The following is a 72,089-nucleotide window of genomic DNA, read 5'->3' on the forward strand; positions in this document are numbered from 1 at the left end:
CTAATTCCATTCATGAGGCATTAAGTCACCTCACCAAAGACCTCACCTCCTTATACTATCACATTGGTGATTAGGATTTCAACATATGAATTGGGGGGAAGGGACATAAATGTTTATTGTAGTTTTCTTTCAAAATAGCTAAAATTTTTAAAGTTTTGAAAACATTTTTGTTATTTTGGAAAAAAAATTGTGGAGGAACCCCTCATTTTCTACAGATTATGGATACATGAATCATTACTAAACAACACATAAGATTTAGAAGAATAATGAAAAAAAAAGAAAAATATTATTTGCCAATGTAGTATTCAGACACCTTTATAGTGCTACATCAATTAAAACGCAAGTATACTTCAATGTCATTAAAAACGCCATTCCAAAAGCAATCACTTAATGCCTGTCTCTTCCACTAGGTCATAAATTTCTCAAGAATGATTATTTTGCTTTCTACTGTATAATTAATACCTGGCATAATATCTCACATACAATGAGCATTTAATAAAAATGTGTTCAATGATCAAATGAAAAAAAATTAATGTTTAATTAGTTTTAACTTTTATGAAAAAATACTGTGTTTTGGTTTTGGTGGGGTTTTTTTGAGAGAGAGAGAGAGCACGAGCCTGGGAAGGGTAGAAAAAGAAGGAGATAGAGAATCTTAGGCAGGCTGCATGCCCAGCAGCCTGACACAGGCTCTCTATCTCATGAACTGTGAGATCATGACCTGAGCCAAAACCAAGAGTCCAATGCTTAACCAACTAAGCTACCCAGGTGCCCCCAAAGTACCATGTTTAATAGACACCTGAAACACAAAAAGTTGTATTCTTTCTCACCCACCCTGAATGCTACCATTTCCCATCAACAAATATTTTGGAATAAAGAAAATTATGAAAATTTAAAATTCTTAAATTTTAAATTTTATATCTAACTCAATAGGCACATCAATAGTTAACTCAGAAATATGTCTGCATTTCCATTTCTAGCTTGAGTATTCCACAGCTAGACATTTGATATTTATACAATGAAATATAAAAATAAACCTCTAATAAAATTTTATGAAATGGATTCTTCTCTAACCTGAGACATCAATCCCAAACTTTCCTTTTATCACCTTGAATTTAGCAGTGGGAACTGTGCACATTACTAAAGACTGGATTTGGCCCACAGTAAAAAAAAAAAAAAAAAAAAAAAAAAAATCAATAGCTTGGTAGTTACCTCCCAATCTCCTCCCAGCAATGCCAACAGTGAATTTATCCACAGACTGGAAATAGTTTTGGTTTGTTCTGCCTGCACAGCAGGACAATGGATCAGCAGACAGTTTACCCATAATGTCAGCATTACTGAAACTATAGGTGGTAAATCCCTTTAATGCAAATATTTGTATCCCAAACTCTCAAAGGGATGCTTGTCTAAGCTTAAGAGGAGACATAATTTTAAGAGAGACATTTTCTTTAGGGTTAAGGATTCCAATACAGCAGCACTAGACTTCATCTCAAATACTGTTAAGGATTAGACTTTTAGAAAACGGATTGACAAAGCGGAAATAAGCTGCCCGCACTGTTCAATTTGAGGAAAATGCAAAAAGAATTCTAAAACAAATCATCAACTTTTGCGTTCTTGCTTACTAAAAATGAAGAATAGTTTAAAAAGGCATTTTAACCTCAAATATATTAAGCATGCATAGAATCTAAGTATGAAAATTTAGTCTTCAGTGTTTATTAACCAATTTTAATTTTTAATATGTGATTCATTCACTCACACTCCTCTACAACAAATATTTATTGAGCACTGCAGCAGAGATTGCTTGTTGCCTGCTCCAATATCCTCACTCCTTTAGAAGCCCTGAGTTTTAATTGAGCACGCGGACGCTGAAATAAAGACCTGACACCCTAGTTTCCCTTTCAGCTAGGCTCTTAACACCACAAGGGAGAGGGGTAGTCAGAAATGTTATGTGGCAGCTTCTGAGACATAGCCCTAAAAAGCAGCTGGCATGTATTCTGTGCTCTGCCTTTTCACCTTCCTCCACCCTGCTGTTTGGAACATGGTTCTAATGAAAGAGCCTATGTCCTGTACACAAACAAGAGACCCACCTCGTAGAGATGACTGAGCAGAAAGCTAGAAGGATCATGAATGCCTAAGGACTTTGTGAATCAGTTACCACACCCGCCCTAGACTGCCCACCTCTAGACTTTAATGGAAAAGAAAAAAGTCCTATCTTTTAAAATCACTGTTCTTTGGGGTTTTTATATTGCTTGCGGTGAAATCTAATCCTAATTGATACAAGATATTTGTAAGATATTTTAAGTGTTGAAATAAATACAAGATGAGTAAGGCAGAATTCCTGTACACAACCGGCTTAAAATTTAGCAATGAATACTGAAGTATAAACAGCACCAGAGTGGATTATAATAGTTTTTGCCTGTTTATTATGATTTCAAAAGAACTCTCTTCTTCTGATAACAGCATCCATTTTCCTTTGGAATAACTCTTCTCATATACCATAAGATCAAGTTTCAATACCTGTAGCCCCATTCCTGAGCCAACCCGTAATTTGAGAAGGTGGGGAGGAGGGGAGAGATGGAATGTAATCTAAGCCTGGCCAATTAAAGTACTAGCCATTGTAACTGATTCAGGAATGAGCATATGAATTAAACTTGGCCATTTAGAATCCCACTGTATTAACAGCTATCACTGCAATATGTTGCATATCAAAACAAACCATAAGTTAGTGCTTACAGCAACAAACATCTATCATGGGGCTGCAGGTCAGCTGAATTTACCTAGCTTTAGGCTGAAGATTAAGCCCAGGCCTGCTCCACATCTCACATGCTCCTTGGACCAGCAATCATTTGGGTAAAGTTCTCATGACAGGTGGCAAAGGTAAAGAAGCCAAGCTAAACCACACAAGTACATTTACGGTCTCTGCTCATCTTGCATTTGTTAACACTTCATTGGAGAGGGAAAGTATATTCTGCCCAAGGTAGTGAATTGTAAGGTCACTCAGCAGAGGGAGAGTATGAAGAAGTAGAAATAACAATGTAATAAATTATGCACATATCTTGAGTTTCTGGTGCCTTCAGAGTCATGGTATTAAAAAGTTCTAAGCCAGTGGCATCATATGCCCATCATGCAGGCTAAATGGATGAGGCACATCTCCAACAGCAGCGAAAGATAACACACGAAGAAAAGCAAAGATGGCAGGGGTGAGATATGGATGGATAGATATTGCAAGTATACTGAATCCTTTTTTTTTGTTAAGTTTTTATTCATTTATTTTTGAGAGAGACAGAAAGAGAGAGAAGGGGAGGGGGAGAGAGAGAGGGACAGAGGGAGAATCCCAAGCAGGCTCCACACTGTCAGTGCAGAGCCCGATGCGGGGCTCAAACTCACAAACTGAGCCTGACCCAAGAGCTGGTCGCTTAACCAACTGAGCCACCCAGGTGCCCCTGAATCCTTTCCTTTAAAATGTACACAATGCCAGTGGTGCCTGGGTGGCTCAGTCAGTTGGGCGTCTGACTCTTGATTTCAGCTCAGGTCATTATCTCACAGTTTGTGGGATCAAGCCCCACATTGGGCTCTGTGCTAACAATGTGGAGCCTGCTTGGGATTCTCTCTCTCCCTCTCTCTCTCTATCCCTCCACCACTTGTGCACATGCATGCACACACTCTCTCTCAAAATAAATAAACTTTAAAAAAAAGAAGAAAGAGGCAGCTTCTCCTCCAACTTCGCCTACCCCTTCCATCACTATCTTCTTGCCTGTTAGAAAATATGTTTGTAAGGTAGCCATTCTGTACTCTTCAGAGGAAATCCAGAATAGTTGCAGAGTGGGTAGTCTTGACAACGACTAGCCAACAAACAGAGTTTGTTCCTCTGATTTTGTTCTGTGAAACAGAACTTCACTCAATTCAGATAATGTTAATCAGGTTTTCTGTTACTTGTACCTGAAAGAATTCCTAACTGCTTTAAGCCTGAAGTCAAGGTAATATCTGTTTTAGGTCAAGAACCAATTATATAACTTGTCTTTGTATATTACTTTACACATTTTTGTTTATAACAAAATGTGTTTATAACACATTTTTGCCCATGCTATTGAGTTACTAGAGTTGAAAGGATTGCAGCTAAAGATAAAATCCTTGACTATCCAAGTAAATAAGTTAGGTTTTACCAAATAAGTTGGTAAACTGGCAGGCCCACTGTAACTGTCTAAATGCTAAATAGATTTATATATTACTGTTATGAGAAAGTCAAGAAATCAGCACATGTTTGGGGGAAGAAAACTTCATCTGTGTTTATTTCAGAATGGACTGTGAAGGATGGACTGCTAAAACTAGACTGGAAGCAAAGAAATCCTGTGAAGAGGGTCTTGTTTGATGAATGAAGAATTCACTCACAAAGTAAATGATTCCAGCCAGGAGAGAGTGAAGAGTACCAGAGTCACTGTTAAAAGTTAGAAAACAGGGGAAAATATATGAAATTTCTGTTTTCAAACACTGAAACACAGGAAAGCAAATAGGAAAAAAAAAGAAAAAATGAGGTGAGCCCTACAATTGTCCCAGTTTTATAGCTGGAGGTACTTTTAGGCCATGATCAACCAGGGAGACCCAAAGCAAAGCTGGGCTGAGGAGACAAAGATTGAGCTTGGGGAGTATGAAATGTCTGGAATTTGCAATAAGGAGTTAGAAAGGAAGAACTGTACACAGAAAGAATTTCATAATACCCTTTCTTTAAGTCTTTGCCTGAATACTAAGCTGTGCATGTATAGGGTGAGGCTCCAAGAGAATGGGCAAAAATTAACTACCAGAGGAAAAAAAAATTACTGGAGAACTACAATCTGAGTGACTACTGGCACTCACATGGGAAAGGGGTCATTTGAGTTTTATCCAATTAGAGTATAGAAACTTTATTAAAGACCTAGGACAGACAACAGAAAGCCTAATCCAAATTCTCTAGAAAAGGACTAGAAAATCCTTAAAACAAAAGGATAATCCAGACCCTCACAAACAAAGTTTAAAAACAAGCCTCAAAAGGATCAAGCTGATCCACTACTAGAGTAACAGCCTCCCAAAACAAAGCCCAATACTCTAAAATTCTAAACATCTAATGTATTAGTTTCACAATGCTGCTGTAACGAATTGATATAAATTTAATGGCTTAAAACTATACCCATCTATTATCTCATTATTCTGTAGGTAAAAAGCCTAAGTACAGCATGATTCTGTTGAATCCTCTGTTTAGAACCTCACAAGGGTGAAATCAAGGTGTCAGCAGGGTATTAGAATGAACTTCCAAAACTCTTTCAATTTGTTGGCTGAATTCAATTCCTCTCAGTTTTAGGACTGAAGTCCCCATTTTCCTGCTAGCTATCAGCTGGGGCCCAGTCTCTGCACCTAGAGCAATGGTGGCTAAAATCTCATGCTTCCAGTCACTTTCATTCCTCCTTCTGCAGCATCTCTCTGACTTTAGTTGGAGAAAGTTCTTTGCTTTTAAGGGCTCATGTGATTAGACCGGGTTTACCCAATAATCTGGGATAATCTCCGCATCCTAAAGTCCATAACCTTAATTATATCTGCACAATCCCTTTTGCTATGTTACATACTGTATTTGCAGGAAGCAAGGAGTAGGGTATGAGTGCCTTTGGGGAGCTATTCTACCCACCATGCCCAACAAAGTCCCATTTACAATGTTTAGCATCCAATCAACGCATATCAGATAAAGTGCAGGAAAATATGACTTACATCCAGGAAGAGGAAAAAAATCTGCTAATATATTTTTATATTTTTATTTTATTTTTTAGTAATTTCTACACTCAGTGTGCAGCTCAAATTCAATTCCAATATCAAGAGTCACATGCTCTTCCGATTGAGCCAGCCAGATGCCCCAAAATATCTATTAATGTTAACAGGCAGAAATCACAGAGATAATGGAACTAGCAGATAAAGTTTTTAAAATAGTCATTAAAGGGGGTGCCTGGGTGGCTCAGTCAGTTAAGTGTTCAACTTCGGCTTAGGTCACGATCTCATGGTTCATGAGTTAGAGACCCACATCAGGCTCTGTGTTGACAACTCAGAGCCTGAAGCCTGTGTCAGATTCTGTCTCCCTCTCTCTCTGTCCCTCCTCCACTTGCATTCTGACTCTCTCTCTCTCTCTCTCTCAAAAATGAATAAATAAAGGTTTTTTTAATTAAAAAAAAAAGTTATTAAAAATATATCCAATGTTTTGGGGGATCTGGGTGGCTCAGTTGATTGAGCAGCAGACCCTTGGTCTCAGCTCAGGTCATGATCTCATGGTTTGTGGGTTCCAGCTCCTTGTCCAGCTCTGCACTGACAGCACCAAGCCTGTTTAGGATTCTGTCTCTCCCTTTCTCTGCCCCTCCCCCATGTGCCCCTCCCTCTCCCTCCCAATAAACTTTAATATATATATATATATATATTTATATATATACATACATATGGGATATATATATTTATATATATACATATATATGGGATATATATATATTTATATATATACATACATATGGGATATATATATTTATATATATACATATATATGGGATATATATATATATATATATATATATATATACATCTCCAATGTTTTAAAGAAAAACATAAATACACTGAGGAAATAAATGTAAGTTAAACAGAAGTAAGCAGAATTTTTAAAATATTTAAAATATTTAAAATATTAATATTAATATATTTAAAGTATATTTAAAATATTTTTAAAATATAAAAACAGAATTTTAAATATATTATCTGAAATGAAATTTTCACTGGATAAGCATAAGTTAAACACTACAGAAAAAATAGGAAACGTGAAGACTTGTCGATAGAAACTGTAAAAACTGAAGTACAGAGAGAAAATGTTGAAAAATAAATGACCAGGGACTTAGTAATCTCTAGTATAATATTAATCAATCTAACATGTATAATTGCAATCTCATACTATAAGAGAAGATTACATTCTTTTTTACATTTGATGAAAATATCAACCCCATATTCAAGAGGCTCAACAAGCCCCATGCAGGATAAACATAAGAAAACCAACCAAGACACATCATAATCAAACTGGCTAAGACAATTAAGAGAAGCCTGGAAAGCAGATGGGGGCGGGGGGTGGGGGGTGGGGGGAAGACACATTATACGCAAGAACAAAAGTTAAGAAATTCAAAAGGCTAAAAGACAAAAATCTACCTTCCTAGAATTCTGTTATATACAGAATGATTGCTTCAAAAATGAAGGTGACATAAAGACACTGTCAGACAGGGGTGCCTGGATGGCCCAGTCAGGTAAGCATCTCACTCTTGATTGCAGCTCAGTTCTCACTCTTTTGTGAGACCAAGCACCATGCTGGACTCTGCACTGACAGCAAGGAGCCTGCTTGGGATTCTCTCTCCCCCGCTTTCTTTGGCCTTCCTCCCACCTCACACTCACACATGCACGCTCTCTCTCTCTCTCAAAAACAAATAAACAATTAGACCTACCCTATGACCCAGCAATAGCACTGCTAGGAATTTACCCAAGGGATACAGGAGTACTGATGCATAGGGGCACTTGTACCCCAATGTTTATAGCAGCACTCTCAACAATAGCCAAATTGTGGAAAGAACCTAAATGTCCATCAACTGATGAATGGATAAAGAAATTGTGGTTTATATACACAATGGAGTACTACATGCCAATGAGAAAGAACGAAATATGGCCCTTTGTAGCAACATGGATGGAACTGGAGAGTGTGATGCTAAGTGAAATAAGCCATACAGAGACAGACAGACACTATATGTTTTCACTCTTATGTGGATCCTGAGAAACTTAACAGAAACCCATGGGGGAGGGGAAGGAAAAAAAAAAAAAGAGGTTAGAGTGGGAGAGAGCCAAAGCATAAGAGACTCTTAAAAACTGAGAACACGGGGCGCCTGGGTGGCGCAGTCGGTTGAGCCTCTGACTTCAGCCAGGTCACGATCTCGCGGTCCGTGAGTTCGAGCCCCGCGTCGGGCTCTGGGCTGATGGCTCAGAGCCTGGAGCCTGTTTCCGATTCTGTGTCTCCCTCTCTCTCTGCCCCTCCCCCGTTCATGCTCTGTCTCTCTCTGTCCCAAAAATAAATAAACGTTGAAAAAAAAAATTTAAAAAAAAAAAATTGAGAACAAACTGAGGGTTGATGGGGGGTGGGAGGGAGGGGAGGGTGGGTGATGGGTATTGAGGAGGGCACCTTTTGGGATGAGCACTGGGTGTTGTATGGAAACCAATTTTACAATAAATTTCATATATTGAAAAAAAAGAAAAAAGAAAATAAACTTTAATGAAAAAGACATTGTCAGACAAACGATAGCTGAAATAAAATTTGTCAGACAAATTTCTCCAGGGGAAAGAAAATGATACCAGTGGCAATATGGATATACAGAAAGGAATGAAGAATGCTGAAATTGGTAAATATGTGGGTAAATATAAAACTTATTTCATGCTCTTATTAAATTTATTTAAAATATAGCTTGTTGAGGAAAAAAATGTATTTGGAGTGTATAACACATGTGAAGTAAGATACATGACAATAATAAATGATCAGAGTAGAGAAATATATTATTATAAGCTTCTTATGTTTTACATAAAATGGTATAATATTATTTCAGGTAGATTGTGATAAGTTAAAGATGAATCTACTAAACTCCAGATATTTTTCAGCCCCAAAATACATAAATATATGCATCAATCCCTACACACATAAAATATAGCTAATAGAGGAGATAAAATGAAGAGACAAAATACTAAACAACAAAACAAAACAAAAGACTCAACTAATCCGAAGAAGCCCTGCAAAAAGGTAAAAGGAACAAAGAACATACAGAACAAATAGAAAACAAATAATAAGATAGTAGACTTAACCCAACTATATCAATAATTGCATTAAACATAAATGGACTGAACACACCAATTAAAAGACAGAGATTGTCAGACTGAATTTAAAAAACAAGACACAACTATGTTTGTCTACAAAAAAAAACCATGTAGTAATATAAAGACAGAAGAGGTAAAAATAAAAAAAGAGAAAAAGATACGCATGCAAACACTCATTATAAGAAAGCAGGAGTGGCATCAGAGAAAGCAGATTTCAGAAGAACTATTACCAGAGATAAAAAAATTGTATAGTGATAAAAGGATTAATTCATCAAGAAGACATAACAGCACTAACTGCATAAAATGGTATAACTTCTGGGGCACCTGGGTGGCTCAGTCAGCTAAGCGTCCAACTCTTGACTTCAGCTTAGGTCATAACCTCATGGTTCATGGGATCAAGCCCTGCATCTGGTTCCATGGTGAGCATGCAGCCTGCTTGGGATTCTCTCTCTTCCTCTCTCTCTCTCTCTCTCTCTCTCTCTCTCTCTCTCTCTCTCCCCCTCCTCTACTCACTCTCCCTCTCTCAAAACAAATAAACATTTTTTAAAAAATGGTATAACTGCTTGGGAAAGCACTTGGGCAATTTCTTTTAAAAGTAAATATGCACTGGGTGCCTGGGTGGCCTAGTCTGTTAAGCGTCTGACTTCAGCTCAAGTCATGATCTCACAGTCCATGAGTTCGAGCCCCGCGTCAGGCTCTGTGCTGACAGCTCAGAGCCTGCAGCCTGCTTTGGATTCTGTGTCTCCTGCTCTCTCTGCCCCTCCCCTGTTCATGCTCTGTCTCTCTCTGTCTCAAAAATAAATAAAAACATTAAACAACATTAAAAAAAAAAAGTAAATACGCACTTACCATATTACTCATCAATTCCACTCCTAGGTATTTACCTGAAAGAAAGAATACATGAAAACACAAAAAGACTTTTAATTGAATATTCATAATAGCTTTATAATAATAGTTCCAAAACTAGAAACAACTCACAGGGATAACAAATTGTGCAATATTACTCAGTAGTAAAAAGAAACTACTACAAAGCTCATCATAAATTGCAAAAACATGCTGCATGAAAGTAGCCAATCACAAAAGAATACATACCATTTAACTCCATGTATGTGAAGTTCTAGAAAAGGCAAAACTTGCCTTTAAGGATATAAATTAAATCAGAGGTGGGGGGAGCTTGACTTGGGAGAGACATAAGGGAATTTGGGGGTTGTGGAAAGGTTCAGTAAATTAATTGGCGTGGTGGTTACACAGTGTGTACATTTGTAGGAATTCACTGACTATTTTTAAAATAGGAAAATTTTATTTCTGTAAATTAGGCCTGGATTTCTTGACTTAAACAACAACAAGAAGGGTCAGGAGTTTTAAGGAGAATTAACAGGGTAAAATGCCACAGGAAGTAAGATAATTCTGAGAAATGGAAAGAAGTTTCACTTTCACTGCAAGAAGTGTGATTTTAGAAAACACCTTTATTGAAAAGATGTGTAGAATCCATGATGCAAGGCATTTTGGTTATACTTACCTAGACTGAAAAATTCAAATAGAAAAGGCACAGACTATTCTATTTCAGTTAATGTTTCTCAAACTTCTATTTGAAATGTTTCTTTAATGTCCATAGGAATCACCTAAAGGTCTTGTTAAAATGCCGGTTCTGATTCAGGAAATCTTGGGTAAGATCTGAGATTCTACATTTCTAACAAAACACCAGGTGATTCTGATGCTGCTGGTTCATCCACTACACTTTAAGCAGCAAGAACACAGATAACATTACTGAGGCATCGATGGTTTGTATCCAGTGCCAATTTGGTCTAGAAGTTTCCCAGATCTATGGAATCCATTCCTATCATCCGTTACATGCAGACTGACAACCCAGCCCGCTTCCTGTCTGTGAGTGTAACCAGTGCAGGTGCTTATGTTGCTGTGGAAAATAACAGTGATTTTACATCGGCAGCCCTGGGTCCAACTCCCAGTTCTGTTTCTAACCAACTATAATTTGAGTTAGTCATTCATAGCTATGAAATGAGAGAATAGTTCCGGTTTCTCCTAAACTGTTGTGAAGATTACAACAGAAAATGTAAGCGAAAGTATAGCACGAAGTACAACCTTAAAAAAATAATGGCTTAAAATGTCAAGCAAAGTAGGCAGAAGATTTCAAGTACCACACAGTTTGAGAACAGGGAGGGACCTAAAAATATGAGGCGGGGCTCTGGGATTATCCCGTGGGCGTGCAAGGAATAGACCATATTATACGGAAGGGAAGTCCCATTTAAAAAGTAAGCTGCTGTATTTAACATTATCCCTAAAGGATGAAACCTGAAATCTGAACTTCTCCCTTATTAAATGTTTCAACTGGAACCTAACTCGACGTTCAGTGATACTACTTTTTCAGCCTAGTGATTTCAAACAAAATCCTACCCACGCATTTCTGTCCCCTTCTCCGATCCATTTGTCACTTTTCTGCCCCCGCCCCCTGCGGCCCCCGCCCGAGGGCAGTAGTTTCCACTACGCTGAAGGGGGAGGTGGTAACGGACTCCGGTATCTACTTGCCTCGAGGAGGGGGGTGTATCAGCAGCCACGTTCCAGAGAACCGTAAGAGATGTGGGCCACGAGACTCGGAATCACGAGAAAATCCTAACCAAGAACGCGGCGTCGGAGCAAGCGGAGAAAGGCAGGGCCCGCAGCCGCCTGGCCAGCGCGCAGCTTTGCCCTCGGCCGCGTCCCCCCACCGCGCGTCCCCCTACCAGCCTCCGCGGGATGGCACCGGCGGGAGGGGGCGGGGCCGGGCGCGCTGCTGCCTCCTTTGCTGCGGCCGCCTCCGCTGCGGCCGGAAACAATAGTGGAGGAGCCCGAGCCGTGCGGAACGGCTGCTGCGGCGCGTGGAGCCGACGGTAAAGACCTCGCGTCCCGGTCCCAGACCCGCAAGCGCCTCGGCCCCGCGATCCCGCTGTTCCGCCGCCTTCGCGCTCCGAGCCCCGCGGCCCTTCGCACTGCTCATCGCGGGGCGCCTGGACGGACGGAGAGTCGGACTCGGGTCCGCGGCTTCGTGAGGGACGGGCGCGCCCCCCCAACGCCGGATGTGGAGTGGGGGCCTGGCTCCCCGAGGCGTTGAGTCCCGGGCTGTCCGGCTGCCTTGGCACTTGGACGCCTTCTTGGGTGGGAAGAAGTCCAAGGCGAGGGGTCCCCAAGACTCCTACCAGCTCGGCTTGGACACCCCGGCTCCGGCCGTGTCCGACCCGTGCGGTGGAGACGCTGCCCGGCCTTCGGTGCGGGTCCTTTGGACGCTGCCGGGACGCCCTTTTCGGGTGTTCGCGCTGGCACGTGTGTTTTTCTGCCGCGTATCTGTGATAGGAAGCCTCGCTACATCGAGTTAGCGAAACCCATCAATGAAGTTAGCAAAGCAGTGTCCCGAAGAGATCGTTTTTCCTGAATTTTAACAGTGTGAAGTAGGTTGAAAGACCCCTGGCAGCGCTGTTAAGCATTCAGTGCCAGGGCCGGGGATGGGGCAGAGCAGAACACCCGCAAACCGCTTTCCTTCAGCTCACCTCCTCAACCAAATGAAGTACGAGATCAAAAAAGGCGCTCAGGCTTAGTGACGCCTATGGCAAGGCTTTAAGTTTTACTAGCTTTGTGACTTTACACGATAAAAGTGTGATACTCAAGTACAAGCATGGCGATGCTTGTTTGATGGGGCTGTGACATTAGATAAACAGCATCCTTCCCCTAGAAGTTCCTGTTATTGCCATACCGTCAAGTTCTTGAAATTGCATAACCTACCCTTTCTGTTTCTTAACAGGGGCACTATGAACGAAGAGGAGCAGTTTGTAAACATTGATTTGAATGATGACAACATTTGCAGTGTTTGTAAACTGGGAACAGACAAAGAAACACTCTCCTTCTGCCACGTTTGTTTTGAGCTAAATATTGAGGGTAAGGATACAGTATAGATTCATTTTAATGGCATGAACTTTACACAACTACTTTTGCTGAACTAACTATACGGTAAAACTAAAATTTCTTGAATGATTGGCACTTGTGCCAAGTATGATGTGTGAAGATCTGTGGAAGATAAAAATTTATGGAAGGGAGGCCGAAGTTCTCACAGCTTTGAATTTAAGATAAATCTTTTCCTTTTTTTAATTCCCAGGGTACTAACCCCATTTTTGCTAATATAAAAACAAGGTATGAGCATTGGGTTTGAGACCCTATTAAATTGTCAGGTGGATGCTTTTGTTCGTTGTATATTAAGAACGAACATAACCAAACATTTACATGGATGAGAAAATGTAATTTAATTCCTTTGGCCTTTCATGCTGGTACCTGACTGACGTGAACAAGAACTCTTTTCCCCAGTCATGTCTTATCTGGAAAAACATTTTTAAATTTTTAGATAATTTCTAAAAGGTGATCACACACACCTTTAATAATTTTTAAAAACTAAAAAGGTTTTTTACATTTCTTAATAGTAATTTTGAAAGTATATGAAAGAGTTCTCCAACTATTAAAAAAAGTCTCTTATTAAATGTACTATTTGTTTGAATTCGTGTACAGTTAATATGTGTATGGACATTAGTAGTTTGCCCCCAAGAAACATGTGGGATATGTTTCTTTAATCTTGATATTATGATAAACTCAGATTTTTAAAAAAAATATTTATGACTCAAACTAAAACGAATCTTAATATTCTTGTGATTAAAAAGTTTATGTGTCATTTGAATTTTGAATTGTAACATATCAATACAGAGATTTTGTTAGACTTTTAGATTTGGGACAGTTTCAAAACAGTATTTAATTTTTTTTTTCCTGGATTATATATTTGAAAAATTTCATTACCTTTACTTTTTCTGTTAAGTAACTAGAGATGTGAAATGTTCTTATAGTTTATCCTAATGTATTTGTCGTTACTGTTTTCAGTTTCCTTTTGAGATTCCTGTTAGGACTTTTCAGATATTGTTGTAGGCACCAAATTAATATATTTAGCTATTCTGTAGTAACAAGCCAAAATTATAATCATAAGTAGACACTAAAATCATAATAAATTGCATGACATTCATCTTCCCCTTACGATCGTATTGGTTATGTTAGTTTTGCCATTTTACCTTCTGGAAGAATTATAGTCCTGAGCATGATAGTTGATGGAAGATCATGGATTTCTTGGGAATAAATAGAATACATATAACTTGGGCCTTAATAAGTGTAGAAATTATAACTAATTTGAAAGGACTGACTTAAAAATATGATTCCTCTATAGCATTTAAATTACCATGTCCTGAATTATGCCAAGGTGACAGATCTAAATTTATGTTCTTTGGAAATAGAGTTGGCCCTATGTATTCTTCTACATTGTAGATTTTAATTTTGAATGGGCAAAGGCATTAGAAATGATCCAGCCCAAACCTGTATTTTAATTGAAGGAAACTGAGGGTCAAATAATAGAACTGTTCAAGGTTGCAGTGGTGATGGCAAACTGTCATTAGGTGTCAGGCACTGTAGTAAGCACCTTACGTGGATTATCGTATTGAATGAACTCAAAATAGCTCTGGGATGGCTTCTGTTATCCATTTTAAAGGTAATGGAACCTAACCATTGAGACCTTCAAGAAAGGCACTTTGAAGTCACACAGCAGTAATTGACATGCTGGGGTTTGAAGCCTGGTGATCTCTTTCCAGTATATATTTAAGTCCATTGATCTTTTGTCAATAGTTATTTTAATATTGGAAACCCATTTTCCTGAATCTTAATTAGCTATCCTTGCTATTCAGTCAGCCAACATTTCCTAACCAGTGCTTCCTAATAAGTCATCATTAGTGGTGTTCATGCTGTGATAGAATTTTTCCACAGAAAACTAAACTTCCATAATTGCTTTTCTAGCCTTTCAAAAATATGCCTTTCAACTTGTTTTCTGTCATTATATAGAGAACATACAAATATTCTTCAGGTACCACCTTTGTAAATATTTCATCTCTGATAACATCTATTTACATAAGTCATGTTGTTGAAATAATAGTGATGTGTAACTTAAAAAAAAAAGAGTTCTCAATTTGAATCAGAACTGTTTCATTTTATGCTCTACATACACTGAAGATTTTATATTTTAAGATGTGAATTAAACTTCATGGAGAAAAATTATTTTAGAATTAAATTTTCTTCTCCATTTATCTGATGTTGCTCTTCCAAATATACACATTTTTATACTTAACTACAGTGACAAGCTAGTCTATTATAACCATTTTAACTTAATGTCATAAGATTATTATAGGAGGAAAGGGAATGAGAACTCTGAATTCCACAAAATTTCAGTTTTCATATCATTATACAGGTCTTTAAAACTCAATGAAAAAAAGTGATAATAAAGTAATCGCATACCTGAAAAATAACAAGGTATATTCTGGTCTTTGTCAATAAATCTTTTAAAGTGTTTTAAATTTTCTCTTCCTTACGAAGTTGTTAGCACAATACCAGCCAATAAATATTAGAATATAAGAGGAACTTTTAAAAACAATGGCATTTAACTACAGTAGTTTGGTGTAAGTCTTTGTAGTATGGTAATGTTGCTCTTACTTGGTTTCTTAGTTTACTAATTGCTAAATTTGTTCTAAAGCATTCTATATTCTCCAAGAGGCCAGTTTGAAGAATAATAACAGTTTACCTAATTTTGAGTCCACACATTTTAGAAATTTTATCTTTTGGGTTGTTGATTACATCAAGTCAAAACTGGTCCAATCAAATGGCTTGTTGTTTAAAGCTGTGTACCTGCATATATTTATAAATGAAGACGAAAGAAGAAAGAAATAACAAAAGACAGTCAAATCTTCTTGGAGAGATTTCGTATTCTGAGCATGGCTCCAAATGGCCTTTTTTCTGTGACTTTACAGTAATTAAAAGGAAATGGTACCTATATTTTGTATACTTCCTTGTATACTTCAAGGACCTAAGAAATGTACTTTGAGGACTTAACTGTTTTGAAATGCTTGCAAGATTGATTTTTCTTTGTACCTGTAATTCACATTAAAATAACTTGTCTACTTCTAGGATTAGAAAACAGATGCATAAACTTCTAATACTCATGGCCTATCCTAGGCTCTAAGACACTATAAACTTTTTTATGCATGTACAATCACATACTCTAATATGCATCATAGTTCATGATACTAACATCTTTACAATTAGTGACCATATTACTACCTTTCCCTAAGCTATTGAGGCTGGGAAGAAGATAGCCCAGGATAGTCGGGAGCCAATAATAAAACTCAGCTGTAATGTAACAAAGTTGGAAATGAAGCTAGAGGGGACAAAAGTCCAGGACTCCAATCTGTTACTTCATACAGTTTTCATTTTCTGCCAAAAGACTGTGCAAATAATTTTTAGAGCATTCTTACCTTCCTCTAATAACTGACTTCCTCTCTTTTCTTTTCTGTGGAGATAAACTTTTTTATAAAACTGGATTGGGGGCGCCTGGGTGGCTCAGTCGGTTAGGCGTCCAACTTCGGCCCAGGCCATGATCTCACGGTTTGTGAGTTGGAGCCCCGCATTGGGCTCTGTGCTGACAGCTCGGAGCCTGGATCCTGCTTCAGATCCTTCACTCACGCTCTGCCTCATTCTCTCTCTCTCTCTCTTTCTCTCTCTCTCTCTCTCTCAAAAATAAATAAACATTTAAAAAATTAAAAAAAAAAAAAAGACCGGATTGGTTCCTCTTATGCCAAGCAGAGTTTTCAGTCTAACTTGATGGTTGATTAGTAAGCACCACCAATGCTTACTAGTTCGTCTCCGACTTCATTCTCCCCCTAATTTTTTGAAGCTTCTAGAAACTTTTCTAGAAGCTGACCGAAATTCATATCCTTGGTAATCTTTCCAGCAAGAAAAACCTATAGGTGTTTTCTCACTGGTGAACCCAGTGCTTACTTTTAATCTTGTTCTTCCTTGATTTTATGTCTTTGACCAAAACATTGTTCACATGGTTAGTAGTCAGTAGTCAGTGAGCAGTTTGAATCTCAACATTAAATCCTGATTCAGTTTGGTTGTCAAGACTGGTCATTTACTACTCAAAGTCTGCCAATAGCTCTTCCTTTGTCCTGCTTCTGACACACTAGCATCTTTCCACTTAAGTAAAAAGATCCACCTCTTGTGATAGGGAAACTGTATTTATAGCTAACTGTATCTGGCATTAGCCTCTTGTTTCATATAATTGCAAATGTGATATATGGGTACTTTTATTTTTTTTTAATTTTTTTATGCTTATTTATTTTGGATAGAAAGAAAGAGTGTGAGCAGGGGAGGGGCAGAGAGAGAGGGAGACACAGAATCCGAAGCAGGCTCCAGGCTCTGAGCTGTCAGCACAGAGCCCGATGTGGGTCTCAAACTCGCGGACTGCGAGATCATGACCTGAGCCGAAGTCGGCCACTTAACCAACAGAGCCACCCAGGCGCCCCGAGAATACTTGTAAATATAAAGCTCAGTGTGACTTTTAAACTTTAACTTGGCTATCTTTGATATACTTAGAAATACAGGCACAAAGTTAATTCTTTAACTGCCTTTTAATGTCACTTTAAATAAATTTGAATACTTTTTAAATGGCTGCAACAGTAAAACCTCATTATTTGGACAGGAGTAGGGAGGGATGAAAGTGGAAAGTAGTTTTAACTGGTGATAAGTTTAAATTATAGAATACTTTAAAAGAAAAATAATTGAATCTAGGCTAACAGAATCTAATGAAGACTTGTGACTTAACTACCAACCCATTTATAAGGAGCCAGGTTCTAGAATCATCCCTGTGCTAATTATGTTTGCCTCTTTTTAGTTACTCCCAGCTTTTCCTCCCTTTTAACTTTGTGAAGCTTTCTAATTCTAAAGTCTAGGATGAATTTAAAACCTAGATCGTACACAAATTTTGATGGGGAAGATACATTCATCAGGAATGAGATCTGGCCGCAAATAACAGGAAATCCAAATAATAATGGTGAAATAAAATGGAATGGATATTATATCTCCCATATAAAAATAAGTTGGACCTGGACTTGGTATGATAGCTCCCTGATCAGAAGGACTCAAGCTACTTCTGTTTTTCTATTCCACTTTCCTTACCACATACCTAACTATCTTCAAGGTCATCTCATGAGCCAAAGTGGCTGCTGAAACTCCAGCCATTGCTTCCTTATTCTCAGACAAGAAAGAAAGGACAGCAGGACATCTGACAAAAGATGAATGTTAGCAGTCTTGCATCTAGAAAGGGGTGTTTCGTGAAGTCCCAGCTAATAGTTTCTTACACATTTCATTGCCCCTAAGAGTAGCTGCTCCAAATAACGTCAGTGTTTCACAAAGATGGGACAAAGGATATTGAGTAGGCAAGAAGTAAAATCAGGCAGAGAGGGGCCTTCCTAGTAATTAAAGGTTATTCCATATTGGAGACAAACTATTTGAGCTACAGCTAATACTAAAAAGTAATGCTCTGATGATTCTTCCAATCCTGGAGTTAGAACTGGAAGGGATTTAAAAAAAAATTTTTTTTTTCAACGTTTATTTATTTTTGGGACAGAGAGAGACAGAGCATGAACAGGGGAGGGGCAGAGAGAGAGGGAGACACAGAATCGGAAACAGGCTCCAGGCTCTGAGCCATCAGCCCAGAGCCTGACGTGGGGCTCAAACTCACGGACCGCGAGATCGTGACCTGGCTGAAGTCGGACGCTTAACCGACTGCGCCACCCAGGCGCCCCAGAACTGGAAGGGATTTTAGCGGAATGAGGGATTGTATTCTGAGGATGGGCATGCAGGCAGATCACATGTGGACTTGTTGCCAGAAAGCTGTAAGAGTTTTGAAGTATCTAACCTATCTCATTATGTAACATGTAAGGATTGATGCTACTGTTCTGAAAGAGGTCCCCCAATTTTTGTCTGGAAGAAATTTGTGTGGTTAAGCAATTTAGAGATTATACACTTGGGAAAACTTTTCCCTCCTCTCTCCCAGACTCTGTTCATGGTGGACTCACATGGTTTCTACCTCCCTCATACTTTTATAGGGAAGATTGCTTTTCCGCAGCCGGGTGCATCTGCCACTGCTCACTTCTGTTCTGCTGATTAAGCACGTGGGTCCTAGACTCAGACCTGGCCTTGCATTTGACCCTGCCACATAACTAGTTGGGTTTTCTTGGCAAGATCTCTAAGTTTTTGTGTCATACTGGTTCTCAAATGTCACCAGTAAGAGCAATTTCCTATTTGTATTTCTTAACCTTGAAATTATTGTGCCAGAATCTCATTCAGAACGCTGAACTCCCATAGTTGCCATTTGTTCCAAGAAGAGCACTTGGCAAAATAAGCAGTGGATCTCAGGTTTGTTTGTTCTTGATGCTGAGGATGAAGCTGCAGAGTAGCAAGCAGTGATTGGGAGCACAGGTTCCTAAAACTGCTCCAGAGGCCCAACACCTCCAGCTGGGGCACACACTGCAGAGCCAGACTGGATTCAAATTCCCATTCACCAACCAGGAGAACTTTGGCAAGTTGCATAAGTGTATTATGATCCTGTCAATTCAGCTGGAGGCATATGCCTATCCGAGTTTTAAGTAGGAAATGATTAAGATTTATTTTCTCTTCTTTAGTGATACAGTGTATAGTTAAAATACCTGTAGAAATGACTAGAAAGGTTGGAAAGCCTGACTTTGCCTACTGATTTTTAAGCATAACCAAGCATTTATTAGAGCTAACAGAGCTCTCCCGTCAGGACTAAGAAGTAAGTGGTAATATTCCCAATATATATGTGGCGAAATAAAGGCTCTGGGGTCAAGTAAACTTGCCTAAAGTCACATAGACAGTAAACGACACAGAAGGGATTCCAATCAGGTGTCTCATGTCAGAGCTGTTGTACCACTGTGGGAAATGGACATTTCTGTTTCCTTTGTCATATTTTAACAGCTTAAATTATAGACCAGCGTCTCTATAATGATGCCATTCACTCATTCACTCACTGGTTTTCTTAATGTTTTTGAGTGGTCCTGATAATCTGTATAAGTTTCTTTAAAAAAAAAAAAAAGAAAGAAAAATTTAATGTTGGCCTCCTCTGTCCTAGGCTTTTCATCCTCACTCTGGGCTTTCATAACCTTTTATATGATGAAAACTAACAAAACAACCCCTAGCCTCCTCCTCCTTCCCTTCACCCCCACCCCCAGCTATACATCAATATATGTAACTAATTTTTAGACATCTTCACCTATGTAACCAATAAGTACTTCCAAGTTACATGTCTAAAACTTTAAGCTGTTATTCCTACCCTAGCCGTATCTCTTTTCAGAGTGAGTGAATGAATAAATAAGTAAATTCCCCTTCTATCCCTGAAACCAAAAATATCAGAGTTGGAAGTCAAGGGTGGAGAAGGTAAAGACTTACATCCCTAACTAAAATCTGTGCAGGTTAGCTCCACAGAGAGAGCCTGCCTCTTTCTTAATTCTTAGAAAGTTACTTCTCAAAGGAGCCTTCCCTGCCTTTTAATTCTCCTCCCCCCAGCCCCTCCCCACCACCACTACTCTCCCCAATATTCTTTTCCTCATAGCACCCTTTTTTTTCATGGCACTTGTTATAATTGTTTACTGTAGTTCTTTGCTTGTGTGTTTGTTTAATGTGCTTCCCTCCCCCCCCCCCCAATTTGTAATTCTGTAAGGACATGGATTTATTTTAGAGTGTGTTTTGTTTGCTAGTACATAATCAGCAGTAGCACAGGACTGGCAAAGAGAAATGAATAAATATTTGACTGAAGACTGCATCAATCTAAAGGAGACTTTAGAGTACTGTTTCCCTTTACATTATTTTTCCTTTAAACTTGCTCACACTGAAACTTTTCTACTATTTTTCTGCCCTTTTAGAGAATTTCATGAGATCTTTTTGGAGTCTACTAGAAGTTTTATGAATCTTAACTAATAGAACTTTGTACCATATTCAAAAAAATAAGATGTAGCCAATAATACTAATAGTGATAATTGGTTCTTTTTCAGCCAGGGTAAAACACAGACATAAGTATTTTTCCCCAAATACAGAGCAAGAAGTTTTAACAGGGCTGTGTCAAGAATGGGAGTTTCTAGATTCATTTTACGCATTGCATTTCTCTTCTTCTGGACACCCCAACATAGTGTTGTGTGCTCATAATGATGACCCCTAGGCATTTGATGACCCTGAGTCCTCTTTAAATCAGTGATAAAAATATATGCGTTAAATCAGTGATTTAAAGTTGAAAACAAGGAAGCAGAATATACAACCCAGAATATCTTAGTAATAAGAACATCATAATTATAAATAAAAAGGATTTGTTAGAATGTTAAAAATGTGGCATTCTGGTTCAGCTTCATAATTCTTTCATCCCATTGTGTTGACAAAGATGAAAAATATTTTATGAGATATGGAAATAAATCTAGATTGCAAATCTTTAATATGTAGGTCAAAATTATCTATTCTCAGTAAATGGATATGATTTATGTGACTTAAAATAATTTAAAACTGTTACTGAAAAGTTGATAAAGAGAAATCAGCTACCCAGAAATAAAAGGGTAATTTTTCTATCACATGCAAAATAATGTCCTGTGAAGAAAGAAGACAAAGATAGGTTTCTCTGTTCTCTGGAAGAAGTGAACTATCACTCTCAAGTTAGGAAGAAGATAGTTCAACTGTTGGTAAATACTTAAGGGACTTACACTTTAAGATAAGAGACTTATTTAAATAATAGGTATTGTTTGTCGAGTATTGTACACTTTACATGCGTTGTTTTTATTGTTATCCCAATTTGATGAATAAGGAAAGTGAGCAGACAGGCTAGGTAACTGGTCCAAAATTGCACAGCTTACAAGTTCTAACCCAAGGTCTCTGATTCCAAAAAACCAAGTGCCTAAATCATTTCTGCTTCCAAAGAAAATTACATGAACTATTAAAATTTAGGAGATATTAAGTTAGGCAAAGTCAGAGATGAATTATACAAATGTGAATATTGAGGCAAGGAACAAAATCTGGGTCTCAGGAGACATAAAATTTTTTTAAATTATTTCTCCCCATGATATTAATACATGTTCAGTGGAATATCTGAAAATATACATTTCTGATGACTTAAGAGAGTAGGATGATGCAGTCTCCACATGGATTGTAATCTCAATATGTTGTAATCTCAACAATCTGTCAAGAAGATACAATTTTTAGAACCCTTGGATTGGGCTGGTTAATGATCAGAGAGAAGGGAACACACCTGTGACTATCTTGCCGCTCCTGCCCAGAAAGGATAAGCTTATTGAGCTGTAGACTGACATTTGCTAGAGAATCATGCAGGTGTCGACTGGTAATGAGGCAGTGGTTCTAACACTGTTCTCTGTCCTCCCAACCATCTGGGTAATGGAGGCTTACCCTGATTATCAGTCTTTCAAGAGGGAATAGGGATCTGAGTAAATGGATGCAGTCAGTGCAAACACAAGTGAAAATGTTAGCACCATTCCTGGAAATTGCACACCATGGTCCTTTTGCTCTGGCCTCAATAAGTGCCTGGGGCACTTTCAGAAAGAGAAAAATAGGTAGTTTATGAGATGAGTTTTCTAGTTTCTGAGTTTAGAAGGTAATGAGCATTGAACTTAACTACATCAATAGAAGATTTTAGAAATACTTAGAACATATTCAGAAATACAGCACCTCTGCTGATATTCTGCTTAAAAAAAAACTTAAATTTTCCAGTGTTTATTACTGAAAATAAAGACCGCATACCTTTATATTTGCATAGTACTTTAGAAAGTGAAAGGTGCTTTTACAGCACCTTAATCTCCACATTATATAGGAAGTTAACATTGTGAATTTCAAATACAGTAATACATCAAAAATGTATAAGTGATTAAAATCAAAGAGGCTAACACTGAAAACTTATCAAAATGTGGTAACTATAGTTCTAGTTAGAGTGGATTTAAATTATGCTAATCCAATTTTGCACACCATATGGTCCATTACGATTTTGATAAGGGGAATAAACCCATTAAACACAGCCTTGGATTTATAGTTTGTAATAAGGGAAACTTGCCTGTTTGTTTACAAATAATTTTAAACTAGTGTATCTATTTCTGGTAATTTTTTGCCATTCCTGTCTCAATTGTATACCAGTAAAGCAGAATAATTTGTGTGTACCCATTAAAATCTAAATCTCATAATTAAAGCTGTGTGGTTGGGTCCATAGCAATTTTTAAGCACAATTATTCAGTGAATATTAACTAAGCAACCACTCTGTGCTGGAAGTTATTCTAGTAGCTGAGGATAAGACATGGAATAAAACAAACATAAATCTCATAAAGCTTATATGAGAGGAGGGAAAAGACAATAGAATAAATTAATTATATAGTATGTTGGAAGAGGATATGGGATTATTTGCCTTTATGAAGTATAGATTAAATCACTAGTATATTTTTCCATGTATTACCTTACTTGAAATTTACACTTAATGTTCATTTCTTATGAAATAACGTGGAGATTAAGTAGACAGTGAAAGCACCTTCCAATCTCTAAAGTGCTATTCAAATATACTTAAATGACATTTTTAATATCTAAAACTTAGGATAACTGTTGGAATAATATCTACAATGAATGTAGTGAACAAAAATTGCTAGTCTGATTTGAAAACAGAACCCATATGTTAAAGTTTAGGGGTATTGGGGAGTGTTTCAAAATTAACATAAAGTACTCTTCATATTTTTGTATTTCTATCTTTAAATACTTACAGATCTTTAAGTATTGGGTACAATGTAAAATATTTTCAAGTTTTTGTATTCTTTCTACTTCCTTACTAACACTGTTTGTTAATATATTTGTCCTGATAACATTTCTGTTTATTATTAAAATATTCTTTATAATCTTGATTATGTTACTTTGGCTTATTCAGAGTATTTTCAGGATATCAACAATCAGTTTTCAACTCCGTGTCAAGCAACATTTTGATTGTATTTCTGCTACGAAGTAGAATAAATATATATAGATTAAATATAACAGTATAGATAAAATATAATTCCTACATACTGTAACAGAAAGTTCTCCCAAAACCTCAGTTTTAGGTTACCAGTGTATTAACTAAATGTGTCTGGTAAATACCAGCCGCAAGTATCTTGAGAAAGAAACTAAAATCTCACAATTCTATATCCAGTTAGGACTAGATGTAGAAAAATATCATGCTTTTTACAGACTGTCTTTTCTACCACCCACTCTTCTTAATTCATTTATTTACTCTCTCCTCCATTTGTTGTAACTTCTGCTTACTCATCATCTTGCCTACCTACAGTTACTATCTCTGTATCCTGGCAGATTGACCAAAAAGATGGTTAGAGTGGCAGAAATGCTCATGTCTCCCATACTTAAAAGAAAACATCATAAACCATATGATTTCTTTCCCTGAAACCATAGTTCTTGGAAGAGTCGTGTTCATTCAGGGTCTACTCAGTCCTCCCATCCTATCCTTCAGTGCCCTTACAATTTGCCATCCTCCTTTACTCTCACTAGTGACCTCCTTGTAGTCAATGCAGTAAATAGTCTCATGTTCATGCCATTATCAAAATCTGACATTTAACATTTTCTTTTGAAACACTTGACTCCATGGGTTCTGTGAGAAAAGAGCTGTGTCCTCTTATTTCTGCCCACTTTTCTGTCTTCTCGGGTTCATTGCCAGGTACAAGTCCCTAAAATACTAGTGTTTCATTGAATTCTGTCCTTCTCTTATTGCACTCATCTACTTCTTTCATCGACATGTCTTTAGCTATACCTCTGTACTATACCACAGACACATTGTCAGGCCAAACCAAATCTTTCTTCTGAGTGCCAGACCTGTATATTCAACTGTCTTGAATATTTTGTGCCTTCCATTTGAATATTTTGTACCTGTCTTGAATTTAAGTTTCTCAGAACTAAATGGATCTCTATTTCCATATACACATGCATTTTATATTTCATTCATCTTTGGTTCAAATGGAACTCTGGGATCCACATGCAGAGATTTTGATTTCATAGGTCTAGAGTTGATCTTGAAATTTGCATTTTAACAAGAGTCCCAGCTAACTATTCTGCAAATGACCTCAGGACCAAACTTTGAAAAACTGCCATTAGTGAATGAATAGTTCCTGGTTCTTCAGGACTTTCCATGTAGAGTTGTGTAGGTACAATGATAATGTCGCCCAGAATCTGATCTAGGCTCTGCTGTTCAAGCTGTGTACCCTGGTAGGGATGACTTTCCAATATATAAAGGCAAGTTGGCCTATGGCCTAGCAGCAGGTCCTGTCTGTTACCCGACGGCTTCCACCCGCCCTCTCTTTGCACTCTGTCCCTGAGTCCTATTGATTCTCTCCCATTTGTTTCCTACTTTTCATTCCCACTGCTATACTTTTTGTCCAGGCCCTTTTTCCTCCTTACCAATATTACCCCAAGACTACTTAATTAGCTTCATAGATTTAATCTTTTTATCCCCACCGCTACCCTACCTCCCCAGTTCTTTCTCAGTATCACCAGAAAGGTCTTTTACTTTAAAGATCTGATCATGCCATTCACTGTCATAGAACTAACTATCCGTTGACTCCTTGCTATTTTACTCAGATTATTAGCTTCCTAACACAACACATAAAACATGTCATGACTGGGTTATGTCTGTTCAACTGGCCACCTTCATCTTTCATTACTCTTCCAAAGGCACTCTACAAGCCAGTCTGTGTGCCAACTCTATCTCTGTCTTTCTCACTCTGGTTCATTCCCTCCATTTCTTTCTCACTTCCATGTCTTTCTAAGTTTCCTCTGTCTTAAATGCCATTTCCTTCTCCTTCCTCCTAGTATGCAACTGCTCAACTTTTAGAGTACATGTATTAAATAAAGGCGATGATAAACAACATCATTGCCTGTGTTCAAGGAGCAGTGTGAGGGTCACATCAAATGATGAGTATAGAGGAGCCTTGTGGTAAATATAGTATATGAAACAAATGTTAGTATTTAAATTCAAATATTAGAAGGATCTGAAAAGATGAAATACTGCTTGTATATTGAACATCTTCTCCATTGACAAAAATAATTTAATGTTTTATTGTACATTGAGGAAGTTTGAATTTACCTGATTTTACCTTTCTATGATTTGGTTTCATTAGGTTTTTCTGCTCTAGCTTTCATTTCTGTTTTGTAGCAGCTGCTCAGCAAATCCTTTCACCATACATTCTTTGTTTTTTTAATCAACAGTATGAACTGTCTTCACTTATCAGTGTCTTTTTCCCTTACTCTCTTTGGGTCCTTGGGTCATCACCAAGGATTGCCAGATAAAACGATAACATGGTTATGATTTTTCTTTGGAGAAGAGGAACTGCTTTCATTTGAAGGAAAATACTTTTCCTTGCTAGATACATTGTTCGCCTAAGAAAATTCTCACAGTCTTGAAAAAATTAAGAATCTTAGGTATGTGTGTCTTTTACCATTATCAGTATCTCCATCTTTTTTCTTTCACTTAGTTCAATGGAACATACAGTCCAATACTAAAAGCATAATTTGTCTTAGACTAAGGAATGCGGTGTTCTTTCCCAAACCAAAATGTATTTATTCCTAGACATTTTTAAAAATGTTTTTCACTGAAAAAGCAAATAATGCCTATTACAGAAAAATCAAAATATAGGAAATAATAAGAATATTAAGATTCATAATGCCACTCATCTACCAACAATCTCTTGATATTTTTGGTGTGTTCTTCTAAATTGTTTTCTGTAGTAGACTATGTATGTGTATGTGCATGCACACATATGTAGTAAATTGTGTTTAAAAATGAAATCAAGCTATATATAGCATTTAATAATCAGCCTTTTCATTTAATATATTAGGAATATCTTTTTCATGCTAGGTAAAATTTTCTACTTTTTTTAAGGTTGCAATCCATTGTACCCTAATTCATTTAACCACTATCCCATTGCTAAATGTTTAGCTCGTTTGCAGTTTACCAGTACTAAAACATTGTTATATGTACATTTTTTATGCATGTCTGATTAAATTCCCATTTCACTGTAGTTTAAATTCCCAGAGGTAGACTTTTAGATCAGAGTCCTGTCCCAATTTGTAGTCCTATCATTTGTTTCAATGGCTTCCATTACTGCTGAATTAGGACCATGTAATCTTCCAGTTTAAAAAAAAAAAAAAAAAAACTATTTGTTTCATCATGGGAAAATTTTATTTTATGTCAGTTCACCAACCCCTTTGTTTAGTTCTTTCTACTCTAGAATTACTATGATGCAATTATAACACAGTCATAATATTTCTATGTTTAGCATCATGCAATATGATTTATCAATTATTTTTTTTAATGTTAGTTTTTCTTATCAAATGGTTAATGAATTGTAATGATTGTTTTCCATCAGCCTGAATTTTTACCATTTACTGCCTATAGTAGTAAGTGACTTATACATGTTTTCAAATTCACTAGCTAATATATCCCTATTAGATGCTACCATTTAGCATCTATTTAAGGAATAGGCAACTAGAGTTTCAGGAACCATGATTCAAATTTATGCAAAAAGTTGAAATGCAAAACTGAGGTTTTAAAATAGCTGTAGGACAGCTTTTCATTTTTTTTTCCCTCATTTGTAAGAAAATAAATCATTCATAACCTTTACTGGGCAGACAAGGTTTCAGGAGATAAAGGGCAAAGAATTCATATGTCTATCACATTTCTTGCTTTGGAACCTATAATTTTACTTTGTCATTATGATTTTCCCTGTTTATCTGGTGTTACTATAAAAGTGGATTTCTTTTTTTTACAGTCTCTTTTGTTTAAGTAACATGTATCATTTTAACTTTATGTATCTTTAGGAATGTTGGGATTTTTTGTTTTTTTCTGCAAATTAGTGTCTCTTTGTGCCACATATAAAACAGCTCAATCATACTATAGTTAATTAGAGTAACTTTTTTCTTAAGTTTATTTATTTTGAGAGAGAGAGAGCACAAGCTGGGGATAGTGTGTGTGTGTTTGGGGGGGGGGGGAGAGAGAGAGAGAGAGAAAGAAAGAGAGAGAATCCTAAGCAGACTCCATGCTGTCAGCACAGAGCCCAGTGTGAGGCTTGATCCCATGAACCGTGAGATCATGACCTGAGCTGAAATCAAGAGTTGGATGCTTAACTGACTGAGCCACCCAGGCACCCCTGATTTGAGTAACTTTTTGGGAGTCTTTTATACAGCTTCATGCACAAAAACAATTTTTTAATGTCAGTATACTCAGAGCTCTTTTGGGGAAAATGAAACAAGTAGAGGTTTACTTGAGTCAGTTGGATTATTGACTTAAAACTTTTTATAGTATAATGTTTTTTGTACCACCAAAAAATTACAGTCTAAATTTGACATATTTTAATGTACTAGACAAACAAATTTAGCCTTTTATATTGTATGCTGCTGTAAGCTTAGTAGCCCATATTAAACCATTAGTAAGAACATGGACAGCTTCTATCCATGTTCTCGTTCCAAGTACACTTTTGCTTAATTACTTCCAGACAGACTGCCCTGTCCAATTTGGTAGCCTTACCACAGTATGGTTATTAACCTTAATTAAAATTAGATAAGGTTAAAATTTTAGTTCTTGGTCATGCCAGCTACATTCAAATGCTTAATAACTGCATGTGGCAGTGGCTACTATTGGATAACAGTTATAGACCATGTCCATCATCACAGAATGTTCTGTTGGACATTGCTAGTTAAAAAACAGGTAGCTAGGAGTGCTTGAGTGGTTCAGTCAGTTGAGCATCCGACTTTTGGTTTTGACTCAGGTCATGATCCCAGGGTCATCAGATAGAAGCCCATGTTGGGATTCAGATTCTCTCTCTCTCTCTCTCTCTCTCTCTCTCTCTCCTGCCCCTCTCCTCTGCTCGTGTGTATGCTCTCTCTCAAACAACAACAGAAAAAAATAGGTAGCTAAATTAGGGAATAGAATTGAATGTGGACTTATTTTTTGTACCGTTAGTAATAAACAGTTGTTATGTAGGTGCGTTTCCCCAGTTTTCCAACTGTTAAAATGAAAAAGTAAAATTCACTGAGAGGTTTTCTTTTTGACAAGTCATTTGTAGTTTATAGATCTCCTTTCATTACCAGACCTCAGTTCCTTCATTATTAGAGATTGAGGCTTATCTTTTAACATTGTCTCTCAGAACTCATTGCTTACTGGAATTTGCCCTTATAATTCATTTACTGGATTAAGCTGTTTAAGGGCTTAATCCTTCTCCTAGCACATACAGTAACTTGAGAATGGAATAAACATCTCTAAACTGCAGTCTGCTGTCTAAAGACCACCTGTTGATATATCTTCCGTTAGGGCATTGGTTCTCAAAATGTAGAAAAGCAGGTTGCTGAACCCATCTGTATATTGGCTTACTGTGGTTGCCAGCAATTCCATCTGCTAAATGCAGAGATAAGCAATTACCTATTACTTTTTAACAGTATGTTCAGTACTTGAATATGACATACTCTTCAGCGGCTCCTGAGTTAGCTAAAGGCATGGGGTGGGAGGGAATAGGACACTGTTAGCACAGTAGTCACTAAAGCACTTGGGCATCCAATAAAAATAGAAGCCTGGCCTATTATGGGTGTGGAAAGGAAGTGGGTGCTCCAACTATGTATCCTTGCCTTCCTGCCTTTGGTCTAATTTCCCACCTTTAACCCCATGGCAGGATAGACCATCTGAGCATCCTCCCACTGAGTGGCTGTGATGGGCAATAGATACAGTGGTAATAACTCTTGTTGAATCCTAGCTTGCCTGTTCCTGCTTGCTCATCAGATGCAAAATAGCCTGGTCAAGTTAGGTGTCAAAGCATCATTGGGACAAGCAGTTTTTGCACCAAAGCAACTCAGATCTGTATCACTGCACAGTCTTGGTATATAGCACACATGTCACTAGTTGGCAGCCTGGCCGCAGAGCGTGCTGGGTTATAGGTACCCTGCACACTCAGGAAGGAAATGATAAGGACTGTTTTGGATTAAAGAGAACTTGCCCTATTTTCAGATGGCAGCTGCTTCTCACTACTAGCCAGTTGCTGCCAGATCTTCAGATTTGGCTTTTAAGAGAAACCAAGAAACGGAAAACTATAAGTAGATACAATTTTTTTCTTCTTTTAATACACTTGTAGGCTAAACAAAACTTGTCTGCAGTATGGATGTGGGTGTGCTACGTCTATTTACAGAGCTTTTCCTCTATTCCTTTTATCAGAAATGGGATCGGATCCTCCCAAAGAAGTAACATCTTAATCCTTTTAGTCTTTCTTAGCACAACAAAGTTTAGCTCTCCTCCCATTTTTACAATTAACACTTTAAAGAAGCTCAAGATTACTTCTTAATATGAACCGCACATAAACATGCAGGTACTTGTACTCCCTTTCTTAGCAACTAAGATAAGATCATCATAAAAAGAAAAACATCTTAACTCTTGGAAAACTCTTTAAACTGGGCAAAATGTGAGCTTGCATAGAAAAGATTCTGAAGCAATACCACACGAATTGTTGCACAAATGTTGGTCATGTTTGAAGGCAAAATGTTTCAAATTTCTTCACAGCATGTTAACAGCCTGGAGCTTAAATTTATAACTAAAATTTCCTTGCCTTATTTAAATATTAAGAACACACAAACCCACAGTTTGGAATACCCACACTGCCAGTTGTCTAATTCTGTTTTATGTTTGAAGTAAAACTTGAAGAGCTTGCTCTCTTAGAGCTGTCCAGTCTCCTACTGATGTGCTAACGTGTGTATTCACAGCTTTACATCCAACGACTGGTTGTGTTCTGTTTGCTCTGCCTAAGGAGCACCAAATTATATGAAGCCATTCCTTTGACTGGGAAATGAAGTTAAGTAATCAAATTCAAAATGAACTCTAATGGACGGAGTCCAGTAAGGCAGGATTGGAGTAAGTCAGATGACGGGATTCAGGGATGTGTAAAGTAGAAAGCCATGTGGCATCAGTGTAGTCCACTGAGAAACAGTGCTGTTTGACAGGACCAACTGGTGAGCCATCAAGAAAAGATTGCTTTGTTTACCTCATTACCACCAAATCCCAAATAAGGTCTTCAAGAGGCTGGAGGTGAAATCCAAGGATGGGGTGCCTGCGTGGCTCAGTCGGTTAAGCATCCAACTACGGCTCAGGTCATGATCTCACAGTTGATGAGTTTGAGCCCCACATTGAGCTCATTGTTGGCAACTCAGAGCCAGGAGGCTGCTTTGGATTCTGTGTCTCCCTCTCTCTCTGCCCCTCCCCTGCATGATCATGCTCTGTCTCTCTCTCTCTCCCCCAAAAATAAACATTAAAAAAAAATTTTTTTTTTAATCCAAGGATAATGGGACATGTAATACAACTTGCTAAGCGTTTGGGTTTTGTTCCTATTTTTTAGTGCCACTTAAGAGTCTCATCTTATTAGGGAAAAAGAGACATGTTGCTATGATAGGCAGATTAAATATAAGCATGAAAATATCCTTATTTTAAAAGGGCAACCGTGGCAGGTAGACAGAAAAGTCTATATTTGAGTGACTTTGCTCTTCTGTGGGTTTAACCAAGTTTTCTTAAAAGTAAATTGATCTTAAAGAGGGACTTAAAGAATAGAAATGGGGATAGCATGCCAGATGGGTTAGTGGGAGGGTTTTCAAAGTATGTGAGAATGGTGTAACAAAATCAGAGATGAAAGTGGGAAAAGATAAAAAAGAAAAAACTATTGAATAGGAACAGCTTAACTTTTTAAAATACCCCCGTTCATACAGAAATATACTGCCTATGTAATTCTAAATGGCCTCTCTCCAGAGCAGCTAGTACTTAAAAAAAAGCAGTCATGGTTGCCAATTAAGGTCTTGGTTCACTAATAAAAATGACTTCATGACAAAAAAAAAAAAAAAAAAAAAATTACATGGACCTTTTTGAAGTATGATTTAAAGAAGTTTTCATAATAGTTAGGATGTCAATTACGTTGGCCTTCAACATTTTTATTAGTGAGGAAGTTGTAGTGCAGTTTTTGTTGAACTGGTTTGGAAACTCCTTATAACTCAGCTCTTCAAAAATATCAACTCATTTAATTGCATTTAGATTCATTCCTTTTCAAAAGCTGCTAAGGAAACAAATTGGTGCTCAGAGCTGTTTACACTTGTAAATGCAATTAAAATTGAAAAGTCAGTAGGGAAACTCACTGGGATCTCTGATAATAGCAATAGTTGTTTCTTTTATAATAATTCGAACTGATGAAGTGAAGAAAACAAAATCACTTCAAGAGTTTATCAAATGGCACGTATATTGCTGATACAAATTAAGTGGGCTACTCACATTCTTTTCTAGATTAAAAGGTAATTTGTTCAAGTATATGAAGTAATCAGTATATTATACTTTTTGAATGTTTTGTTTCCTGTGCTACTGCATGGGATATTTTAAACCATGTTTATAAAACAAACATTTTCAAATTGAACTTTAAAACTTAGTGAGCTTAAAGAAATTAAAGGTATTAATGAGGTACATACAGTTCACGTAAAACAGCCTTTTATATTCTCTACATGTAAATTTCTGTTAAAATTAATACAGTTGAGTAGAAGTTCATGGTTTTGCCTGGCAGATTGAACGATGCCACAAGATTGCCATCTGTGTATCAGTGCCACTCATCAGTTCTTCAGACTAGTGGCCCATTAAATTAAACATAGGAGTAATTCCACTGAAGATGGCTTTCTTCAGTTAACTTCTGAGTAGCCTGGCAAAACCGCATATCCTGCTTCCCTTGCCCAGGATGGGCAAAAGTTCATTGTAGTAGACCTTGAATGACAATCGCTAATAAGTTTGTTTTGTTTGGTTTTAATATAATTTAAATTTTCCTTTATTCATTTAACTGCTTTTTCTTGAGTACTCCCCATGTGCCAGGCATGTGCCCTTTCCCACAGAACTTACTCATAGTCGGAGATAAAGGCCAGTGAAGAGGCATTTGTGAAATCTGGTGTTCTCAGCTAACCCAGACGTGTTGGAGTAAGAACCAGACAGGAAATGGTAATGACCCAGACAGTTCAGTGAGAGGGGTGATCGGGTGAAGCAGGATTTTGCGATGTTATACCGCTAGATTTTATGGGGAAAAGAACCCTTTAAAATGGACAGCAAAACATTTGGGATAGGTGAGGGGAGGAGCTGTCAAGGAGGACACCTAGGTTTCTTCCTTGAGCAGTTGGTGGTGCCAGACTCAGGAAGAGAATCAGGTTTAAGGTTTGGGCACTTAGAAGAGGAAGAAACATTTCGTCCAGGAGGTAGGTGTTTGAGAAGCCCATGGGCCATCTAAGTATAAGTGTTCCCTATACTCAGAACTCTTTCTTGCCCATGACACTTTTTTTCATGTGTTTTATTTTTCTTTTGTAAAATGTTTATTCATTTTTGAGAGAGAGCGTGAGCAGGGGAGGGGCAGAGAGAGAGGGGACAGAGGATCCAAAGCAGGTTCTGTGCTAGCAGCAGAGAGCCCAATGCAGGGCTCCACTCTACGAATCATGAGATCATGTCCTGAGCTGAAGTCAGACGCTCAACCAACTGAGCCACCCAGGAGCCCCTCATGTCATTTACAGGTGACTTTTACTCCTGAATATCTGAAAGAAATTTATGTTACATTTGTGTATTTGTACAGTAAATTGAATATTGTTCTCTGATTTGCTTTTCATCTCAAAAGATTATTTATATGCATGTAATCATGTTCTTATCCAGGTTCCTAGCATTAATTTGGGTATTTAAGTAAAAACTAAAAGAAAAATTATTTTGGGGCACATGGGTGGCTCAGTCAGTTAAGCAACTCTCGATTTTGGTTCAGGCCATGATCCCATGGTTCATGGGTTCAAGCCCCACATAGGGCTCTGTGCTGACAGTGCAGAGCCTGCTTGGGATTCTCTCCCACCTTCTCTCTCTGCCCCTCCACCTCTCTCTCTCTCTCTCTCTCTCTCTGCCCCCCCCCCCGTCAAAATAAAAATAAACTTAAAAATTAAAAAAAATTTTTTTTGAAGAAAAGTTATGTTGCACAAATTACTAAGAAGGAACATTGGAAAAGAAAAATCTTTAAAAGTCCACATTATCCTTCAAATAGACATCTATTAACCTGCTGTTGAAGCTCTGGACACATCAGGAAATTCATTGTTTCATACAATTTTGTATCTTTTTTTTTTTTTTTTTTTAATTTTTTTTTTTCAACGTTTATTTATTTTTGGCACAGAGAGAGAGCATGAACGGGGGAGGGGCAGAGAGAGAGGGAGACACAGAATCGGAAACAGGCTCCAGGCTCTGAGCCATCAGCCCAGAGCCTGACGCGGGGCTCAAACTCACGGACCGCAAGATCGTGACCTGGCTGAAGTCGGACGCTTAACCGACTGCGCCACCCAGGCGCCCCTACAATTTTGTATCTTTTATCAGTACAGTTTTTGACGTTTCTAAATAAATACCAGAAGCCCACAAGATTTAACAGAAAAAATTAACTTCTGCAGCATAATTTAAACCCTTTTTTTTTTTTGCTAAAGAATTTCTTTTCATACAGACCAGTGAAACTTAAAATTTGCTATGTTTAATAGATTCAACTAAATCATGGCTTAGAGCTGTGGCAGTGGTCTGCGAAGACAGTTGACCGTTGGAGATTGGTTAGCCATCTGTTGGCAGTGAGACTGAAGGGAGGTTGCAGAGTAAGGCAGCTCTTGAAAAATCTTCCCATGTTAGTAAAGTAAGCAAGTTCAAGTTCTCTGCCTACCTGCTGTTTATCCAGTGCAGTAAGTATTAGAATCAAACAGAAGAGTGGAGCTATTTATTTGGGCTGTACTTTTGTATTAGCTACTTTTTTGTCTTGTTTATGGCCTTAAACATATATAATAACAAAACTTTTAATATTTTCATTCTAATAAGATTTGTGAACTTCCTTTTCGTGTTAATTTACCCAGTCTTGAAGGTGTACGCTCGTGTTAGCAAATAGAGCTTTGAAGGTTTGCACTTAAGTATCTTAATTTTGCTGGAAATTTGACCTAATCAGACAGTAACTGGTTTAAAAAAAAAAACAAAAAACAAAAAAAAAAACACACACAACTGCAGTATAAGTAGCAAAGGGATAAATAAAATGTGTATGAAATTCCATTTCAGGTCTGTTTTTGTACTCGGTGGAAGACACAACGCTGAGATATTTGAGTTTGCTTTGTGAGAGCAGCTGTTCCCACATGCTTACATGATCATTGTTCAGGAGGTGTACTCCCCATAGCTCACTTGTGAGCCAACTGATAGCCCATTTAGCGGTGGTTTTGGCAAACTCAGCAGGTCCCACTATTGGCTGATGTTACATCATTTTAGAACAAATTAATACTTACACGCCGTTTTATACCTGATTTAATACCATTAAAGTGCAAGTACTTCATTATCTTACTACTAGCCAGAGTTTGCAGTTCAGTTAATAAAATTGTTACAACTTCAATTTTTAAAACAAAGGATGAGTGCAGGGTTTAATTTTTTCTGATAAGTCAGCTAAGACTTTTTTTTTTTTTTTTTAACCTGCCACCTGAGTGGCACTCCACTTACCCTGTTTTCAAAGCTAAGCAGATTTAGACTGGTTAATTCTGGCAGGCATTAATTTTCAGCTCCACATCCCTTATTCACTTTCAGTATAAACATACTGCTGTTTGACTTTAGTAATATGGCTTGAGTTTATAAAAATGTAATAAGGTATTCTGTATTATGAAATGTATTATGTCTTTGAAAATGTGTTCTATGATCTGTATTTTAAAAAACAATTGAAATAGCATACTTAAGCTTACTAAAAAGTTAGGACATAGAAAAATGTGATAACATTTCTACTATTTATAGGATATCATAAAGATTTGTTGAAGAATTATACTGGTTATTGGAGCAGATAGAATCTATCGCTATGTGAAAATTGTGTGTAATGCATTTCTTCTAGAGGATAAAATTATCTTGATAAAGTTTTAGAAAGCTAAACAAATGTGAAAACATTTTAGATGCTTTCATTTTCTTAAAAAAATAAATCTAGGGGCACCTGGGTGGCTCAGTCAGTTAAATGTCCAGCTCTTTCTTTTTTTTTAAGCTTATTTATTTGAGAGAGAGAGAGTGCGCGAGCGAGCGGGGAGGGGTAGAGACGGGAGACAGAGGATCTGAAGCAGGCTCTGTGCTGAGAGCAGAGAGCCTAATGCAGGGCTCGAACTCACAAACCATGAGATCATGACCTGAGCTGAAATCAAGTCAGATGCTTAACCGAATGAGCCACCCAGGCGACCCTAAGTGTCCAACTCTTGATCTCAGCTCAGGTCTTGATCTCAGGGTCATGAGTTCATGGGCTCCATGCTGGGCATGAGGCCTACTAGATAGAATCAAGATAGATAGATAGACAGACAGAAAACCCACTTCATTGACTTTGTGAGGCTTTTATTAATGTGTATTTTTTTGGTTCTGGTATACCTTTCCCCAGTAAAACATAACTATAATTTAAGAACATGATCAACTTATGTTTTTGTTAGAAAAAAAATTGTCAAGCATTTCTCTTATTGAGCCTTAAAATAGAAATTTTTGCAAGTGTGTACTTCAGGAGAATTAGCAAAGAAAGCACTACACTATAAAGGCCAACATTTTGTAAATGTAAATTGCTAGTTTGGTACTACTTTTTTATATTATATGCAATAACCTGCCTCTGGAGCAAGGTTTAAAATGAATCAAGTCCTTGGAAAGGCTTTATTATTCATAAGAATTTAATATTACTGAACTATATAGTTAAACTGAAGCAGAAATTATTAGACCATATTTTATGTTATTAACACCCATATTCTTTAGCATCTTTCCTCTAATTTACAAACCTGATGACTGAGATCCATGTTTTACTAAGATCTGTATATACTCTTATTGCAGCTTTTAAAAAAACAAAATGTTGTCTTGTTTGTTTTTTTTTTCTCTATAGGAGTACCAAAATCTAATCTCCTGCACACCAGATCATTAAGGGGCCATAAAGACTGCTTTGAAAAATACCATTTGATTGCAAACCAGGATTGTCCCCGATCTAAACTTTCAAAAAGTACTTACGAAGAAGTTAAAACTCTTTTGAGTAAGAAGATAAACTGGATTGTACAGTATGCACAAAATAAGGATCTGGATTCAGATTCTGAATGTTCTAAAAATACCCAGCATCACCTGTTAAATTGCAGGCATAAGCCAGATAAAAAGTTACTCCCACAGTTTGACTCTCAAGTACCAAAGTATTCTGCAAAGTGGATAGATGCAAGCGCAGGCGGCCTCTCAAACTGTTCACAAAGAATATTGGAGCAGCGGGAAAATACAGACTTTGAGCTTGCGGTGTTGCAAGATTCAGGTGCCACTTTATGCCACAGTAGTGTATTGTGGCCTCATAGTCACAACCAGGCACAGAAAAAAGAAGAAATAATCTCTGATCCAGATGCTAACGTCCAGGCCCAGCATCCACATTACAGCAGAGAGGAATGTAAGTAAAATGGGGAGAAAAGTAAAGGTTGCAGTTTTGTTGGCCTTTTTTTTTTTTTTTTTTTTTACATTTTTACATATGTGATATGTCAAGAATTCTGTTCTAGAATTATGGATTTTATAGAGTATTTAAATGACAGGTTCACCCTAGCAAAAATGAGGTGTCTTAAATTCTCCATCAGTTCTCTCAAATACTCCTTAGTATGTCCTAAAGCATTTGAATTCAGTCCCATCATCTTTTTTAATAAATTTAAAATAAATAAATTTAATAAATTAAATGTATTAAACTAAATGGAATTGACAAACAATTGGAAGTTTGAAGTTCATGTAGTTTAGAAGTACATCTTCAACCATTGGCTAACATACATTGTCGCGTTGCTCATCGCTACAAGATTAATTTACTGGGGGTGGCATTTCAAAAGCAAAAAGCTGACATTTCACTAAAGGACAAAGGTAATGTGTGCACTTATTTTAAAGTTGGGAAAAGTGACCCGTTCGGTTTTCATTTATTTCCACAAAAACTCACAGAAACTGAGATAATTCTAATGGACTTTAAGTCAAGTGATTTTAGAACTAGAAGGGACATTGGGTCTATCTTTAATGCAACTTCTAAATTCTACACATGAGTTATCTAAGGTTATATAACGAGATAGATCAGTTTTTCAGACTATTTCCACAGTACTTTAGTGTTTTCCCAACTGTGGATCATAAACTATGTAGTGCTTAAGCATAATCAGCTTGATGAGTAGTGGCTTCTAGCAGTTTACCAAGTATTCTTTGGCAAAACTTTTGATTCAGGTGGAGGTGTACTGGAAGTGATGTAAAATATGTTTCTTGCTGTGAGCTGTGGTTAGAATTTGAAAATATCCTCCACACTGTAGGAGTTAATGAGTAAATCCTGGAGGACGGGTGAATACTATAATGGCAGTTAAGTGAATATTTTTTTAAATAGAATATTGTATTAGTGATGTAGACAATTTATTTTTCCAGCTTACTGTAGTAATAATTCACATATTTTCATGTTTCAGTGAATTCGATGACTCTTGGTGAGGTAAAGCAACTGAATGCAAAGCTCCGACAGGAAATACAGGGTAAAGACTCAGTGTCAATGTTTTATGCATGTGAAAATTTTGATACAGAAAATCCCTCATGACAGGACATTCTTAACTTTATCTGCATTTAAATTCGGAAAGGGGATTAAAACCCATTGGAACTTCCAGAGCAAAAGATTAAGAAAACGACTTCTTTATGAAATAAAGGGGAAATAAGTTTTTCTTTTTTAAGTAAAAATGGAGACAACTAAACCCATATCTCTTCCTAGCATATTATTATGCCAGACACTGTATGAGTGTGCTTCCTAACAGTTCCTTAAAGTTGTATTAGCCCTGTTTTGTGGAGTTTTTTAAATTACAAACAATGTCAAACACAAAAGTGGTGAGAATAGTTTAGTGAACCCCTTGACCCATCTTCACCCGCTTCAACTATTATCAAAAGCATAGCTAATTTCCCCTCATCTCTGCTCATACCCATTCCTTTCACCCCATGCCCAGCATGGATTATTTGACACAGATCCCAGACAAATTGTTTTGTCCACAAATACTCCAGGATTTTCTCTAAAAGATAATTTCTTTTAAAGGTAATCACAACCTCATTATCACACCTAAAAAAAAAAAAAAAAAAAAAAAAACCAAAAACCAACAACAACAGCTAGTAATTCTTTAAACATCATCAAATACAACGCTAACACTAACAACAGTTAATGTTGATATTCCCCTGTTGTTCCCTTTTTTTTTTTTTTTTTAAACAACTGATTTTCATTTTGGTGAGGAAATTACACTTCAGAGACATTAAGTTGCTTACAAAGATCATGCGTTCAGTTAGTAACAGATTAAGGATTATATAACCCCTGCCTTAACTCCATGGCCAGTGGTCTTAATCACACATCAGCTGAGAATAATAAAATAGTAACAACAATAATAGTAATAGCAACTTCTGTTTATCAAGTGCTTATTCTGTGGAATGTACTTTATAGTATGATCTCATTTAATCCTCACAGTAGCCCTGTGAATTGCTTACTATTGATACCAAGATTATACATAAGAGGAAACTAAAGTGTGTAGTTTTAGTCACTTGCCTGAGACTTATAAAAGTGTAGGAACAAGAATTCAAAAATGTAGGTAGTCTGAATCCAAAACCTCTTAAGAGGTATTTCCAGACCTGAGTATTAATGGTCACTTCCTGTCCCATAAGTCATAAATGAACCTATTTATATATTCATCCACCTTTTAAATCTTTACAGAAGTTTTTGAAGAGTTAACACACCAAGTGCAAGAAAAAGATTCTTTGGCCTCAGAGCTCCACGTCCGCCACGTTGCCATCGAACAGCTCCTCAAGAACTATTCCAAGTTACCGTGTCTGCAAGTGGGGCGAACAGGAACAAAGTCACACCTACCCATAAACAACTAAACCAGACTTAACATTTCCTTCCTTGGCCCTCATGCCCCTACCATGTAATGGTCTGCCAGGCATGATAACTTTAAAGAAGTTGAAGAAAGTTATTGGTCCCATTTTTTTATGGTCCTTAAATTTGCAAAGCTGAAGGCAGTATTTAACATCTTTGTCAAATAAAGCAGATCGTTACACTCTAGTCTTCTAGGATTAATCATTTTGGTTCATTTTGGGAATCTTTCTTCCCATTATTACTAAATGGCCCTCCCTAACTTACCACATGTGACTACTGTTACAGTGTGACTTGATTAAACATTTTAATGCAATTCACCTGTCAAAACAATAGAAAATTAAACTCCTTAGATTAGTCTGAACTACTAAAGATAACTTTTAAGAGGGAAATGGAATTCATAATACACCTCTTATTTATTATGAGCAATATTTTAATATGAAAGTTTTATATATATAAATGCTATTTTAGGTACCTTTCCATTCTCTTTATAAATCTGTATTTGAATGCCTCTGTATATTATATTTACACTTTTCCTGTGTGAATACGTTCACTCATATTTCAGATCACTGCATTTTATTCTCTTAATATACTCTTTTTACTATTGTTTTCCAAAGATAAATGTATTTTGAAGTAGAAATCTATCTAGTTGAATTGTTTTGACTTCTAATAACTCTTAGGAAAGAGGAATTAATAACTTTTTAAAGCAAATGTCCAAGAAAAAAAGTACATTATTTTTTTCTAACAAAAGCAGTTCTGAGTTTGTTCAGAAAGAAAATGCTAATCTAGTTTTCATATGTCAGCTTGTCTCCATAAAAGTAAAAGCCTGTTATATTTCATTATTACTTCCATTCTAATGACTTTGATGTGTTAGAATTTGGACAGAGTAAGTCACGCCTCACTTCCAAGTCCAGTGTAACATCTGTCAAATTGAATATGCTGCGAAATTGTTGTCCTATCTTTAAAAAAAAAACTTAAAAATTCTTCTGTGTGCTACTTCAGATATAGGTTCAAGAATCCTTAAACTGTCCAAATTCTCTTGTCAATATTACTGACCTGAAAAAAGCATTATGAGGTGTTTTTCTAAACTTTAGAACTTAAAGAGAAAGAGAAGACTGCTTGACAGAGGAAAACAAAACTCTAATTCAAAAAAATAAGCCCATTTTAAAAGGATATTCTTGTAAGTTGCCTGTGATGTTTCCAAAGAATTCTGAACTAGTATGTCGTCTCAGACAGGTAGGTAAGTTTTATAACAATGTGTTATATAGTAAAAGCTATAACCAATACAGAATTAAAATGGGCTCTAAATTCTGTTTTGTGTTGGTGCTTAGAATATATTTATGAGGTAAAATCTTTGCTTGAAAGAATCTACAGAAAAGCCCATTAACTTGGCGGCTTCATGCATAAAGATATGAATGACTTCTATTTTAAATTTGGCAGCCTACTCTGGCTTGGGTCAGAGTTTAGTCTGAACACAAACAGTATTTGACTAAGCAAAGAAACGCCTCAGTCTAGTAGAAAACAATTTTTTGTAATACTAACGTGTTAAATTTGCCTGAGAGTATTAATTGATATCTCAATTGATTTCATTTTGTTTTCTTTTAAGTCTGACATAACTGCTTTTCAGAGGGAGCTTTTGAAAAATACTTTGAATTTCTCTCAGTTTTTCGAGGCATCCAAAATGAATTTGAAATCCAGGGAGTGTGGGGATACATTGCCTTAGTTTTGATAAGCTTTAAACTGAACGTGTGCAATATCAAAATCTTTATAAATTTACAAGTTAAATAAAGACATTTCCTGATGATGCCAGTAAATACCTTAGTAAGTGCTTAGTTGTTACGTTACATTTTTTTAATTTGACTTTACTCTTTTTTGGCATAATTCATCAAGAATGTTTCCAGCCAGTGTGCTTGCACACATTTGTGCTTCTATTTAGATAACTTAGGGACAGTCATAAAAGTTTGGGATGTGTTGCATTTGATATCAGTAGTAGCCTATTTCCAGAGTATGAGCCATATGGTGCGGTCCTAAATGCAACAGTGTTAATCCAAAGAAAAGTGTTTGCTTTGTTTGGGGCAAATATGTAGCTTTACTAATGAGTTTGGAACAATTGGGTGGGATTGTGCATGTACTAAGTAAGGTCTTAACTGAGGATTCTGATTTATTTCATTTAGATATTTCTACCTAAGCTCTTCAAAGGAAAGGTGCTGTAAACAATCTGCGGTGCTGGTACTCATATTAGTACTTTATTTGAATGAATACTGTAGTGAAAGAATTTTTCTTGAAGGACTTTGCACAGTAGTTTATCCAACCATTTGGTAAACTTTGATTCCTTTGTTAGTTTTCTTGATTGAATGAAGATGTAGTTACTGTATATGCTAAAAGGAGGAGAAGGGACAGAGTTGAGTTCTGAGAGAATATGAAATACTACAAATATTGTTACCCATCCTTGGCTATTCTTCTGTACAGTTGTTAGTACTTTTTGAGGAAGTTTAGAAGAAAATCTCATATATAACATCAGTTTCAAAAATGGCAAAAGGGAGAAGACCGCCAATCTAACATTTCCAGAGCTTATATTATTAAGGGGAGTGAAATAAAACTAATGTTTTTTTCATGTTAGATTTCATAATTTTAGACAAATTGGATGGAGTTTTAAAAATCAACTTGAAGTCCAAAGTGATTTTGACCACACGAGATTGTTCACATTAGAGATTAAAGTTTTCAAATTTGTTCAGACTTTTAATTAAGGGAAAAATATATTTTAATTTGAGGTTATCACCCTTTGACCCTAACATTTAATATCCAAATTAGTCTTTCTTTTTTTTTTTTTTAAGAAAAAAAAGGTATGCACTTAGGACATCACTTAGGTGATACAGCAAAATAGTGTTTCGTTCCATTATGTGGTTCTTAAATGTTGGAGCAAAGAAATGTTCTTAGTTTTTCAAATTTATGCGCATTTCACCACAAAGTGCCCATTTTTACATACACTTGAGAATTATTTTTAAAATAGTAAGTTCATGTTGGGAAGTGATTTCAAAAACATAGTCAAAATATATTTTATTGGCATCTTGACAGGCGTCTTGAGATTTCCTGGGGTTTTCATCTGACCACATTGTTTAACACTGAAAATGGTTTAAAGTGCTTTCTTTTCTCGTTTAGATATTTTTTACCTTGGCATTTACACTGTTGAGACTTGTCAGTTTTTGCTAGGATTTTTTTAATTAATTTTTGAGGATCTATTTGTGTTAATGTTTACCAGTTTTGCTTTTACTTTGTTTTGTATTAATGTTATAAAATTCAGTTTAAAATGTATATGCTTTAAATTTAAATAAGAACTATTAAAGAATAAATTATTTGTATCGCTTAGAAGGAGGTTCACTTGGTGACCATAAAATTGTGACATAAAAGTTTTCAAATGGGACAGTGTAAAGGTCTAATAGTGTTTCTTTTTTTCTGATTTACTGACAGATATTGCTTATACTGAAGTAAGATATCTGAGTATTTTTAAGTACTTAATAAAAAGTTTAGTACTCTACAATTTTTTTAATTTAATTTTAATTTTAATTGTGTTATTAACTTCAGGTTGGTGGGAATAATTATGGAGGAAACTTGTGGTGAGAATCAGTGAGACATAAAATCTTCAAAAGGTTATTCTTGCCATGTTAAGTTTTGTGGTGGTAGCATGGGAAAGAGTTTATTTACCAGAATAATAAGGTAATAGAGCTCCAGCACAAGGAAAGGTACCTTGGAGGAGGGCTCTAGTACTGTGGAATAACGAGGGTCTGTCCTACATCTCAGTATTTCCATTCACTTCATTCCTTCCTAATTGCCCTTATTATAGAATTTAGTCTAACGTATTACGCAACTTGGTCATCTTGCTATGAACCAATCATAGCAAGTCTCTAGCATTAGATTTTTTTTAGCACCTAGCTTGTAACCTACTTTTCCCTATTCTTTTTGGTTTAAAAAGAGTCCAGCCTACGAATGCATTTTAGTAATACTGAATTAGTACACAATTTTAAGCTTACCAAAGTAAAACCAAAAAATCATGAAGATGAGTATTCCCCACCCCCCCTAAATTGTTAGTTGAACTTTCCTCAGCTGCACACACAGCAAAGGGAATTTTAGCAAATGTGTGTTTCTTTTTTCAAACTTGTGTAGAATGTTTATTTCTGTCTGCTGCCTCCAAAAGAGGCAGTTTACAAAGTATTCAGTAGTGACTTCTGTTTAAATGCTGCCATCCCTACTTTTATAGTCCGTATGTGTGTGTTAACCTTGTTTTAAAGTAGCATATACTACGATCATTGAACTTATCTCTCTTTGCTGTTAGAAATTTATTTTACAAAATTGTGCTAGGGTCTTTGGGAAAAGAAAATGAAACTACTGGTAAAAAACAAGTTGGTTTTAAGAGGGTTTCAGACATTACTGGCTATTTTTTCTTTTAAAACTGCAATAATTTATATATTTGTATTGTTCTGCTTTGGAACTGTAACTGCATATGCTTGTCTATTTTTAATTTTACAACAATAAAATAAATATTTTGTTATCTGTTAGCTTCAGTGGATTTTTTTTTTAATACTTATTTTGAGCGAGACAGAGAGTGCAAACAGGGGAGGGGCAGAGAGAGAGAGAGAAAGAGAGCAAATCCCAAGCAGGCTCCGTGCTGTCAGTGCAGAGCCCAATGCGGGGCTCTATCCCCCATCAATCGAACCATGAGATCATGACCTAGGCCAAAATCAAGAGTCAGGTGCTTAACTGACTGAGCCACCCAGTGGATATTTTTAAGCGTACTTTCTTTTTCTTTCCTTAAATGGATGACCTATATGAAGCGTTTTGTTTTGCAGGCTTAGGGAGTCTATACTTAACAATCATCTTCTAGCAATTTATCTTAATTTTTTGTAAGAATCTCTTCGAGAGTTAATATTCCCTCTGTATCAAGAGCCCAGAAACAGCAAATAAGATTCTTGTGGCTTACTGGGTGTCTGTGCAACTTTTTAAATTGGAGTGTACTTTGCATACAATAAATACACAGGTTTTAAGAGTGGTATTTGAGTTTTAGCAAAGGTACACAACTGTGTAACCATCAACCTTTGTGACCCTTTCCAGTCGTCTTAACTCCCCATTTCCCCTCCACTGTTCTGACTTCCATCACTGTAATTTGCATTTGGCTATATTAGGACTTTACATAAATGTTACACAGGATGTACTGTACTCATTTGCCTTTGGCTTTTTTCATGCAACCGGATGCTTTGAAATTTCTTCCATGTTAACAAAAAGATCACTAATTTGTGCCCTCTTTTTTTTTCTTCTGACCAGTATTCTATTATTGTATGAATGTATTGTAAATTGTTTATCCATTCACCTGTAATGGACATTTTAATTGTTTCCAGTATGGGATTAATATGAATAAAGCTGTTGTGAATATTTTTATTATTTTTTTTTTTTTTAATTTTTTTTTCAACGTTTATTTATTTTTGGGACAGAGAGAGACAGAGCATGAACGGGGGAGGGGCAGAGAGAGAGGGAGACACAGAATCGGAAACAGGCTCCAGGCTCTGAGCCATCAGCCCAGAGCCTGACACGGGGCTCAAACTCACGGGCCACGAGATCGTGACCTGGCTGAAGTCGGACGCTTAACCGACTGCGCCACCCAGGCGCCCCTGTTGTGAATATTTTTAAATTGGCTTTTAAAATAATATTAAAATAGAAATTAAAGTATTCAAGGTCATTAATTGTGGTTAGCATTATTAATCCAAATATTCACAAATTACAATTTTTCCCCACAAATGATTTTTAAAGTAATGTATATGCTTTTGCGATAATTTATTTATTTTTAAATTTTTTTATTTTAATGTTTATTCTTGAAGGAGAGAGAGAGAGACAGAGCGTGAGTAGGGGAGAGGCAGAGAGAGAGGGAGACACAGAATCTGAAACAGGCTCCAGGCTCTGAGCCGTCAGGACAGAGCCCGATGCATGGCTTGAATTCACAGAGTGCGAGATCATGACCCGAGCCAAAGTCAGACACCCAACTGACTGAGTCACCCAGGCGCCCCTGCTTTTGTGGTAATTTAAAACTAGGAAACAAGGACAGTTGTACAAAAAAGATCAGAGGCAGAATACAAAACAAGGGATGTTTGAGAACTGAAACATTTAACAGGTTGCTAAGAGAATAGTAATCATCCTTGAAGGTTTTTTCAATGTCTAACAGTCTAAGTCAGACCACTTTGTTTTCCAGAAGAGGCAAGTGAAGATCAATGGAGTCTGGTTTGGAGAAAGTACTGGAAAGAGCACGAGACCACAAGTGAAATTGCTGTCTTGTTTTAGCTTTAACTACTTTGTGATGTTAAGGGAAATTCATCACTTAACTTTTCTAAGCCTGAATTCACCAAGCTGGAGCAAATAGTTGGTAGAATGCAAGCTTAGTGCCCCTTTCCAACCTTTGTTCCTGACCAGTTTCCAAGCCTTCTTGGGAATTTTAAAACTAGTAAAATTTGTTCTCCCTCATCTTTAAATGTCATGATAGGGCCTGGAATTCTTTGCAGGTAATTTAGAGCCTAGCAAGTAGGTGTGCATGTGTTGGACAGAACAGAGGGAGAGCAGCAATCAGAATAATATCTTTTCTATATCATTTATATATTGGGTTGTGAGTATTAGTAAAAGGTTTCACTTTTGGTATCTGATCTAGATCATGTCTTAGATCATTACTATCTTAAATGACACATGACTCATAAGTTTATATCAATGGATCTCTCTCTCTCTCTCTCATTCGTGCTCCGTTTGAATTCCATTCCAGTGTTCAAATGGCACAAACCACCTTGACTTCTAGAAGCAAAAACTTAATCCCAACCTCTCTTACATCTGGGACACCCCACTCTGACTGGCAAAGCAAAGAAACTGGGTAGGGAAGGTCCATGTTGAGAGCAGCAATGTCCCTCAAGAGGACAAACATCCTACATCCAGTATCCAGTGGGGGCAACAGGTAAGCTCCTGGCATCTGGTGTTGAGTAGCCATTGCTCTGTGTAAATCTGGTCATGAATCTTGTACATTTTGTTCCTTCTGGTTTCCAAGACTTTTGCGTGATCTCTGCCCATTGAATAAGTTCCTTTTCAGCCTAAGTGAAGTGGTTGCTTTCTCTGGTTTGCAACTGAGAACTCAGTTACTCACTTCATTCACTGGGTCCATGTCCAATGTTCTTCTGCTCTGAAATCTTAACAAAATAAGTTTCTAAAAGTGAACTGAAAGCCTTCAGGACCACAAGGTCTGCCTGCTGGGTTAGCTGAATCTGATGGGAAAATTTTGAAGAGAAAGTAAACCTTTTGGTAACGTGGATGTCTTTTCCAATTAAACATTTTCATTGTTCGCACTTGGGGTGACTTTGGAGAACTTCTCACTGCCCTCCACTGATTACTGAAAGTGCTTACGGTTTGTATCTATCAGGATCTTGGAAGAGGTGATCTAATAGAAAGAGTGTTGGTCATAATTTTAGCTCAGGGCTTTGCCTGTGTTCTCCCTGGAAATACTAAATGACCTTTAGCCCAGTAAGCATCTATTGAATGAATGAGTGAATGAGACTTCATAGGCAACACTAGGATTGCATGCCCTCTAGAGGTAAATCAGTTACCAAAACAATGCCTAAGGCATTCATCCAGTGATTGAATACACCTCTCCACGTATCCCACTTTTCACAACACCTTCATGACTATTTCAGGACTTTGATAACTCACATTCGTTCTGTCTCTGTTTCTTCTCCAAAATGCTGGTTCTGAGTTTCATGGAACATTACATCACGCGGCTGCACCTCCAGTGCTTCTGAATCAATAGGTCAGGGGTGGGACCTATGAATTTTTGTCGAACAAACTCCCAGGTAATGCTGATGCTGCTGGTCTACAGAGCACTTTGCAAACCACTGCTCTAAACCATCAACTGCCCCAGAGTTTACTTCCCACAAGATGTAATACTACTACTTCCCTGCGCAGTCTTTTCTAGATTACCATTGCTCGTGTAATCAAAACGAATCCTCAGAGCTCAGCATTAAAAGTCTTCACCACTTGGCTCCTGCCTATTTTCCATTTAAATTTTGTCATCAAACTGAGACTTTCATGTGCCAGGAATTCTAACACGCCCCGTAGGCTTTGGGTCCAAAGGATACAAAAGCCAATAAGGTTTTATAGGTCAACTGAAAAGGATTACACACCAAGTTTAAGTCAATAAGGACTGCAAAGTGCCCATCGGATTTAGCAACCAAAAATTCAATAAGAAGTGTTTTAATGGACCTATGGGAGAAAAAAGTAGAGCACGATGAATTGAAGTGTGGGTAAAGCGGTAGCATCATGGAACTGGGGTGTGATCTCTAAGAATTTTAACAATAAATGAAGGTGAAGTCAGAATGTGGTTGTGCTTTTTAAGTTGAGAAGTACTTTATCATGAGTAAATACTAAGAGGACAGATTAGTGGAAAGGCTACAGATGGAGAAGTAGCCATAATCAAAGGAGTAGAGTACTGAAGAGGCAGAACAGGCTAGCATATCTAGAACAGGTTGTCTTTGAAGAAGTTTAGGATCGTCTCAGGCTTTCACATCGGAGAGAAGACAAAACTGCAGATGCACGTGTTTGAGGGAGATTCATTGAAGAGTAAGTTGAAAAAGCCCCTATGTGGCCAATTTTATTTTGTCTGAGAGAAAAGGAAAAGATGATGGGGTCAGAGGCTCAGGAGAAATGGTGAAGTGCTAAATAGCAGCTTTCTCAGGCGTGAGAGAGATCCTGGCTACTGGAGGCAGGGTTGCCAGACTGTTTAGAAAAGGTGGAAACTGGGGTCTATGACTCGCCATTGACTGAATTTCTCAATTTGCATTCAGATTTTGTTGCTGTAAATACATACAGAGTAGGAATATTTTTGCAATTATAAACTCAGCTGAAAGCACTGCTGAAAATAGAATCTGAAACTCAGATAACATTGTGACTCAAAAACAAAATTCACAAAAACCCTACCCACTAGATAAAATTCCAAACGTGGGGGGAAATGAGAAATTTGAAAAGTTACTGCAAATAGTGTGTAGCAGAAAAAATGAACTCTGTAGCTTTGACTTAAGCAATCATTTTCAAGCAATTATTTTTGTTTGAAGAGTGGATTAAGACTCTGTTGTCTAGGTCGGTTGGTGTCAAGCTTCAGCATAGAAGTGGGAAGTATCTACCCTAGATAAAAAGCAGTTTAGAAGAAGCTAGTAGGGATACAGAGTGTGGAGGAAAGCCAAGGCCTAGCTAAACACGGTTTCATATCTGCAACTTCAAAGCCAAGAAAAGACAACGTGAAGGAGAAGGGCTCTTCTAGGGAAAAAGAGGCAATTGAATGGAAAGCCGTAAAGGCAGAAGAGGAAGTTGTAATGAGGAAGGCATTGCTAAACTGACATTCGAGAACTTAGGTTCTGACCCTCTTCTGTCACTGCTGGGCACCACTCTAACTCTCTTAGGCTCTGTGTTCTCATCTGTAAAGGGTGGCATTGAACTCAGTGATCTTCAGGGGAACTGCCAGCTCATATCCTAAAAGGATCATGAATTTTAAGAAGCCTGCAATGGAAAATCTCCCTAGCCCCGGCATGAACAGCAGAACTGAGCTGAAAAGAATATAAAGGAAGTGTGGTTTCATTTAAGAAGAAACTGTGAGGTGCTTTTACAGCAAGATAGTTGTATGATCATCTGTGACAGAAGAGAAAAGATAGCAGAATCAACCTGGCTCATAAACAGCTATACAGTTCTCTATGTATTGTCTGTAGAAAGAAAAAAAAGACTAAGTCTTGACACCTTATTACTGTCCCACATTTTTTTTTTTTATCAAGGAAAAGTATTTCTCTTAGGAGTAACAATGGGATGATTCTGCCACACAGTCAGAAGTTGGGTCATCTACAGCTCAGCCCCTAATAACTGGCTTGGACATTTCCACCTGGGCATGGAAAATGAAAAGTAAAGCAGTATGGTATTCTATGTAGTAGAACATAATTCCATCAATACATCTCACCTTTATTCTGAGATTATATCTTTCCTATTATGGGAGTGGAAAATTGTTCTTTCTTTCATAAAGTGACAGTAATAGTAGACGGTAGGTTTTGTGTTTATTTCTTAAATTTTGAGTCCTTATTTGGTAAAAATTAAAACCACAATCTTATGTAAATGATTAACCCTAGTAAAATCACTACCCAATAATTTTAGATAAATTATTGAAGGTTTTAGAATATTGATTGTTTGTACATCTCTTATTATCTTTGCTCTCTCCTACCTCTACCACACAAATAATTCTCCAGAGAGATACCACTAAATCTTACCACCATCACCCCAAAGCCAACATCCTTGAAACACATTTGCTTAGTCCTGGGTGCTCCCCACAATTAACTGGCTATCTCATTGCGGGGAACTTGTTCCTTTCTGTCCTCATCAGATAGCTCTAAAACTAGAAAATCCAGCATCTGGGCCCCCTGCTAAGTTGCTGCCACACTGCCTCTCAGAAAAGCACCAGAAAAAATGTGGGGCCCTTGTGCACTGCTGAAGCCCTTCCGAAAGAAAGATCAGGGAGTTTCCCTTAACAGAAAAGAAAATGCAGGCGGAGTTGAGCTAGTGACATGTAAAACCACATTTCCTTTGCTTCTTCCATTGCTTTTCATCTTCATACCTGTGTGAACAAAGCACTAGCAAATAGAAAGTTCACATCCTGCAGGGCTACCCTGCTTTTCATCAAAGTGTGGAGGGAATTTCTGTCCCAGATTGACACAGACTGGTCTCATCTCAGAGAACAAAGTGAACCAGCATGTGAGATACATAAATATCATAGGAAACCACTAAATATGTAGTGCTAAAGGGGACTTCAAGAGTCCTTTAGCCTTTATTTGACTTGATTTTGTTTTATTTTAGGAGAGCCTTTCAAAACAAAAAGTCCTCTAAGAACATAAATTGTAACGTATGAAAGTAGAGTTACTGCTCTGCATGAAAGACAGTGGAGATTCTTGGAACAAACTGCCTTCACATCCTTCTTAGTGACTGCCCCCCACCCCCAGGTCCCCCAGACTGTCACCTACACCAAAGCTGTAGGTCAGCTCTGAGTGATCTATAGCCCTGGGTATCTACGAAGCCCTATAAGAAACTGCTTAACTAGTCTCATCCCCTTAAGTGGCTTAAATCACTTAAGAAACTTCCAAACATTCTACAGCTCTTAGTAGCCACAGAGGCAAGGACCAAATCCCAAATCTCCCCATTCCATTTCCAGCATTCCTGTGATATACCACCTCTATCCAGGCTTCTAGTTTTTATCTCTATCATATAAGATGTTCCATGTAATGGAATTGTAGGATATTTCTTCACACTCTGATGGACCACAGAAACAGCCAGAAGAGAAAAACACAGGGAAAAGAAAATAACAGGATAAGTTTTCCCTGCTAAGTTAAAGCAAGGCTTTGTTGGAACCAGGACAACGGCTAGTGAATCCAGAGAGTATCTTAGATGTCCTCACTGGGAGGGCAACCAGGGTAGCCTATAAGAACAGTTCCTATCAGAACCTGAAGACAGCAAGTGCCTTCCTTTCATCAAAAAGCCAGTTTCAGCAAAATTCATTCCTAGGAAATATGGAAGCTCCTAAATGTCCACTGCAATTACCTAGAAAAAAAGGAAAACATATGCCCATTGCTCCTAACTGGTTCTTCAAAACAGAGGTGCTAAAGTCCTATATTATTGTAGCTGTATGTTCAAAGGGCTATGCACAATGTGGGTGGGATTTCCTTGACAACAGAAGAAAATGACAACAGCATGTATAAAGTCCCAAATGTCCCACTCTATATTATATTATATTATATTATATTATATTATATTATATTATATTATACTATACTATACTATACTATATTATATTAATTCTTTTGCAGAAATGACATATTTCTGTACCACACTCTAGAACCAGTGAGAAGAAAGCTAAGGTAGGTAGACCAGCAAAACTCAGTAAGCCAAATTCCAATCCCATACCTAAGTGAATTTGATACAGATGTGTAGCCAGATACAAAGAAACTTTAGAACAAGATCTGAGACTGTTAGTTAAGTAACCCTCTTCTTAGTCATTACCACTAACTTAATGCTCATTAGAAGTAAAAGGAGGACCTATCCAATTACCCACTGCTTGGTTTCCTGTCATGCTAATGGACAGGAAGAGAATGAGAGGCTGCTATAAAGAAAGAACTCGCGTCTGAAAGCAGCCTGCAGCTTGGCCACATGTCTGGCTGTGCTAAATTGTTCTGAGCAGTCAACTTCACTGAAATCTCATTACTGGAGATGCCAGAAATAGCACACCAGCAAAATGCCCTAAGAAAATTCAGGAAGTTTGTGTTGCCTCTTCCCCTTTCCTTCTAGACCAATTCAGCATAGGAACTACTAGGTGAGACAAATAAGCCAGCTGTCCAGAGGGTGGGGGGTGCTACTGGTGCGAGGTGTTAGAGCTGGGGGGGGGGGGGGGTGGAGGCAGCTGATGCAGTCTGACAGACCACCAGAGAGATAAGGAGGGCATCCATGGGGGCATCAGGAGAGATGAAGGCCTGGCTGTGGGGTGTTAGAGCCTCAGTGGGCTGAAGAGGGCATCTGCAGGAAGAAGGGGGAAAGAGTGGCGATGGAGAGTTGGTTACATACACAGAGGTTGATCAAATGAATATATTAAGGATAATGGGAGCCTGGTTTCTCATTCCTGAAAGAGTTACAAATTGGGAAGGGAGAATACTAGAATGAACTCTGTGGGCTTGACTGGAACTGAAGATAATAGAGTCGACTCATAATTTTTAAGATAGATAAATGATAGCTAAGTAGATAGAGGATACAGGTGCATATGTGTAAACACATTTATACGTGTTTGTCCACTGAAAGGGGCTGGGAGACTGACCCTGGACAAAAGCAATAAGCATCACCTAGAACCCAAACCTTAATTTCTACAAACTATTCTTTACTAAATCAGGCCCCCTGGGGAAATGATTGACTTTAGGACTAGGTCAGGAAAAGAACAAGATGAGTCTTTTTGTTCCCAAAAGTACAAAAGTGTTTAAAACATGATGTGGACATGTCAAAAGAACACAGAAGCCACATTAACAGGACTCCATTGGCTAAATCAGAAACAGTTTAAGTATCAAAATAATTAGTGAATCATTTGAATAAAATGGGAAAATAGGTATCCATACTGATTTTAAAAAGTGAATAAATTGAGTTTGTCGTGAGAGATAGAGGAGTTACATAATCTCAAAACACCTCCCCTAAATAATTATGACTTAACAAGTGGAAAAGAATAACTTCCAGGCCCCACCTTAATCAGGTGATTAAGTGATGGAGGGTGAAGGTGGGGTGGGAAGAGGCACAGGACTGCTATTTACCATAAGAAAATGCAGTTTGATTTTTTTTTAATGATATAAATGTAAAACTGATAAAAATATTAAATTGGAAAACATTTGGTAAAAATTTTTGGCTGTTATTCTTAGGGCTTATTCACTGAAAGCTAGAAAAGAAACAACAAATTTTATGAATTAAGACTATTCTGGGGCGCCTGGTGGCTCAGCCGGTTAAGCGTCCGACTTCGGCTCAGGTCATGATCTCGAGGTTCGTGAGTTCAAGCCCCGCGTCGGTCTCTGTGCTGACAGCTCGGAGCCTGGAGCCTGTCTCAGATTCTGTGTCTCCCTCTCTCTCTCTGACCCTCCCCCATTCATGCTCTGTCTCTCTCTGTCTCAAAAATAAATAAATGTAAAAATAATTATAAAAAAAAAAAAGACTATTCTGTGGGGTGATGAGCATTGCGGGCACGTGTGGGGATGAGCATTGGGTTTATACGTAAGTGATGAATCACTAAATTCTACTCCTGAAATCATTATTACACTATATGTTAACTATTTTTAATTTTAAAAATTAAAAGAAAGACTATTCTGTGATTACAAAGCACTTGAAACGAAGGGGGGGAAATCATATAATGGCTCTAAATACAAATCCTGATCCTTAGAGTTTCAAATTTAACCAATGTGAAAAAAGCAATTCAAAAAGTTAGTGAATACTATTATTCGTCATTGTAGATAATAAAATACTGACATGTATGGAGTCTTCCTAAAGAGCAAGCATTGTTCCTCTTGCTTTATACACATTGTGACATTTAACTTTCAAAATTTCTTTGTGAGGTAGGTATAATTAATTTCCCCACTCTACAGATCAGAAAACTGAGGTACCTTAATTCTAACCCTGCTATTTAATGCCTTGGTCATTAAGGAGACTTCTAATTCTGTTATGTGCTCAATGTTTGCGTGCCTCCAGAACTCATGTATTGAAGACTTAACTCCCAATGTGACAGTATGGGAGCATGCCATAGCTCATCTGAACCTACAAATTAGGTTCCTGTTAGGCAGTGAGGCCTTTGGGAGGTAATTAGGTTTACATGAGGTCATGATGGGATTAGTGTCCTCCTAAGAAGTAGAGAGACTAGAATGTTCTCTCCCCCAACACATACACCTCCTTCCTCCTTCAGCCCCCTCAGCCTTATGAAGCCAGTGAGAAAGCATACATTTGTAAGCCAGGAAGAGAGCCCTCCCCAAGAACCAAATCACCCAGTATCTTGATCTTGAACTCCTCAGCCTCCAGAACTGTGAGAAATAAGTTGTTTAAACCACCCAGTCTATGGTTTTTGTTACAGAGCCTGAGCTGACGAACATACCCCCACTCTGTCCAGACTTTCCCCATCCTAATCCATACACCAGCCTATCTCCCAAGTCAGCTTTCAAAGACCTTTATCCACATCACATTCATACTTAAAAAAGTGTGATGGTATGTTGCCTTAGGTTGGGTTTTAAACCCACCAGGGTATCCAAAGCTCTGTACCTTTGGACCCAATTACTATTACTAACTTTACTTCTCCCTACAGTTTTCAATGAAATGTTCCCTCCAGCCAAGTCCCCAAGCACATCCTATGCAACCCCTTCTCTCTGCCTCTATACATGCTCTCTGGCTGTTTCTGGAATGTCCTTCACCCGTTCTCTCCAGAAATTTATTTTTCCCTTTTGAGACCCACTCTAAGTGTTTAATCTTCTGAAAATATTTCTCCAAATTTCTGTGCTCCCTTAACACTAGACTTATGGATCCATTTTGGAAAGCATTTATTTAGGATCAGTTTCAGCCAAAGACTCAAAATGCCCCAAGGGCAAGGACAGTATCTCCTTGTCTTTGTGTCCTCAACCCTAGTAGAGAGACTTGTAGTAAATGCTCATTAAACTAATTTTGAGGAAATGAATTGGATCTATGAATATACTCTTTCTAAATTTTGATAGCCATTAACTTTGGCTGCAGTAGTACTTTTAACAAGTTGAGGCTTATTTTAGAGATAAACTTGCTTATCCAATTTCCTAACATTGCACATTTCCTGCACTTCTACATCGAGTTCACTGATCTACTATCAAACTGAAGGATTGCTTGTCATTACATCTGCAGTGAGTCACTTGCCTGGGGAAAAGCACATGTCACACATTTACATTTTGCCCTTAAGGTAAAGGCACTTTTTTGTTTTCAGAAAAGAGCAAGAGTCTTGCAAACTAAAACAGTAAATCCAATGCTGACTATGGTCAGTGATGAAAACCTAGTACCGCTTCTAAAAATGTACAATTTTTGGAGGCATGTTCCTGGTTTTGAGCTGGTTATTTGGGACTATTATTACTACTGATGAGTTGCAAATTCCAAAGTCCCACTCAGATGACTTGTGCAAACCGAGCCTGGAAAAAGCTCTTGGGCCAAGATGTTTCTTTGAGGTTTGTCAACTGCTAACGACATCACTGGTGACCTTAAAACTTCCACTAAAAGAGGAGGCTCAACATTTGTATGAAAGGCCACTCAGGGGGAGGGCAGTGAGAGTGATGGCCTTTAAAGGACACATCACTTAGGAGGCACCTACGACATTCTAGATGGCCTTCCTCAATGGAAGGAGACAGAAACAGTTCTTTCAAGGTCCCTGCTATAGCATGATTTGAAGTATAGACTGCTATATTTGAGACACACATGCACATGCACACACATACACATATATTTCCAGTTTCTGTGTTTACCAGCATGATGTAGCTCATTTGAACCTAGAAATTAGGTTCTTTTCTGGGCAGCAGTCGTATAAAAGAGCATTAAACTAGACATCAGGAACTTGGAGTAAATGATCGTAGCAAATAATAACAAAGTAACGAACAGCATGTGCCACAAATTGCTCTAATGATTTACACACAGTAAATGAATTAGTCCTCTTAACAAACCTAAGAGGTGGGTACTATTACTTTACAGATGGGAAATTGAGGCACAAGACTGAGTTGACCACATCATGAGGTTCTAAGTGGTAAAGCTGGGACTTGAGACTAGGCATTCTGGTTAACAGGGTCTGGGCTCAGCTGCTAGCTCCAACATTTAGTAATTTCTAGTATCTATGTACAAAGTGTCCTTATCTTATATCCTTTTGTGATTCTTCCCATTTGTTTGGGGTTTTAAGCATTAGCAGATCTGCCTTGCAAATAACCCTCACGCTAAGGAGTATGAAAGGAGATAGTATACATCCAATTAGTTGTGTGATATTAATTAAATGGGCCAGATCATAGATGATCTTTCAGCTTAAATACTAGGAGACAACTAATAAAAGATGCTATTTCTTCAGCCAGCATTCACATTCCTATTCATAAACCTATCCCTAGGTCATAAAAACTCCCATTTTGTAACAGACACATACACAGGCATCTCCTACAATTCAGTGATCTACACCTCATCACATCCTGCATTCCCTTTAATCCAACAGTGAAAAATGCTTCTCTTAAAAAACCGGAAAGTAGAACCATGTTGAAATCACTGTAGCTTTCACCCCTCTGGTACTCCAAAGTGTCTTCTGTTTGGAAAAGCTCGGGAAGCACTATTCGGTTCAGTCATAATTCTTGCAATATTACATCACTTTCATACTAACAATCAACACAAATAAATGTTCAGAACTTAAACCAAGTGAGAGCAGTGGAGTGCGCTGAATGAGATAGGCCCCCAGGAGGTTTGCAGTGCTTGAGTATCTAGCAACCTGATCTCAGCAAAAATGTCTGGTAAACTTGATTTGTCTTATCATTTCACAGCTCCACTGCCACCAAGATTAAACTTCAGGATTTCATTTCTTTACTCAGAGTAGGAACGTATTCAACTGTAGCTGCTTCTCTGCCTGCAAGTTTTATGGTGGCAGTGAACTAGAGTATATTGTGTTATTAAACCCTAACCAGGCAGTAAATTACAGAGAGAAAAACAAAAGCAAATTCTGCTGAGGAGGATGGTTTTTGTTTTTTAAATGAACGACGGACTCTACCTTACTCTGAATGAGCAAATTGTGAAACATTACTTAGGGATTTGTCATCATACTTCATCTTTTTTTTGTCTTCAGTTTAGCAGTGGAAGCAATATTTAAAAGAAAGTTGCTACATGGGGGAAGGTCAGCTGAGAGAACACTGGTGCCCTAGCAGTTGTGACAGTTACCAAGTAAACCCTGTTTCAATAACTCTTAGGACTGTGCTTTTAAATCCATGGACAAATATACAGAGGAAGAGAATGAAACCCAAATATTTCAACATTTTCAGCTTTCCTGAAACTGCTGAGTATAGGTAGCAGTATCTTTTGCTCATGGATTTCAGATTTTTCAGGGGGAAGTGATGAGGAAAGGAGGAGACAGAGCAATGTCATAAAATAGACAAAAACCATTCTCTGCCTAAGTTGCGTAAAGAACATGGGGAGCAGAAGGGAGAGTGGTAGCTCCCTGGAAGGCTGAGAGTGTTGGCCTCCCATGAAACCTATTTCTGTGAGTTTTTTCAACCCACTTCCACCCCCAAAGTTGGAGCAGAACTTGGGAGATGAAGAGCAAGGCATCTTTGCACCAAATAGGGAAGCACAAAACTCAGTAGCTCTATGCTTCCTTCAATAGTCCCTGCTTCCTTCGATAATGAACACAATCACCGAAATATCCTTATGAAACACTCGTGTGTATTACACTATAAAATCAAACAAAAAGAACCCATACGTGGTATGTTCCCCACCTATCCATGCCCCCCATTCCCATTATTCAAAACAACATTGAGGGAATAAAACTGAAGTGACAGGTTCTAAGAAGTTACTGTCCTCATTCCCACAAAACTTCCAAAGTTCCACTGTAGCAATTTTGAGAACGCAGAATTGCTGTTCAAGGTCAAAACTGCCTTAAGGAAGCTCCCTTTTTAACAAGTCCTCAAACTATGAAGAATTGGAGGGATGAAACTTTATTATACCCTTTTTCTTTTAAAAAGGGTCCCATTAAAATGTTTCCCCAAATTAATATAACCATAAAAGTCTTAAGTATTATATGGTTTCTTTAGAAACAGATTCTCTTTCACCCTCTGTAGAGAGAGTTAAGGAATCTGTTTGCATCACAAATCACCATCAGCAAAAGAAATTTCATCAGAAGATAGGGGACTTTTACTGGGAATTGAAGAATTAAGAAATGTATAAAGGTCTATGAGTTTCAAAGATGATTCACCTTTAATTTTGCTGAGAAAACTAATTAGCTCTTCCTCAGGAGCGTTCTGTAAAACAGGGCTTTTTCAAGGATCTTTGAAAAAAGAAAAGGAGCAAAGAAGAAACCAGTATACGAGGGTGGTGAGGACAGAAATTATGGTCCTTAATAAAAATATTAAAGGACAGTCTTCTCACCACAACAAACAGAACCATGTGGTCAAAAGAGTTATGTGTCGGAATTGCAAACAGCTGAGTACCTGAAACAAATAGGGTCAGTGGAAATATGTGCTTGCTCCCAAACGTTTTCAGGCCATCTCTTCAATCCTCTGCAAGGAACGTTAGGGATTCTTCCATTTTGGCTGACATACTTAGAAGAAGTCTGAGGATATTTCCAGGGAGCCCATCCACCACTTCTGGAGACATTCCTCAGGTGCACCTTTTCTGTGAAATTCGTCTCAACTCTGCAGGCAGAGGGCAGGGGCTCCTCTCCTAGGTTCACAGAGCCCTTTTACTACCACTACCATTTTGGCACACGTCATAACCACACTGTTATTTCTTTACATGTCCATGATCACCAGATGATAAGGTAAGAATGAGTACTTATGTCTATTTGTGTGTGTTAAGATCCCCTGTGCTTAATAGCAAAGCCTGACTCGATAAATGGATGTTAATTAATTGATTGCTCAGTTAAATGACAAATAATGAATGTGAAAAAGAAGGCCCAGACTTATAAGTTGGCTATACAGATGACACAGCTACTTTGTGTCAAATTAAATCTTCTCAATGGTCTTAAATTTTTTGCACACATATTCTAGCAAAGGAATTTATTATAACAAGAAAAATTCCATAATAAAGCTGGCAAAACTTTAGCTCATAACCCAAATGTGTGCCTCAAACTAGCTATCTTCCTTTAAAATATTTAAACAATGACACTGTGCTAGACACTATGGAGAACATTTGAAGTTTTAGAGCAAATGTCAGAAACAATTCTGTTCAGTTTTTCAACCTAATTGTACCTCGCTTTGTCTGTGGGCCTAGTGCTGTGCTGGAAACAAGGACACCAAGACGTGTGGGGCAGATCCTGGCTTCCAAGGAGCTTGCCATCTAGTAGACGCTTAATGGAAAACCTATGGATTCCTTTATTTTTTTTAATAAATACAAGTTTTTTTCCAAGAAAAAAATTTTCCACAGAAAAATAATATATGTCATTTTAGAAGAAACTTTAAAGGTCACCTGGGTGGCTCAGTTGGTTAAGCATCTGACTCTTGATTTTTGCTCAGGTCATGATCCCAGGGTTGTGGGATGGGGCTGCACATTAGGCTCTGCACTGACAGTGCGGAGCCTGCTTGGGATTCTCCCTCCCCCTCTCTTTCTGCCCCTCCCCTTCTCATGCTTTCTTGCTCTCAAAATAAATAAACATTAAAACAAATTTTTTTAAAGGAAGCACCTGAAGAAAAAGATACACTAAAAGGGGAGAACTGCATCCACTCTAAGTTCAGGTAGGCTCCTGGGGCGACTGACCTACTGCTCCCAGCCAACCTGGCTTTTCTCAGGCTCCTCACTGCACTCTGCAAGGGGTGGCGGGTTGGTGGTGTCTTTGGCATTCTTTCTTAACCCATCATGGGCCATATCTCCTGAGGGACATGCCATCCCTTCAGTGCTCTGTATTCTGAGGGGGGGGAAAGCAGCACAGTAACAAAGTGGGGGGGAAGAAGGGCCTAGAAAGTCAGCTCTAACTCCAGCCTCCTGCTCCACCATTTCCACATGCATCATACAATTCCTCTGCCTCGCCCTGTCTCTTTCCCTGGCATTTGCTTTCTCTTCCAGAAATGGCTGGAAACCCTTCCACGGCCAAGATCAGGACCAACTTCATGGAAACGCGACCTGAGCAGTCACACAGGCTCTACACTGAGAAGGGCCTCACACTTGCTTTATCCTCTGCTGTTGCCACCTTGAAATTCATCATCATTCTTTATCGAAAGACCCCTCATTTTCATTTTGTGCTGGGTCCCACAGATTATATTCTTGTTAACTTATTCTTTTAAAAATCTAGGCATTAGGACCACACAGGTTCCATGTCAGTACAATGCCTTAGCTCTTCGTATACCATCCCAAGGCATGGTCACAGCAGAGTATTGAGTTTAAATAGTGGTGTATACCATCCAAAGGCATTATCACAACAGAGTATTGAGTTTAAATAGGGATTGACCTTCAAGTCTACTGTCCTTCCTCGGGGAGGTAAGGAACAGGGGAAAAGGATTTCTTTAGATTCCCTTACAGGTTCAAGGGAGCAACAATTTCCAAACAATGCCAGCCACGAAGGTTGGTCTCATCGGTCACAGTCTACTGACACACTGGCACAGTCCAAACTGTCTCTGGAATGTATCAAACATCCCCTTCTGAGTAAACAGACCAGAGCTAATTGGACAAAAGTGACTGAAGAATAATTATATTATGATACTTACACAATTAATAGCTTATTACAGTAGGTCTCGAAATGTGGTGCCTGAACCTGCTGCATCAGCATCACCTGGGAATTTGTTAGAAATATACAATCTCAGATGTACTGCATCAAAGTCTGGGGGTGGGGCCCAGCAATCTGAGTTTTAACAATCTACGCAGATGATCCTGATGGCATTGAGAACCACTGGCTTATCAGAAATGGAGGAAACATTATCTTCTGGTTGCATCAATTGTAAGAAATGTTTTCCACCATTCAATTAACAAGAAGAAAGTTACACGTCTTCATTCATTCATTCACTTCAGTCATAACTGCTTTATGCATATGCTAAATACATCCACGTGTGTGTGTGTGTGTGTGTGTGTGTGTGTGTGTGTGTGTTTAAGCTCTTCAAGTGAGTCAGGCTCTGCAATGGATAGAAGGATAATGGTTTGTGCTATAAAAGGGCTTATAATCCAATGCAAGAGAAGACAAGAGGCAAATTCATAAACAGAATGCTCTGCCCAGAATGCCAGATGAGAAGTATGAGAAAGTGCAGCGTGCATTTGGCCAAGGGAGAGATGACATAGAGCTTGTCAGAGCAAAGTTAGAGAACACTTAATGAATGCACAGTGCAGCTAGAATTTTGATGTGTAGTAAGTGGGAAGAGAATCTTCCAGGCACAGGAGAAGCATAATGACATGACATGGAAAAGAACAGAGTATGTTACCAGATGAGCACATAATTCTGTGTGTTAGGAGTGCAGCTTCTGTGAAAAGAATAAATCTGAGAATAAGTCAGAATAGTGTGAGAACTACTTTTGGAGGGAGGGCCCTGAATTTGAGGCAGAGTTCTTCTGTCTTCTCATGAGACTGCGAACAGAGGTGTGAGGACTGGAGGGAGGCAGGTAGCACAACCTTCTCAAATTCTTGCTCCTCTGGCCACATCTCCATTGTGGGATCCCAGTGCAAAGCAGGTAAGCTTGAGAAGAAAAGCTACAAAAGCCAGATAAAGGGGCCAGTCAGATGTCTGAGGCTGGATATTCTCCTTGCATGCTTTTGGCTTCGATAATCTTGCTTGCCTCCCTTGTCCACCAACTGCCCGGATAGCATCGCTGATAAGCGCCCTCTCCCCTTTTTCTTTTGTCTCTCAAACCCCTACCATCCCAGCCATAAAAGGAGGCCAATGCCAGGGTTCGGGGCTCAGCCTTTGGAGGTGACTCTGCTGGGCCAGCACCGGTGTGCAATAAACAGTCTTTTCCTGATTCCCCAATTGTGTGTGGCTTGTCTCTTCCTGGGCTCTGAGTATTTGCTGTAACAAGCTCTCTGAGACTCTATTTTACTGAAGAGAAAAACATATTTGTCCTTTTATTTCACAGGTATAATGAGATGGGCAGAAACAGGTCTAGAACCATTTGGAGACAGAGCTGTTTTGCCAGGACCACCCCTGGGAAACTAGATTTCTTCATGGCTGTAGTCAGCCAGTGCACAGGACATTGTTTGAAAATTGCTTTTTTATTCTTTCACGTCAGAATCGTTCATGAGAATGGTTTGGGGCTCTTTCTTTCTTTCTTTCTTCTTTCTTTCTTCTTTTTTTTAAGTTAAGAGTAATTTGTAGTTTGGACAGTTTCCTGAGCGAGGCTATGTTTAAGCTTCCGCTTTTAGATACCAGACTTCCAGCTCATCTCTCCCCACCCTCCTGTCCTGCAGCCACAGGCCTTTTTAAATCCAGGAGCAAGAGACATCCAAGACAACATGATGGGCCCTGGGGCAAGGGAGGACTACCATTTGTTAACCACCTTTCTAGCTGTTTCTGCCAGTTTCACATGCTCACTCTTCCCAACTTTCCTAAAGCGAGACAAAGAAATGGGGGCAAGTAAATTACAAAAAGCTGAACAGTCAATTAAAAAATATGTATGTACTTGGAAAAAATACATCTCTATTGAATGCTAGTTCCTAAGGGCCAAGATCATCTATGGTTAATTCTATACAGCACTTAAATGATATAAAGTAATTTGATGCTTTGAGATCCTCATTTAAGAAGTAATACAAAAATAGCTAGGGAAATGTAAATTACTGCTACTTCTATGGACAGCAAGTTGGCAATGCCCATCAAAACCTAAAATACATGTACAAAGTGAGCTGAAAGTTATACTTCTAAGGGCTCTATCTTACAGATAAACTCAAATAGGCAAACTGGTTCTGTACAAGGTTATACTGTTCATACTAATAATATTTTAAAAGATTAGAAACAACCAAAAGGACCATGAAGAAAGAAGTGGTTAAATAAAGTATAGCCCTAAATACTTGGCAACTGGAACAAAGAATAGGGTAGCACTCTAGTACTGATATGGAGAAAGCTCTAATATATACCATTTCTGACAAAAGGGGAGGCAGCACAATGTGATGGGTATGTTACCATAAAAAATCAGAAGAAAGAGTTTATATATACTTGTTTGCTTATACAAAAAAAAAAAAAAATACCCAAAAATATAACACAAAAGAATCATAGTATTGGCAACTTCTAAGGGAAAGGAACTGGGGACTAGAAGAGTTTTCATTCTATACTTTTTGTTCCTTTTGCATTTAGAGCTGTATGGATGTATCATCAATTTTTATTTTTTTTTAATTTTTAAAAATTTTGTTTTAGGGAGAGCATGAGCAGTGGAGAGGAGCAAAGGAAGAGAGGTGGAGAGAGAGAAAGAATCTTAAGCAGGCTCCACACCCAGTGCAGATCCCTACACAGGGCTCAATCCCATGACCCAGGATCCTGACCTGAGCCAAAATCAAGAGTTGAATGCTCAACTGACTTAGCCACTCAGGCACCCCATTTATTATAAATTTTTTTAACTTTATTTATTCATTTTGAGAGAAATAGCATGAATGGGGGAGGGGCAGAGAGAGAGGGAGAAAGAGAATCCCAAGTAGGCTCCACATTGTCAGCACAGAGCCTGATGTGGGCTCGATCTCACAAACGGTGAGATCATGAGCTGAGCTGAAATCAAGAGTTGGATGCTTGGTTAACTGAGCCACCCGGGTGCCCTTATATTACCAACTTTCAAAAAGTTAAGTAAAATAAGAATTCTAAACAGGTTTAAAAAATAAATAACTAAATTATTAGCCTGAAAAATAAAGCCAAAATTCCAATTTTTCTTAAAATAGTCATTCTAAAAGACTGTCAACTTTGAAGCTCTTTTTCTTAAAAGCTCAATGAAACTCCAGGGTGCCTGGGTGGTTCAGTCTGTTAAGCGTCTGACTTTGGCTCTGGTCATGATCTCATGGTTTGTGGGTTTGAGCCCCATATCGGGCTCTGTACTGACAGCTGAGCCTGGAGCCTGCTTTGGATTCTGTGTCTCCCTCTCTGCCCTCCCCTGCATGCACTCTGTCTCTCTTTCTTTCTAAAAAATAAACAAACGTTAAAAAAAAAAACCTCAATGAAACTCCACAAAAAAAAAAAAAAATGTTTTTGTTTGTTTGTTTTTTATACTGCTAAGAAAAACAGAATGAATCCAACTAGCCTTCTTTATCCTTAATCCACAGACACAAAATCAAAGAGATGAGCCAAGGAGGAAAAGTCACAGGAATAGGGATCATGAAAAAGGAGGACAATTTGTGGAAATGTGAAACAAGAAGCTACATTAAGTCAAGGGTTTATTTTGATGCCCCTGTTACAGAAAAAGATGTCATCAGACTTAGTACCCTATATACCACACAAAATACACAAAATAATACATGATCCACAAAACAAACCAATAAAAAGTAACCAGTCACTTAATGAATGCAGTTTTGTAATGAAACCACAGAGAAAGTTATTGCATGTGACCTCATAAAAAAACCACCACGCCATGAAATGAGTAACTGAGTCAACTATAGCCTTATCGTAGTTAAAATAAGTTCACATATCTTTAGATGTACGCAGAAGTCATAACAACAAAACATAATTATATAAAAGTCATTGTACAAGGGACCAAAACAATGGAATCCAGACAAACAGCCCTGAGAGGATCTGTTTAAGTTAAGGATGGATTTCAGATCATCTGAAGAAGGGAAGGACTGCATATTCTTCAAGCTGTCCTCCATAAATGTTACTCTTCTCAGAGGGCTTTTGCTTCATCCTGAGTGGCTGTGAATTTAATGTTATACTTCCTGACAAGTGCCTGGAGATATTCTGTGGTGCTGCTGTAGGACAGAATGATGGGTTTTAATCATCAGCAACGCCAGAACTGAATTAACATCCTTTAACAGAAGCTGAAGGCACTTCCAGCCCCATGTGGAAACAGAAGATTTAGCTACTATCCACAGAAGTGAGCCTATAAGAGGGTTAAGATTCCCCTTAAAGAACATTTTAGGCCCATTTCAACATATGCATTAATGGTGAATGGAGGCTCAAAATGTGACCAAAGTTTAGTATTTTTATCTGTAAGAGATAAAGTTATGTATTATCAAAAGTCTGTCTTAGTCATTTTTTAAAGCCAGAAAAGCACCCAGAGGACATTGAAATTTGACCACATGGCTTCATGGTAAAGACCAAAAATAAACTGGTTGCAAAATGCATGTCTTGATAACTAAGTCAGTTGACTTGCAGTACATGGGTGTAAGCAAAAAAACCAAAAACCAAAAAACAACAACAACAAAAGAAAACAGTTAAATGTTAAAGGATGCTTAAATAAGAAAGCTGATTTGGCTTTATTTTATCTGAAGTTATTCTTTCTGGCAGTGGATCAGTTAGAATAACTGATTCAGCCTCACTTAGCAGAACAACCAAAATAACAGTGGCTGAAACAAGAAAATTTTATTTCTCTCTCACATGAGAGAAATCTAAAGCTAAACAATTTGGGGCTGGTACAGAAGCTCCATCATCATCAGGCTCCAAAATTCTCCTCTTTCCTCAACACCTTAGCCATCTTAGGGAGGCTTCCATCTTCAAGGGCACCTGCAGAATCCAAGATAGCCACAGCTTCTGCCAACATGCCCAAATATGAAGAGGGAGAAGGAGAAGGACACAACTCCACTGCATGTGAGGAAAGAGAATGAAAAACAAAATCTTCTTCCAGTCCAGAAATCCTCTCCACGAAGGCAGTAGAAAAAGAAAACAATTTTATTATTGAATAAGCATTAAACTGGAATGTGATACACATTACAGGGAACCTGATAGGAGACTGCAGAGGCAGAGAGAAATTCCACCCTTCAGCCACATAGGCAGATAGAACTCATTATGCACACATTCTCAAGATAAACAATAACTAGTCCCTAAGCCATCAGACTTGACAGCAACGTTCTATTTCACATAGTTCATCCTACATTTACCTGGCAACTGAAGTGCTAATCTGTGTTAGTTAACTGACAAAGGAAAAACAAACTTCTCATATTTTTGTGATAGGAGGTAGTTTTACAACTGGGAGCCAGGTCAGCTCCAGTTAGGCTCCTACCCTTCTGCTGAAACTTGGAAATAGGGTGCTATCTTCCTTGGATGTTTACGTGGAAAAGAGATGGTTCCTGAGTTCTTGAGAAAGGCATTCCCCGAGTTGAAAAGCTGACAACAGGCTTATCCAGTTTTCATAAGAATTTATATACAGTTCAAAGAGAAAAGAAAGCATTTCCAATTAGAAGTTTCTAAAGGAAATGCTTTAAGAAAAAGAAGGGGAGGAAAACCTCTTCCCTTATTTTCAACGGGAAGAATTAAACCTCTTACTTTTAATCTGTATTTGTCCTTACTCGTGTCAATAACTTTGAAGGGATGATCTCATTTACAATACCAACAAAAACTGCAGAACACCTAGGAATTATCTTAAGAAATAAAAACTAAAAGTAGAAAAATGTAAAACCCTCTGAAGAACACAGAAGAACTGATCAAAAGGAAAGGCATACTTTTAATGAGAAAAACTCAACATCATATAAATATAACATTTATCTGTAAGTTTTTTTATTCTTTTAATACAATAAATAATGACCTTTTTTAAAACTAGATAAGATAATGCCGAAGTACATTTTTAAAAATAGGCAAAAACAGACGGAAAACTGACAATGAAGAGCAATGTAGGAGGACTGGAACTTCTAGATATTGAAATACAAAGCTTTAACAGTTAGAATACTGTTATCTGGCCCATGAATAAACAGACCAAGTCACAGAATAAAATGTCTAAAAAACAGATAAAAATACATAATAGGATTAAGGATAGCAATTTAGAACAGTAGAGGAAAAGACAAGCTATTTAATATGTGCTGTTGGGACAAGTGGGTAGCCATCTAGGGGGAAAATTAACATAGAACTCAAATTTCACAGTGAACATCAGAAAAAATCCTTAACGAATCAAAAAATGAAGTAAAAAAAAAATAAAGCTATAAATGTACTAGAAGAAAACAAGGAAAGATCTTTCTGACAATGACTCCAACCTCCAGAAGTCTGAAAAGAAAAAAGATTGATAAATTCAACCACATAATCAAAAGTTCTGTGTGATAAAACAAACCAGAGAATCAAAAACAAAAAGCCCATAAGCGAAGTTAAGACAAATGACAAATTGGTAAGTATATTTGCAATGTACTGTGGACAAAGACCTAATATTCCTTAAATAAAAAGTGTGTTTCAGCAAACAAGAAAAAAAGCAATACAAATGGATAAAGGATATAAATAGATAATTCACCAAAAAGGAAACATAAGTGGGCCTCAAATACATGAAAATGATGTGTAATATCCCTCGTAATATAAGGAATACAGATTAAAACTGTCCGTGTTATCTGTTGGATGGATTTAACAAACTAAAAGTTTGATAATACACAGTGTTGAAAATACACTGTGGAAAAATTGGCACTCTCATAAATTAGTGGGGCTATACCTTGGTACAACCCCTCATGGATATAATTGGACAACATCTCCAAGAACAACAAATTCATAATATACTCTTGGAATCAACAACGCCAATTCTAACATTTTATTCCACAGAAATACTTGCACATATGTAAAGTGGTAGATGTACACAGTTACTCACAGATGTATTTTTTGTAACAGCATAAAACTGAAAACAATCCAACATAATATAATGCAGCTATAAAAAGAAAGAGGAAGCTACTCATGTACTCTTATATAATTATCTGCCAAATATATTAATAAATATGAATAAAAAGATGTAGAACAATTTGTACAGTACGCTGCCTGCCATTTATGTAAAAAGGGGCAGAGAATAACATTTGTATTTATTTATGTATTATAAAGTTAATTCTCATTTGTCTCCTTCCCCATCTCCCCCATTAAAATGCAATGAAAATTTCAGGAAAAAAAAAAAAAAAAAAAGAAAAAGGAAAATTTCAGGATTAATGAAATAAATGTGGTTATCTTTATGGAAGGAGGGTAAACAAGAGAAGGAAAATCAGGAAAGGGAAACCAAGGGAGGATTGGGTGGGAAGGAGCCTTCTCAGTGTACAGAATTGCATAGGTATTTTTAATCAACAGATCTGTTGTTATTTTTAAAATAACAATTGGGGCACCTGGATGGCTCAGTCGGTTAAGAGTCCGACTTCGTCTTGGGTCATGATCTCACGGTTTGTGAGTTCGAGGCCTGCATCAGGCTCTGCGCTGGCAGCTCAGAGCCTGGAGCCTGCTTCGAATTCTGTGTGTCCCTCTCTCTCTCTCTGCCCTTCCCCTGCTCATGCTCTGTCTCTCTCTGTCTCTCAATAACAAATAAACGTTAAAAAAAATTTTTTTTTAAATAAATAAAATAACAATTAATGGGGCACTTGGGTGGCTCAGTCAGTTAAGCATCCAGCTCTTAATTTTGTCTCAGGTCATGATCTCATGGTTCATGGGTTCTAGCCCTGCATTGAGCTCGGTTCTGATAGTGGAAAGCCTGCTTGGGATTCTCTCTCTCCCTCTCACTCTGTCCCTTCCTCTCTGTTTCTCTCTCTCTCTCTCAAAATAAATAAATGAACTTTTAAAAAAAATTAATATATTTTTAAACATGATCTCTATTAAGCACATGTAAATTAAGCCATAATTAAGTCTGCTTTTAGAGTCAAAGCTAAAAAAAAGTAAATTAAAATCATAAATGTCTGTATTTTTCTAAAACATTTCTATACCTAATTATTTTGATGGCCAGTAGCAGAAGCCCTATGTCTAAAGCCTATTTATTGAATGCTTCTCTGGGAAGCTCAGACTTGCAGTTCATCAGGAAGGGAACAGGCATGTAATTTAGATGATATTTCCATTTAGTTAACATATTTATAATTTAGTAAAAGGGCTGCCCTTTTACCAAATGCAATAAATTACCTTCTCAATTCAGCCAGATGGAATCACATTGGTAAAACTGATTTAAAAAAAGAAAAAAAAATTAATTGGCTAGGATTTGATCGCTCCCATTTATAGTCTTCCCAGGGTAATTTCTTTGAGATTTTTAAATTATGTATAAAATAGAAGGGAGCATATATGAGACCCTGTTGGAAAGCCCTCAACATCTACAAAGTTATGGCAATTGACCTAATTATTATATTTGGTTAAAGAGAGCCTTCTAAGAATTGAATTTCCACAACCTCACTCACATAATTTGTAATTCAGGTAAGTATTTCACTGAATTTGTTCAGATTACTAAATCTAATCGTCTTTCCACATTGATGTTTTTATACCTGAGTTTTTGTTTTCTGAATCAATGCAAAGCTTTATATGAAAAATATGAATGCAGTAGGATGCCTATGTCTGGGACAAACAGGTTGATGTGGTGTGAAAATAAATTAGAGAAAGTTATGAAAAAGGAAATTATCTCTGTTTTAGGAAGTTTTGGTCTTCCTTAGTTAGTAAATCCCTCAAGGGCAACGGACCCACATAGGGTGAGTGAAGGACTCCACAGAATGAAAAAGTAGTTTTTCTTTTCCAAACAAGATTTTATTGTTTGAGGAAAAGGCAGATAGCAAAGCTGTCACTTGGTGGGGTGGGGTGGGGAAGGATGAATCTTTTTACATAAAGAATCCAGAGTCAGGATGCCCGGGTGGCTCAGTAGATTGAGCGGCTGACTCTTGGTTTGCTTAGGTCATCATCTCATGGTTTCATGAGTTCAAGCCCCACATTGGGCTCTGTGCTGACAGTGTGGAGCCTGCTTGGGATTCTCTGTGCCCCCCCCCCGCCCCCGCCGCCCCTCTCCTACTCGTGCTGTCTCTGTCTCTCCCAAAATAAATAAATAAACTTAAAAAAAAAAAATCCAGAGTATTCTAGGAGAGAAGGTATCCATTGTCGAACTCTGCTCACAGAGCCCTGAAAGTGGAAAAACTGGGTGAACCAGGGTGGCCTGGGAGACTGTTACCTGGAAAAGAGAGTCAGTCTGACTGAGGACCTGAGGTGAAGCACCGGAAGTTTGTTAGAGGAGGAAGTGCTAGTTTGAGCACAGTGTGCAACTAGCAAACCCAGCCTCAGCAGTTAACAAGCACTTAAGCCTGTGAGTACCACAAAGAAAACTGTGCCAACCAACTGTATCATCAGTATCAGATGCTATTTGCAAAGTCTCTTGTTTGCAAATATGATCAACCTGGCTGTAGTCCTTCAACCAATTGGGTGGGTCCTTAAAAAAGAGGTTCTAGGCTTCTATTGATAGGCAAGTGGGTGCTGAAGACACTAATTGAATAAGAGGATGTAGCCATCTGCTTCTAGTTTTGAGGTAGTGATGTGAGTTTGGAAACATCCTAGTTGAACTTGTGAAATTTTGTTTATCACATCAGCTCACTAACATCAGCTCACTCAGCTCACTGTGCTTCTTTGTTTCCCAGGTAGTGACAAAGGGTCAAACTCAAAGGGCTTCAGGTATGAGCCTGGTAAAACAATTGTGTCATAGAATAAACAAGGCAAACTGGAAGGTGCATCACCCTGCCAGGAAATCAAAATTCATTGCTTTTTAAAAATCTGAGCTAATTAAGCCAAAGGAAAAGAATATATATATATCATAAGCCTATAGGCTGAATTCAGCATCTCAACTAATACTTTGATACTCTACAATTCACTATACCTAGAGCCCATTTTAATTTACTCAAATCTCTTTCTGCTCCCCTAAGGTCACTTTAGAAGACTTTTAGAGTCCTATACATTAAGCCACAATTCAGCTCCAAGCTCTAGGTCCTAAAGACCCAGAGGTGACAAAGGCAAGTCCATTCCTCAAGGAACTCCCACAGGTTGGTATTGTGAACACCATTTGTTCAGTTTCCTGTCTCCTCCAATCATCAGGAATACTTCTCTGTAACATCATTGGATAAACCTAATTTTACCTTTTTTAAAGCCAGGTTTTTGTGTATATTTATAGGACTCATTTCTTGTATTGTAAAATATTAGAAACCCATTCATATCATTGCCTACACACATCCTACCCCTTTTGTCTTCCTGTCGCTAAAGCCCCTGGACACCCACAAACCCAGATTTCAACTGATCTCTGCGGGCCTGGAACTCTCGCTAATGTTCTTGGATCTTTTTCTTTGTGAGTCTCTTAAAATGGACCTGAATCTTTGGATATCAAACCCATTAAACCCATACCTAGTCTCCTGGACTCTGAACCCTGCCTTCTCTCTAGTGTTAAAAAACAAAACTCAACTGAGTACATTTAAAGATCAAATTAATGTTATCAAATGATTCTTGAATGGGGTGGCATCACATTTTAGCAGATAGGGAGTTCCAAGGAGCTGGGTGTTCATCCTTGTTCTTCTCAGCTTGTTCCAACCGCTTTTTATTCATAATTTGCCTGATACTTTTGAAAGTATCTTTCTATAAAGTTGCCTTTAGAAAGGCAAAAATTTAGATTGCAAAAATAGAATAGTAAAAGATGTAACTCATACACTAGAGACTTTATTTTTAGAGAAAACTTAATTTCCACCATCCATTAAAAATGGTAATGCATCAATAGGAAGATTTTGGCTGAAGAAGAAAAGACCTTCCTATATCTGGCTTATTTGTCCCAGTCTGTTTCCCTATTTATAGTCCTCAAATTATCTTTCTTTCATCAAAGAAAATATCCATATGATTATACAATTATGTGATAGACCATTTGGGGCCACTTAATCACTTAATTCCTTTCTGAAAAGCTGTTCACACTTTACTCTAAAGATTTATTTCCTGGGTGGTTTCCACTGCAAGTTTTTAATTGTAATTAATGAAATCCATCGCCAATCTTGAAGCCACAGAACTTTTCTAACCTGTACATTCAATTCAACAATACAACAACTTCTTTTCTTTGTCACCCATTTATTTCTCACTAACCCCCAAAGGACAGCAGTGAATAAGGTTCAATAGACAACATTTCCTTTAGGAAGAATTTCTAAAAAACATAAATAACCTAGAATTATTGTACACCTGAAACTAATATAACACTCTATATTAATGAATTGGAATTA

General features: G+C 37.7%; 1 protein-coding gene and 1 pseudogene across 4 annotated transcripts; one reads left to right on the forward strand and one right to left on the reverse strand.

Moving 5' to 3' along the window:
* Positions 1-11,415: 11,415 nt before the first annotated feature.
* Positions 11,416-44,329, forward strand: CC2H21orf91 (chromosome C2 C21orf91 homolog). Of its 4 annotated transcripts, none has more exons than XM_045501602.1 (5): positions 11,419-11,774; positions 12,681-12,813; positions 36,783-37,319; positions 38,347-38,409; positions 39,618-44,329. In XM_045501602.1, exons 2-5 carry the CDS (start codon positions 12,687-12,689, stop codon positions 39,782-39,784), a joined length of 894 nt encoding a protein of 297 aa, XP_045357558.1. In that variant the 5' UTR covers positions 11,419-11,774; positions 12,681-12,686; the 3' UTR covers positions 39,785-44,329. The 4 variants fall into 4 exon arrangements, with proteins under 4 accessions (XP_045357561.1, XP_045357558.1, XP_045357559.1 ...); XM_045501603.1 differs by lacking the exon at positions 11,419-11,774 and adding an exon at positions 11,923-12,039; XM_045501604.1 differs by lacking the exon at positions 11,419-11,774 and adding an exon at positions 12,082-12,329.
* A 27,747-nt stretch (positions 44,330-72,076) lies between these two features.
* The window catches only part of LOC123610304, a 944-nt pseudogene continuing 931 nt past the window's right edge, over positions 72,077-72,089 (reverse strand).

The sequence above is a fragment of the Leopardus geoffroyi genome, chromosome C2, assembly GCF_018350155.1.
Source record: "Leopardus geoffroyi isolate Oge1 chromosome C2, O.geoffroyi_Oge1_pat1.0, whole genome shotgun sequence".
NCBI classification, from domain to species: domain Eukaryota; kingdom Metazoa; phylum Chordata; class Mammalia; order Carnivora; family Felidae; genus Leopardus; species Leopardus geoffroyi.

Coding starts and splice junctions, on each gene's coding strand:
- CC2H21orf91 (XM_045501602.1), top strand. CDS start 12,687: ATGAACGAAGAGGAGCAGTTTGTAAACATTGATTTGAATGATGACAAC. Junction 12,814..36,782: donor TTTTGAGCTAAATATTGAGG/GTAAGGATACAG, acceptor TTTTCTCTATAG/GAGTACCAAAATCTAATCTC. Junction 38,410..39,617: donor GCTCCGACAGGAAATACAGG/GTAAAGACTCAG, acceptor AAATCTTTACAG/AAGTTTTTGAAGAGTTAACA.